This window comes from Pongo pygmaeus, chromosome X (assembly GCF_028885625.2).
Source record: "Pongo pygmaeus isolate AG05252 chromosome X, NHGRI_mPonPyg2-v2.0_pri, whole genome shotgun sequence".
Classification (NCBI taxonomy): Eukaryota; Metazoa; Chordata; class Mammalia; order Primates; family Hominidae; genus Pongo; species Pongo pygmaeus.
Window position 1 is genome coordinate 139,666,041 of NC_072396.2, and position 72,089 is coordinate 139,738,129.

Here is a 72,089-nt window from a genome sequence, read left to right on the forward strand (position 1 = left end):
ACTGTCTCCCATGAACAAAATGCACACCTTCACAAGTATCCATGCAGCAATCATTCAGTGCCAGATTCCAGCAAAGATATAACCATGTGATTCACCTTCTTGGCTTCTAATGACCTGCATGTTTCACCCTCAAATCAGGGAGACTGACTCCGACTGAAAATATTGAAAACCATCTGTCCGTGGTCACTGCCCTCAAAAACCTCTTATCACAAACACCTGCTTACTTTTCTTCCTGTCACTAACTGCTAGACGGAAATTCTTACTTATTCATGTGCTTATCAGAGTATTTATTGTCTGTCTCTTCCCGCTTGTATGTCAGCTTCATGACTGCAGAGCTTTTGTTCGTGGTTGCTTTTTCCATCTGTTGGGCCTTCAGCATCTAGAACAGTGCTGGGCACATGGTAGGTTCTCAATAAATACCACAGCAATTAATTGAATCAGAAAAGGGTAACATCCTGAACGATTCCAGGCAACCTGAGAAAGGATCTGGTTCTAAGGCAATTCACACCAAATCTGAATACTTTGCTTTCCTTTGTGCATCTATCTAGACAGTATTGGGCCTCATTCAGAATAATGTTACAGCTGGCTGTAAACGTAAGAACTGTGGTTCAGAAGACATTAGATCCCAGCTCAACTCAGCTGTTTCCTGGCTTTGCAACCTGTCCTCAGGGTCTGACCACCACAGCAACTTGTAAGTAAAATCGGCCAATAAATTGAGTTTTCTTGCAGATCAGTGATTCAGCCTCCCTTGTGCACATGAGTTGCACCATGGAGTAAAATGTTACTCCTTTCATTACAAAAGCTACACTGGAAATAAGTATTGGACTAGTGTTTAGGCAAATATTTCTATAAGAATAGAGTGACAACGCTTTAAAAGTATATTATTTATTATGAATTAACGGACGGGGACAATTCTGATCGATGGGAATTTTGGAATCTTCATGTGATGGGAGTTTTTCCAATCCATATCTTTGTTTTTCAAAACACAATAAGTGTTTGAATTGCTTTTATTTGTTACAGAATGTCAACGTCAGCTCTCCATTGTCTTAGCTTTGTCGGCTATAACAATATACCACAGACACTTATATTGCACAGTTCTGGAGGCTGGCAGGTCCAAGAATAAGGTGCTGACTGATTCAGTTTGGGGCAAGGGCCCTCTTTCTGGCTCAAAGATTGTCAAATTCCGGCTGATTCCTCCCATGGAGGAGTGGGAGCAAACACTGGCTTCTCTTCCTCTTCTTCTAAGGATACTAATTCCATTATGGAGCTCTACTCTCATGACCCCATCTAAGCCTAATAGCATCCCAAAGGCCCCATCTCCATATAGATCACATTGCGGATTACAGCTTCAGCAAAGGAATTTTAGGGGAACACAGATGTTCAGTGCCCCTAACCACTGTGAGGTATGTTCTTTATACTATCAAAATAACTTGTACCTTTTGTTTCCTTTCTTTTTCTTTTTCTTTTTTTTCTTTCTTTTTTTTTTTTTTTTTTTGATGGAGTCTCCCTCTGTCGCCCAGGCTTGCCTGCATTGGCGTGATCTTGGCTCGCTGCAACCTCAGCCTCCTGGGTTCAAAGGAATCTCCTGCCTCAGACACCCCGAGTAGCTGTGACTACAGGCACCCGACACCACAACCACCTAAATTTTTTTGCATTTTTAGTAGAGACGAGGTTTCATCATGTTGGCCAGGCTGGTCTCAAACTCCTGATCTCAGGTGATCTGCCTGCCTTGGCATCCCAAAATGCTGAGATAACAGGCGTGAGCCACCGCGCACAACCACCTTTTGTTTCCTTTCAATGGAACTTCAATAATAAGGTTATGCTTTTCACCTTTGGTATATACAATAGGCCTTCAACTATACATAGGATTTGGGGAATGAAGTTTCTAATCCACATCATTTAGGGTCAATTGGGGCAATGCTCTTAGGAAGTGAAACCACTGTAGGATGACATTGCCCCAGTAGGGTGAACTCTTTTCCTCCCCCTTATGAGACCAACAAGAGTGCTAACTAATCTGAGTCCTCAGTTGTGGATGTTTAGACCGACAGCCCTTAACCAACCCCAAGACTTCACTCTTCTGGCCAGGCCAGCAGCTCTGGAAAGAAACTCACGAAGCACTTAACCCAGGCTGTCCTGGGTGACTATTACAATGAAATGGTGACTAAAAGCCAGTCCTGTGAGGAGTTCCAAAGGCAACAGAGAGCCCTTTTCTCTAGCCCTCCCATCCCTGTAGAGCAGGGCACCCAAGTTTAGGAAGGTAGGCATGGAGCCTGCCAAAAAACGGTTCCAAGGAGGCCTCCTGCAAGCCAGGGTCCATGAGAAGAGGGAGTTAGAGAGCAGATGGAAGGCAGTCCACCGTAAGAGAGCATATATGGCAGGATTGTGCAAAGAAGTAAATACACAGAGGATAATGGAAGGTAGGGTTCTCCAAAGCTGAGAAGGAAACAAAACTCGTGGAAAGGTGGAAAGAGAAGAAAACACAGAATAAACTCTGTATTCCTGGGCTGGTAATGGAGGTGTACGTGCAACCTCAAGTTTGCCAATAGATATAAGAACTTCAATTCAAAACACCGTATTCTCCAACACTAAGGGAACAGGGATCCTTGTAAGTAGGGCTGACTAAGTAGAATTTGAAATTTTGGCAAAACAGAGAACTACACACTAAGCATAACAAAGAGGTGTTGTTTACATTCACAGAGCATATCCCTTTGGCAGATGTACAGTTAAAGATTTACGCACCTCACAAGAGGAGTGAAATGATGAACTAGAACCTTTGAACGCTACAAGTGGTTAGAGGGTGAAACCACAATCACGATGAGAGACTTCAAGGTACCCCTTTTATTAACAGTATGTATAATCATGACAGCAAGAACACTAGGTTCAATCTATTGGGCCATGATTAGGCTCCGGGTACCTAAATATAACTTTATGTTTTGAGAACCATTGCAGGCATCAGGCCAGAATTGGCAGAAGGGCCATAGTTTGCCAAACCCGGCTAAAGATCATTACCTTATTTCATTTTCTTCATTGCATGTATCCCTAAATTAGCTGAGAAGCATCTGATATCAGCACATCTGCAGCGCCTTCATGGCGTGCCAGTTGGAAGCTCCATGGCAGAACACTGGAGCCCCAGAAACTCGAGGTGACAGGTCCCTGCATTTTCAAGCCAATTCTTTCCCACGTGGGAAAAGCACATTTCTGACAGAGTCCACTATTTCCTGCTCCCTGGGCCCTTCTGTCCTTGTGCCGTGACGGCGTACATTTAGGGACACAGATGTGATGAGGGTGAGATGATCAAACACAATTCATTCTCAACTGTGGGAAAGAACCTTGGAGTTAACACATCCTTGAGGCAAAATATTCAAAAAATACCGCCACTTGGTCTGCCTTATGAAAGCAAAGGGTTCTGCGCTTTGCTATTTGAAAGAAGATAGAGGAAATGTATCCAATCCCTGCCTCCCTGCCCGGCTGAACTGCTGCCTCCCAGGTGATCTTCAGTCCGGTAAGGAAGTTTGTGAAACAGCGGCTGTGACTGAGTCACCAGCTGACTGGGCTTATCATAATGCATTATAACTCCCAAAGAACATTCTTCTACATCAACCAAACTGGAGAATTAAATGGGGAGGTAGTGAAAGTCATGGCCCTTGCATCTCTCAAGTCCAACATGGACTGCTCTGTAATTCCACAGGGTGTGGGGTTGCTTTTGAATGACGACATTCACAGGGACCTGGTATTGCCACAGCTCCCACTTGCCCCTTTCAATCACAGGAGCTACTGCTGCATGGGTCAGGAAGCCGAGGATGGTTGGGGGGTGGAGACATTGAAAGAACACAAGTTCCATTAGGGCCTGGAATTTTGTCCTTTTGGTTAAGGGTATAATTCTAGAGGCTCAACAGTGCCTGGCACATCAAAGAGAGTCAGTAGGATTTTGTAGGGTGAACCAATGAGTGAAAATGGGAACTCTACAATACCTTCACTGTTTCTATCAAGCGGGAAACAAATCCCTGGATGATTGGGAGGTCTCACTGGATCTGTGGTGGAAAGTCAAAACACAACCCTGTTTATTCAAGGACCGGGGGTAATGGTGGAATTATGAATCAGAGGAGTCAGGGTAAGTTCCCAACCACATTCAAGCTACACCCATAGGTCTGAATACATCCCTTCCCCTAGGTCACAGCTACATGGTTATATGTTCTGTTAGACAAAAGCATGAAATTTCATGGGATGTACTTGTTGGATTTTATTATAACCCTTCCCAGCGGGTAAGCAGCTTGTCCTTCCTTCAAAAGCTCTGTGTTTGTATGTTTCTTCATGACTGCACATGAGCTGCACCCCCACAACAAAGTGGCCATGGAGGCTCATTTACAGCAGAGTCTGCTTTCTATGGTTGTTGGTGTTGTTAAAAAAATCAACAGAGGTCTTAATGCATTGATCAACGATTTTATTCCTAAGGAACCAGTGATGAATGAACCACAGCTAAATATCATTGCTGGCCCAATCATGCAGTCATTGAACTTAATAACATTTTATCTGCTCAGTGAGTCTGTCATGCCTTCCTCTAAGTGCTGGTGATGCTCTAATGAAAGAAAAAAAAAAAGAAAGAAAAACAAAACAGACCAAAAGACATCCTGCCATTGTGGAGTTTACATTTTAGCATGGAGAAGAAGGAACATAAGGAAATAATAAACATTGCAAATTATGTGACTGACAGAAGATGAAAGAGGCTATGGAACAATACAGGTTGTACAGACAGCATAAGGGGGACTCAAAACTGAAGTCAAATTGTAACTTTAAATCATGCCTTTAACATGCTGTCCCTGATGCCTTTTCAGTTAAATGCTTTGGTTCTGATGTTCCCTTTAGGGCCGTCCCAGGCCTCCGTCATCCTGGAATCTGCTGCTGCTAATAGGAAATATGGAATTCAAATTTAATGGCACTGTTCATTTTAATTAAGAACTCCTTTCTTCCAGTGACTAGCAAGCTAATTTAGCATGCTTTTAATTGATAAGGCACTTCCCTAAGCTGGGTTCATGGTCCAATTGAACTAGCCAGTATCTCAATTAGATTTGCCAGAAAATTCATATGTAAAATACTATTTAGGCTTACTAAGCTAAACTTTTCAGTTAAACCAGTCCCTTTACTGCTCTTAAAAGGAAATATAAACAGAATAAAAATGTTTTGTCATTATGATTTTTGTACTGGGGTGATAGAAACCGCTCTCCACTTAAAGCAGAACTGAGTGCTCTCCACCATGACCACATTGACGATATCATCTACTTGAGGTACGTATCCATCAGGAAGTTTCACAGAATCCAAGGTGAAAAAGATAGTATTCTTTATCACCCCACTTCTTCCACGTATGTGAGTAATGCGGACCTGTGAGTATAAATAATGGAAATGATTATAAGAAAGCCCAATAATCACTGTAACCAGCTGTGCACCTCCTCACTCTGGGTCCTGCATGACTGCAGGTCACTTCAATGGAAATCAATAATTCCCAACCTGGTTGACCGGTTGCTAACACCAGGGGTGCTTTGTAAGAATACCCATGTCCATGCTCCACCACAGACCAATTAAAACAGGCTCTCCAGGGATGAGGCCTGGGTCTTTGATGAGAAATCTAGCTCTAAATATTACCAAAATATGTCCATTACCCTCTATTGCCCTGAATTTGCTGGTCATATTCAGGCTCCAATACCCAAATCATTCTCAACATTTACTGTTAAGCTCAAGTCCCACAACACACTCCGTTCATTCTTTCCCTACAATTTTCTGACACAAACATTGTTTTTCTTCCTCCTGTTGTTGGAAGATTCTAATAACATTTGAGTATTGAGTAAAATGCACAATTTAGAACTTAATTGATTAATATGCTTGTTCTACATAATTTTCTAATTAATTCCTTTGGGAAGTCCTGCCTTTTCAATAAAAAAGTGGCTCCTTTGTTGGCAAAGAATGTATTTCTTCATATTTTCTGGAATTCCCATTACACCCAACAGAATCCTGGGCACGAAAATTATCACAAAAGGAAGGGTTCACAGAAACCGATTATGGGAGCAACAGGAAAGAAATTACCTCTTCCTCATGAATACAACGGGTGGGCTTCACAGAGCTTGCCTTGAAGTTTGAGAAGCCTGGTTCAGTGGAATATTCAACTTTTAACCAGTCACCCTTATAAGGCACAAAATCTAAAACAGCCATGGAAAAATGTGAGTGTCATGATCTCTTAACTAGGTCATCTTGAATTTCACACGTTATTTGATAGTGTACTACTTTAAAGTCAGTTCTGAGAATGATGATTTCCAATTTCATCCATGTCCCTACAAAGGACAGGAACTCATCATTTTTTATGGCTGCATAGTATTCCATGGTGTATATGTGCCACATTTTCTTAATCCAGTCTACCATTGTTGGACATTTGTGTTGGTTCCAAGTCTTTGCTATTGTGAATAATGCTGCAATAAACATACATGTGCATGTGTCTTTATAGCAGCATGATTTATAGCCCTTTGGGTATATACCAGGAAATCATCATTCTCAGTAAACTATCGCAAGAACAAAAAACCAAACACCGCATATTCTCACTCATAGGTGGGAATTGAATAATGAGAACACATGGACACAGGAAGGGGAACATCACACTCTGGGGACTGTTGTGGGGTGGGGGGAGGGGGGAGGGATAGCATTGGGAGATATACCTAATGCTAGATGACGAGTTAGTGGATGCAGCACACCAGCATGGCACATGTATACATATGTAACTAACCTGCACATTGCACACATGTACCCTAAAACCTAAAGTATAATAATGATAAATAAATTAATTAATTAATTAAAGAAAAATAAAGTCAGTTCTGCAACACCTAAAGTCATTTTGCACATATTTAAACAGACACACTGTAAATCGCTAAGTTCAAAAAGAAGTTTATAATCCTTAGGCATTGACTCTCCTTTACTGATTTAACAAAGTCAAATGGAGCAAAGTGTGAACTGTGCATCACAGCCAATCTGAGGGAGCAGCACAGGATTTACTAAACAACTGTTCGTATTCACAACTCCTTAGTGAGAGGCAGTAAAACATGTAGATAAGAGCACAAGTTTGAACCTGGCCATGTGCGTTTGAATCTTGACACTGCCACTTACTCAGTTTGCAACCTTAGCCAAGATGTTTAATCTCTCTGTGCCTCATTTTCTTCATTTATAAAATGAGAAGCACGATAAGTAGCCTTCAAGATACTGAGCTGCTGTGACACTTAATAGATATCGTTGATACACACAGAATCATCGTTGGTGCATAGTAACCACCAAATAACTGTTGATTGGTAGCAGTGGTAGCAGTACCACTAGGAAATGTTGTTACTTTCAGAATGAATCAATTTCCCCTAGTGTTGTGTTCCACTGATGAACTCTTTTTATTGTTATTATTATTATTATACTTTAAGTTCTAGGGTACATGTGCACAACGTGCAGGTTTGTTACATATGTGTACATGTGCCATGTTGGTGTGCTGCACCCATTAACTCGTCATTTACATTGGGTATATCTCATAACACTTTCCCTCCCCACTCCCCCCACCCCACAACAGGCCCCGGTGTGTGATGTTCCCCTTCCTGTGTCCAAGTGTTCTCGTTGTTCAATTCCCACCTATGAGTGAGAACATGCAGTGTCTTAAGTCTGTGCCTTAAGGGTTACGGTTAAGACCACTGAGTTTCAAACAGAAGTTTACAATAAGTTAAAAGTGACTCACAGGATAACAAAGGTACATGAAAGAATCTGGAGCAAACGGAAATCCCAGCTGCAACTGAGACAGTAAATTGCCACAATGACTCCAGAAAACTAGCAATATCAACAAAGTGAAACATTTCTTCACCTTAGGACCCAGCATTGTAGAATGATACAAGACACAGTGTTAGACTTCTGTCTCTCTGTCTGTCTCTGTTAATTTGCATACATTTCTTTTGTGTGGGTGTATTGTATATCTATGGGCCAATAACTCCAAAATGTATATGCCTCCAGCTCTAACCAACCTCAGAGTCAATTATCCATATGCTTACACCAATCTAACGTGTGTAAAGCTGAGTAGTTTGTATTCTTCATATTCACCAACTTTTGTTTGCCTCAGTCGTCTACATCACAAACTGGCCACTCCACCCTCACCACTGCTCAAACCAAAAACTTTGGAGGTACCTTGGACTCATCTTTCCTCCACATCAAAGATCTAATCCATTACCTCCTAGGTTCTTCTCTAACTTCAAAATGAATCTAGAGTCAACTCAATCCTCAGTTCCTCCACTTCTCCACTTTCATTCACATCTCCATCATCTGTCACCAGGAATATTACAATGGTTTCCTGACCGATTTCCTGACTCCACCCTTCCCTCATAGTCTCCTCTCAACAAAGCAGACAGAGTCAACATCTCAAAACAAAATTCAGGTCAGAGTCCTGTTTTTGCATCCAAGGAAACAAAGTAGCAAGCTGCCTGGGGAAGCGGAGCTAATCTCCCCTTTTATACCCAAGGTATATGACTGTTGCAATGGACAAAAATAGCAAAAAAAAAAAAAAGTGTATCTTTGGTTATAAGCGAAATATTAGAACATATCGGCTGATTACAAACAGAATTCCACAACACACACACACACACACACACACACACACACACACAGCCACAAAGCACTATCTCCAATCCTAACTTTGAAGCATTTGAAGTGTATTCTTTTAAAATTTGGTACTCTGCCCTGTCACAGAAAGTTCTCTAATAACCAACTACAGAAATGATCCCTGCAAGTATAGTCTTTGAAGGGTATTAAAAATAGTGTCTCTGTGTACTTGTAGGATTGTTTCCATGATTAGAAATTAAATTTTTACGTGAATGAAAAATATATCCAGGCATTACTGAGGGCATTGAACAAACGAACACACAATAGACGACAGCAGACATTTTAAAATACTGCCTATTTGCCCCTATATTGTACATAATTTCAATTGGAAAGGTCTACCTCTAATATTGAAGAGCCATTGACTGAAGCCAAGTACACAGTAAAATTTGTTCTAGGACTAAAATCCACTCAAAAAAATTAAGAATTACATCATATATCACAAAATGTAAATCATACCTTCAGAAACAATGTCCATAGGGAAATAAATGATGTTACTAATATAAATAGTATCTTCACTTATAGAAGTAACACATCCATTTAAAACTCTGATTTTTGAGTCTGAGTCTCCATCACCGTTAAGAGGGTGAGGCACAACATCCACCTGTAAGATTTAGGAAAGAGTTACTTCAAAAATAATACAAATTTAAACACAGGAACTTAAATGGTTAAAACACTGGTATTCCAAAATATTTTCAACAACCATCCTAAACACTGGTGAATATAGTTCACGTGCTAAACGGACCATAGACTTGAGATGATGGTAGAAATCATGTGTGTGCTTCATGAATTGTGAAATGTATCCCAAAACATTAATTGCATACCCAAGTTTAATGCCCTTGTACCATTAGATTCCCAGATTTAAAAAATACCGTCATTCACCTAAAGGAATTCACAGTGAAATGACGGTAAAGTGGAAAGATATGTAGTCATAAGCAGGTTGTGATGAATGACATGAGACTACTTTAAAGATAGTTTCTGTGACTTACCTGAACGGAGAACATTTCAGACAGGGAGAAAATAGCGGCATTGCTTGGGGGAAGTCAGATTTGTGCTGGGTTATGAAAGAAGGCAGAGGTGTAAACTTGTAAACACGAGTAGAGGAGCAGGAAGGCAGAGAGGAAAAACAACACAATTTAGGAGCCTAGGGAGCAAAACCCTAACATTCCAGATCCAGGTCTAGGAGACAGAAGTTCAAGATAAAGTTGGAACAATAACCTCAACTGGGGGAGGTTCAATAAACCAAGTCAAATTAGGGCTTTACTTTATCTACAATAGAAAGGCATACAAACCTTTTTCCTTATTGGAAGTGTAATAGTCCTTATTTTATAATCCTTAAAACTTTCAGAAATAATGCAAGTTCATTGTACTAAAAGTAGGAAAAAAAAAACAGATATGCAGACAGCAAAAGGCAGTTACCCCATAATCCATATTCCATTACCAAGAGACCACCAGGGACTACGTTTTCTCAGTAACACTCATCCTGATGTTTTTGTCTGTGCACAAATATATATACATATGTAAATACTCATTTTAAAAGCAAATTAGCATGGTATTCAGTAGTAAAGTATCACATTAAATGAACACAAAGGTTTTCAAATAACAAGAGAGGACAGAAACAGTCATAGAGAATCCCAGTTAATGGATGTGCCATAATTTACTAACCCAATTCCACGTAATTAGACATTTCACTTGTGTCCTAAAATTTGGACTACTTGCTTGACTTAACTATAGGATAAACTCCTAGGTTTGGAATTTGCAAATCAAAGACTTCTGATGGAAACTTGAGCCACTGAGTTGTAAATAATTTTTCATGGTTTTAAAAATGGCCTAGTTTGCTGCAATTCTCATTTCTTAACTGGTGTCTTTCCGGCTGTCAATACCAATCTGATGTTTATTTTCCCCTCACTTGCTGTCATGAAGGAATGAGGCATTAGCCTCCCATCCATGTATCTACCACCACTTTCAGCAGTATCCCAGTGGATTATCCACAGCACCCTCGGACCTCTCTGTTCCTTGACTCCACACCAACTCACAGACATACTGCAGACTAAAGCTTTGCCCATGTTTCATGGCTCCCAACTCTGTTTCTTATGCCTTGAAAATACCACCAACACAACAGCAGGTACAGACAGATTGAAATGTTTGCAATAATACGTTGTATGACAGAAGTGCACTTCAATATGATAGGGGCAAAGTGGATTATCCAATTAACCTTTAGGGCAACTGAATAGCCAGTAGTGAAACAAGACGTGGATCCTACCCTCAGTCGTATACACGGAAAGCAAACACAGCCTGACTGTACGTTTAGGTACAAATAAATGAAAGACTTTCAGAAGAAAAACTAAGTGAATACTCGTGTAAATTATGTGTTAGAATTAGCCTAAGGAAACTTCCTGAACCCAGAAGTCACATGGACAAGATAGACATATTTATAGCACGTAAAAATTAAACAGATGGAGGAGGAGGGGAGCAAGATGGAGAAATGGGACTCTCCAGTGATTGTCCTCCTGCAGAAACATCAATGTGAAAAACTATCCTTCTATGAAAATACCATCACTTGACAGAAGGAAACCAGGTGAGAGACCACGGTACCCAGTTATAGCATGAAAATAAGAAAAGATGCATTGAAGAGGGTAGTAAAGACAGTTTTACATTACCCACATCACCCCTTCCCCAACCTTCAACAGCACAGCATGGAGAGAGATACCATCCACCCAGAGGAGAGAGAGAGTAGCAAGCATAGGACATTGCCTGGGAGCCCAATATCAGGCCTTCCACACTATATGCCACAACTTGACAAACGTCCATGGCCCATGGCCCCAGACTCTGAGATGGTACTTGTGGACCGAGTCTCTAGACCCACCCTGGCAACAGACAAGAAGCCACAGCCACAGCAAAACAAACTCAATACCTGGCCCACATCTCTGCCGAGTGATTCCAGTGGCCTTATGCTCAGAATATTCTACAGCAACAGGGAGTCCTCTGTGAATGAGTGGAGCCTTGGATTCCAGTCTTGCAAGGCACCAGTCTCAACAGCTAAGGGAATGCATGCCATTGCAGCATCTGTCGCTGTGTCCCTGGGATTAGGAAGCCCCCTAGTGCTTCAATAGCTGTAGTGTTCACAAGCGTAAGTACCAAAAGAGACCTATATAGAGTTTCTGGAGAGGCTTACTGCTAAAGGATGTCCCCTAAAAGCTAGACTGCAAAGACTGAAATGAATACCTACTTCTTCAATATGCAGATATAAACACATGACCACAAAGATCAAGAACAATAAGGAAAACACGACATCACCAAACTGACAAAACAAGATGCCAGTAATTGACCCTAGAGAGATAGGAATGTATGAGTTGTTTAATAAATAATTCAAAATATCTATTTTCCACATGCTTTGTGAACCTTGAAAGCAATTACAGAGAAATGATTCAGGATTTATCAGAGTAATTTGAAAGAAAGATTGAAAGAATTTTAAAAAATCAAACAAATACAAAAGTCAAAAAATACAATGAAGGAAGTATACAATAGAGAACATCCACAGGAAAATTGTGGAGCAAAATGAAGAATCTATAAACTTGGAGACAGCTTCATTAAAAATATACAGTCACAGGAGACAAAATTAAAAGGAAGGACACGGGATGAAAAAAAAACTTACTGAATTTCTGGGACAATTATCAGCAGAGCAATAGTATGAGTCATTCGTATTGAAGAGGGAGGAGTGAAAAGAGGTAGAAAGATTATTTAAAAAATAATAATGGGGAGCCATCCAAACCCAGAGAAAGTTATAAACGTCTAGGTACTGGACGACCAAAGTTCTGCATTCAGATACAATCCAAATAAGATTACCCCATGACATATTAAAATCAAACTGTCAAAGATGAAAAATAAAGAAAAAATCCGGAGAGCAGCAAGAGGAAAGAAGCAAATCACATATAACGCAGTTCCAATATGCCTACCAGAAGACTTCTCAGCAGAAGCATAACAGGCCAGGAGAGAGTGTGATGATATATTCAAGGAGATCAAGGAAGAAATGACTAACCAAGAATAATCTACCAAGAAGTGAAGGGCAGAAAAAGACTTTTACAGAGAAATCACAGCTGAGAAACTTCCTCACCACCACAACCGTCTTACAAGAAATCCTATGGACAGTTCTTCCAACTGACATAAGGGATGCTAATGAGTAATGCAAAAATATCTAAAGGTATAAAACTCACTAGTAAAAGTAACCACACACATTCACAATACTCTATTAAGGTAACAGTGGTGTCCAGATCATGTATATCTTTCATGTAACAGTTAAAAACGGAACTAGTAAAAATAAAATAAGTACAATAATTCATTAACGGATATAAAATATAAAAAGTTGTAAAGTGTAAAATACAGAACTCAAAATCTGGGGGTGGAGTTAAATGGTAGAGTGTTTGTATTTTGTGATCAAAGTTATATTATCAATAAATAAACTGTTGTGATTATGTTTTTGTACGCCTCATGCTAACCACAAAGAAAAAAATCATGTAATAGACACATTTTAAAATATCAAGGAAACAAAACATACTAATAGAGAAAAATCTGTTATTCATCAAGAAAGACAGTAAATGAGAAAGGAAGAAATTATCTACAAAATACATAGAAAAAATTATCTAAATGACAACAGTAAATCCTTGCCTATCAATAATTAACTTGATAGAAATGGATGACATTCTTCAACTAAAATACACAGAGAAGCTGAATGGATTTAAACAACAACAACAACAACAACAACCAAACCTATGAGAGATCCACTTCTCCTTAATGGACATTCGTAAACTGAAAGTGAAGGCATGAAAAAAGATATTCTTCCATGTAAAGGGAAACCAAAAGAGAGGGGGAGCCGCTAAACTAATTTCAAATAAAATAGGCTTTAAATCACAAACGGTAAAAAGAACAAGAAGATCATTATATAACGATGAAGGGGTCAATTAATCAAGAGGATAAAATGATTTCCAAAAATATGCACCCAACATAGCAGCACCTAAATATATGAAGCAAATATTAAGGTCTAAATGGTGAGACAGATTGCAATGCAATAACTGCAGGGGACTTCAACACCCAACTTGCAACAATGAGTAGATTGTCCAGAGAAAACGCTGACCCCACAAAAAGTGAGATTTATCTGCACTCTGGACCAAATGGACCTAACAGTCATTTACAGAACATTCCATCCAAATACTCCAAAATACATATTGTTTCCAACTGCATGTGGAACATTCTCGAGGATAGATTATGGGACAGGCCACAAAACAGTTCTTAGCAAATTAAAGGAGTTTGAAATAATATCAAATCACTTCTCTAACCACAATGATAAATTACTAGAAATGAATAAAAGTTGGAAACTTTAGAAGTGGATGGAAATTAAACAACGTGCTCCTAAATAACGAATGGGTCAATGAAGAAATTAAAAGCAAAGTGTAAATATTTCTTGGGATAAAGCAAAATGAAGGCACAACATATGAAAACCCATGAAATACAGTAAAAGCAATTCTAAAAGTGAAGTTTACATCAGTAAAGCCTACCTCAAAAGAAAAGATACATCTTAAATAAACAACCCCACACTGCACCTTGAGGAACTAGAAAAAAAGAAGAAAAAAAATGCAATCCAAAAGTAGGAGGACAGAAATCATAAAGGGCAGAGCAGAAATATATCAAATAGACATGGGAAGAACAATACAAATATTAATGAAACAATCAGTTGGTTTCTTGAAGAGGTAAGCCAAATCAACAAAACCTTAGCTAGACTAAAGGAAAAAAGGGAGAAGATTCAAATAAATAAAAGCAAAGATGAAAAAGGAGACACCAAAACTGACATCACCAAAATAAAACGCATCATAAGAACTATTATGAACATCATCTGCTTACAACAGGACAAGCTAGAAGAAATGGATACATTCCTGGACACATGCAACCTACCAAGATGTAATGGTGAAGAAATGGAAATTCTGAACAGACCATTAACAAGTAAGGAAAGTGATTCAGTAATAAAAAATCCCCCATCGATGAAGAGTCTAAGACAGAATGGCTTCCCTTCCTAATACTACCAAAATTTATATATAACGAAGAAGAATTAATAGTTACACTTTTAATGCTATTCCAAAAAAACGACAAGAAAGGAACACTTCCAAACGCATTCTGTCACACCCGCATTACCCTGGTAGAAAAGCCAGACAAGGAAACACAAAAAAGAAAAAAGCAAAGAAAACTGCATGCCAAAATTCCTGATGAACACAGTTGCAAGAATCTTTAAGAAGGTGTTAGTAAACCAAATTCCACAGCACATTAAAAACACCATTCATCATGTTCTAGAGGTATTCATTCCTGGGATACAAGAAAGTTTCAACATACACAAATCAATAAATGTGCTACATCACATGAACAGAATGAAGCACAAAAGCCATAGGATCATTCCAATTTAAGCAGGAAAAGCATTTAACCGAATTCCACATCCCTTCGTGATAAAAACTCCACAATTTAGATATAGGAGGAGTGCACCTCAACACAATATAGGTCATATAGGATAAACCCACAGGTAACATCACACTGAATGGGGAAATGTTGCAGGCTTTTCCTCGAAGACCTAAAACAAGACAGAAATGCCCACTTTTGCCCTTTCTATCGCATATAGTTCTGGAAGTACTAGTCAGAGAAACTAGGCAAGAAGAAACAAAAGGCATCTAAATTCAAAAGGAAGAATTTAGATTGGCCCTGTTTGCAGACGGGAAGCTCTTACATATAAATAACCCTGAAGACACCACCAAAAACCTACAAGGTCTAATAAACAAATTCAGGAAAGTGGCACGATACACAACCAACACACAAGAATCAGTAGCATTTCTATACACCAATATGGAATTATCTGAAAAAGATATCAAGAAACAATCCCACTTAAAACACCTTCAAAAAATAAAATAGGAATAAATTTAATGAAGGAGGTGAAGGATTGCAACGCCGAAAACTATAAACCATTAACGAAGCAAATTGAAGGAGGCAGGAACGAATTGAAATATATCATGTGTTCATGGACAGGAAGAATAAATATTGTTAAAATGTCCGTAACCTAAAGCAATCTATAGATTCAATGCAACTGCTATGAAAATACCAATGACATTCTTCTTGGAAATAGAAGAAACACTCCTAAAATTTGTATGGAACCGCAAAAGATTCCAGGTAGTCGAAGCAGTCTGGAATACAAAGAACAAAGCTGGAGGCATCACACTACTTGATGTCAAAGCATATGACAAAGCTACAGTAAGCATAACAGCATAGTACCAGTGGATACATCCATGAATGGAGCAGAATACAGAGCCCGGAATTAAATCCGTGCATTTACAGTCAACTGATATTCAACAAAAGGCCCGAGAACACACAATGTTGAGAAAGTGCACTCTCTTCAATAAATGATGTTGAAAATAACTGGATATTCATCTGAGTAAAATGAATTTCCACCCTTATCTCTCAGCATGTATATAAATCAACTCAAAATGATTTAAAGCTTTAAAATGAAGATCCAAAGCTGTGAAACTACCAGGTAGAGATATAGGGGGAGAGCTCCATGACATTGTTTTCGGCAAAGACATTTTAAAAATAGGACCTCAAAAGCAAAGGCAACAAAAGGAAAAGCAGACAATAGGATTACTTTAAACTAAAAAGCTTCTGTACCGCAAAGGAAATGATCAAAAAGTGGAGAGACAATCTATAGGATAGCAGAAAACACTGACAATCTATATACATCTAGTAAGGGGTCAGTTTCCAAAATGTATGAGTAACTCCAACAACTCATAGCAAGAAAATAAATAATCCTATTAAAGACGAGCAAAAGACCTGAATAGACATATTTCAAAAGGAGACATACAAATGGCCAACAGGCATATTAAAAAAACGCTCACCTTTTCTAATCATCAGGACAATGCAAATCAAAACCACAGAGATACCGCCTGACACATGTTACAATGGCTAACATTAAAAAGAGAAGAGATAACAAGTATTGGCAAGGATGTGGAGAAATTGGAAACTTTATGCACGGTTGGTGGGATGTAAGTTGTTACAGCCATTATGGAAAACAGTATGGAAGTTCTCCAAAATATTAACAATGGAACTATCACATGAATCCATGAATCACATGAATCCATGAACTACTGAGCATGTATCCAAAGAGAGTGTCATCAGTGTGTCAAAGAGATGTTAGCACTTCCATGCTTATTGCAGCCCTATTCACAATAGCCAAGAAATGAAAGCAATTTAAATGTCCATCTATGGATGAGTGGATAAAGGAAACGTGGTATTGAATACACAATGGAATACTATTCCGCCATAAAACAGAACAAAATCTTGCCATTTGGGACAACATGGATGAACCTGAAGAACGATATGTAAGTGAAATAAGCCAGTCACACAAATACAAATAACTGCATGGTCTCATTCACATGCAGAATATAAAAAAATTTACCTCATAACAGTGTAGAGTAGAATGGTGGTTGCTAGATGCTTGGGTTGTTAGGGTGGATGGAGGAATGAGGAGATGTTGGTGAAAGGACATATCATTACAGTTATATAGAAGGAATCTTTAACTGTCCAGAATGGGCAAATATATACAAACAGAAAATGGATAAGTGATTTCCTGGGGCTGGATGTTGTGGGGGGAGGGAACAGTTGGGGGATCAGGGAGAAATGGGAAAAGACTATGAATGGTTATGGAGCTTCTTTTTTGAGTGATGAAAATGTTCTAAAATTGTTTGTGGTGATGGTTGCCTAACCCGGTGAACAAACTAAACACCACTGGATTGTACCCTGTAGATGGGAGAATTGCATGGTGAATCACGTGACCTATATCTCAATAAGGCTGTAAAAGAATGAAAGACATAAAGCAAAGAAAAAAGATGATATCAGAGGAAATACTACAAGGACGTCATATACAAACTTTCCTACTACAAATCTAATGTTCCTACCATAGAGATAGCCGTAAATATCCCTATTGTATAAGTAAATCCAAGAAAGGAAACTTGCTGTAATCTCATTAAGATCCCTAATAATTCCAAATGAACGATGAGACTGCTTTTCCCTTCTCATATTTGCAAAGATTTCAAATTGATAATATTGTTGTCCTTGCCTATATGGGCAGATGGGCAGTCTTACCGCCTATTGCTGAGAGAATCAATTAGTACAGTAGAGCTAAAGAATAATTTCATAGTAGCCACTGAATGGGTAAATATCTGGACTCAGGTGATGTTCTCAGGACTCCATAAATCTGCCAAATGTTATTGAATTGTACCATTAAGAGAGTTCTGTGGTTTGTGAACTATACCTCCATGAAGCTCTTTTTAAAATGTGTACAAGGCACATGGTTTCACATAGCAATTCCACTGCTATGAATGCACACTACAGAAAATGTTTTTTTATCTGATAAGGGAAGTTGAAGGATTGTATAGAGTTCAATAATTATTATTGTTATCCATGTTGTTTAAAGATTAGAAGAATAAATAAGTAATTTTTATGTTTTAAAGCAGAAATCACTACAAATATTAGAACAGAAGAACCTACAGCTTCAGAGGGGTGGGGCTTCAAAGTGCAGTCTACATCCACTCTACGGATCACAGTAGAGGTGTTGGATTAATACAAGAATAGAAAGATGGAGAAAGAAAACCCATTGGGATAAGACACAATTCCCAAACTCATGCACATCTCACCTTGATTGCTCTCAATCCATAAAGTATTTTATCTTCTTCCACAACCACATTAACTTTTTGTCCAACTTTTAGAGGCATGTTGCCAGTCACAACATCACTACTGAAATAGATCGACTCATCAATCACGCCATAATCACCACAGAAACTTGTGACAACTCCCAGCACAGTTGTCAACTGGGTGTCACCTACAAGATAAAGAAACAAAAGTCACATTATTAGCCTCAAATGCAAACATCTACTACAAATATGTCTTACACTCACCATCTGCATAAACTTGGGCAGAGAAGTTTTTTAACGTCTCTGACTTTGTTTTCTTCTGTCAATCCACAACAATCAAATTTTCACCTAATAGGGTTGTTGCAGTTTTCTTTTTTTAATTTTAATTTTTTTTAATTTTTAATTTTTTAATTTTCAAGTAATTTTTAATTTTTTGAGCAGAGTCTGGCTCTGTCGCCCAGGCTGGAGTGCAGTGGCACGATCTCGGCTCTCAGCAACCTCCACCTCCCAGGTTCAAGTGGTTCTCATGTTTCAGCCTCCCGAGTAACTGGGATGATGGGTGCGTGCCACCACACCCGGCTAATTTTTGTGTTTTTAGTAGAGATGGAGTTTTGCTATGTTATCTCAGGCTGATCTCAAACTCCTGGACTCAAGTGATCCACCCGCCTGGAACTCCCAAAGAGCTGGGATTAGAGGTATGAGCCACTGCGCCCGCCTTGTATTAACTGAGGCGCACACATCAACTGTTGAGAGCTGTGGAGTGTCTTGCACAAGAGAGTGTAAATGTTACCTGTTACCACCATCTCTACATATGAGAGTCTTTAAGCTTCTGCTCCTACTATATCCCTCCATCATTATCACCAACATAATGACTAGCACCTTGTATAGATACTTAGCCATCTCAGCAGACAAAGCACTAAAAGATATCTGGAGATTAATGGCCAGCCCAAAACGGCATCCAAAAGGTCTCCTTCTCCTTTTCATTTTCTCTCTCTCTCTCTCTCTCTTTTATTCTACACAAGCCTAGCTGACCAGCAATATTTATGGATCTGACCTCAGCAGTTGGCCCGCACAACGGGTTCTCTGCTCTCCTACGGGACCAGATATGTATGAGGCATCCACTTGGCTTCAAATTAAATTTCTGCTTGGGATACAAGCCTAAATTCACTCGCAATTAGGGAGTTTCTTGCCTACTGGAAATATAAATAGGCATGTGCTGCACATCCATGTTGGGAAAAACCACAGGCGGTACAGCCCCCAAGGTGGTCTCTGTCAACACCGTCTTGCTTTAGACGGACAGGAGAGTTTGGGAGTTGGTTCTCAGGGACTCGTTGGGGACGCAGGACGCCTACCCATGCACGCACAGAAGATGGAGCCGCCGTCACGTGCTGTACCCGCCAGAGCCACCAGATGCTCATACCGAGGGTGAGGAGAGCCCCTATTAGGGAACACACAGAGGAATACCTTCTGGGAGCCCCTGCTGCTGTGGGCCCTGCTCCTGTGGGCCCTGCTCCTGTGGGTCCTGCTGCTGTGGGTCCTGCTGCTGTGGGCCCTGCTCCTGTGGGTCCTGCTCCTGTGGGTCCTGCTGCTGTGGGTCCTGCTGCTGTGGGCCCTGCTGCTGCGGGCTCTGCTCCTGTGGGCCCTGCTGCTGTGGGCGCTGCTGCTCTGTGGGGTCGGCTGTACTATGGAAGAAGGCCAAAGCACGTCTCAGAAGCCTGAGCATTGTCTCTGTTGTCACTACCGGCCTGGGCACCGCTTGTGACAAATGAAGCACGAGGCCTCCTCAGTAAGGGAAGCCCTCAGGTCACGGCGTCTCCTCAGGGACTCGTCTCCTGCTTCTCCTCAGCCTCCGTGGGATGGGACCCAGCCGTTAGTGAGCCCCCCTCAGGAAAGCCAGGGACACGGCAGCCACCCAAGGAGCTGACAGGTGCCTCTCTGGCTCCTCCCTCTGAGCATGCGCTTGTCAAGGCCCGCCTCTACTGCTGTCCAACCAATGGGCGTGCAGTGGGTGGGCGGGCAGGTTCCTGTCGCCACTAAGAGGTGGTGGGCAGGAACATCATGGCTCCTCCCATCAAGGCTGAGGGCGCCATTAGGATGGCATGGGGAGAATAGCTTGGGGGCTTGGGTTCTGCGTACTCAGGTGACACGGGGCACTTCTGTGGGGTTCCCTGGGAGGATGGGTGCCTGAAACACCAGCTGTGCAACCAAAAATCCTGCTCTTGCCCTTGTATTCATGGTGCTTAGCATAAGGACTTACCACTCGGTGGTTAATAGTTACTGCTCAGCAGGGATCAATTTTGTGGAGAGAGGGCATCATGTGGGTATGCAATGTTTTAGTGATGTCAAGTACATGTCTTTTGTACTAGGACTCCCATTTTGAGTCCAGTGATAATTTGTAGTAGAATCCTTTTATAATAATTGCTACCATGTACTTATCACTTACCTAGTTACACCTACATTATTCTGCTATACACATTACCCTTATTCATTCATTCAGCAAAAATTTACAGAGCACTAACTGTGAGCCAGACACTGTCATGTGTTCTTAAAATTTGTTACTGAATGAAAGAGTCAAGAATCTTGGCCCTGTGAGGGTAGTATTTTCACAGGATGACAAAAGGGCGACACCAAACATCACATAATAAAATATATGATACGTTGGAAGGCAACAAATGCTATGGAAAAATATAGCAAGACAAGAGGGATCCACAGTGCTGGGCATGGTGGGTTGGATTGCACTTTACAATAGCATGGTCAGAGTAGCCCTCATTGGAAAGCAATAGTTGGGAAAGATGTTGGAGTTAGCCAGGCAGCTATTTTGGAGAGAGTCATTCAGATGGAGGGCTTAGTTTGTGCAAAGGCCGTACAGCAAGACTGTGCCTGATGTGTTCAAGGAAAACCCAAGTGGTTGGAGCAGAGGCAGTGAGAGTTAGAAGAGTAGGAATTATGGACGGACAGGTAATAGATGTTCAGGCTGCGTGTGGCCTTTTGGGGCACTGGAATATCTCTGGCTTTTATTGTCCATGATGTGTAAAATCCCTGAAAGGTTTGGAGCCTTCCAGGGATCACTCCAGGTGCTTGGCTGTGAACAGGATGGAAGAGGTCAGGGCATGAAACAAGAAGAACAGTTTGGATGATTCTGATGCAATCCATGGGCACTGTGGGTGAAACCCTATCTTTCCTATCCTGCAGTGAGCACAGGCAAAATCTTTGCCAAAGATGATCATCTGGATGAAGGGATCAGTTGAAGGATATCTATGGCTCAAAATATAACACAGCTGTGTTAATTTACTAAGAAGGCCACAACACATTACTACAACTGGGTGGCTTAAAACGACAGAAATTTATTCTCTGGCAGTTCTGCAGGCTACGTGTCTGAAATCCAGGTGTCAGTGAGGCTGGTTCCTTCTGGCAAGCTCTGAGGGAGAGTCTATTTCAAGATTCCGTAGGTTGCCAGTAGTCATTGGTCGGCTTTCCTTGGGTTGTAGATGCATCAGTCGTACCTCTTCCTCCTTCATCCCATGGTGCTCTTCTCCGTGTGTCTATGTGACTAATATCCCTCTTCGTATAAGGACACCACTCACTGGATTAGGGGTGTATGATTAATCCTAATGCTGTAGGACCACATCTTAACTTGATTTTTTTTTTTTCAAAGACTTTATTTCCAAATAAGGTCACATTCACAGATACCGGTACTCAGACCTAGAGCACATCTCTTTCGGGGCAAAATTCAACCCACAACAACTGCTCTTGTACATTTTGGTTACTCCAATATTCTACGATTGTCAATAAAAAATTAGGACACACAGATAGGCAGACATTTCCTCTTATTTCCTGGGAAAACAAAGTCCGTGAGACAGGAGCTCCTCTGTGAACTTCCTGGCTTCCTCTCCCTTCTCTCTTGTAACAATGGAAGGATATCTCAGCCCCTACCCAGGGCTGACCCTTCACTGAGCACATGGAACCATTCTCTTGACACATTTTCTCTGAGGATGTTGCTTCTATTGCTATTGCCTCTCTTCCTCCTGCGTCAACAATAATTTTTTATCTTTGGCTCTAATGGAGTAACATGCAAACATACACAAGAATCACCCATCTTAAAAACTTCACAGACAAATAACTCCCATCTTAAAAATGTACATAAATAAATAAGCTTCCTTGGCCTCATTTCCCCTTCAGTCCCATTCCTCTGTATCCTGTCCCCCACAGCAAATGCTATTTCAAGAATCACCTCTGCTCACTTCCTGAGCTCCCATTCCCTCTTTATTCCTCTGGCAACAGGCTTTAACCCACCTCATGTCCCTAATTTGCTCTTAAGATACAGGAAACTTCCAGGTCACCAAATCCAGTGGTCAATATACTAGGCTCGCATCACTCAACTTCTTAGTGTTTGACCCAGTTGTAGACTCCCCATTTCTTGAAATAAGTTCTTCGGTCTTCTGTGTGACAACCCTCTCCCAGAAAGGCTCCTTCTCAGCCTCTTTTGTGAGCTCTTTCCTCTATCACAATCCCACAAGAGTGCTCCAGGGCCCAGGCCCTGAATGGCTTCTCTATCCACACGTCAGCCCCATGGCATCTAAATGCAGGTAACTCCCAGTCCCATATATATACTGAGTCACACACATATTTGTCCTGTAGACATCTCAAGGGTAAGGTGTCCAAAATTTCACATGTCCGGAACTTCTCCCAACCCCTGAACCTCCCTTAATCTGCTCCATCTCAGACGATGTCAGCTCAGTTCACACAGTGGGTAACATCATATCCCTGCCATAACCCTTAGTTTTCTCCATTTTCTTTACACACTCCATGCCATCCATCAGCAAAAACTATCAATCCCTTGAAAACATACCTGTAGTCTCAGCACCTAAAACAAATGATTAAAAAAAACTTCACTGGGTCAAGTTTTTTAGTTTCCATCATGGCAGAGAAGAAAGCAGAAAGAACAAAAGAGACAGCAGCCACTCAGACACTTAAAAATATGCCCAAAACCCTTCCATGTGTCCCTGCTGGCAGAAACAGAGCTAATAACGGACGCTGCAGTGAGAGAGTGCTGCTAAGGAATAGCCTTAGAAAGAGCTAAGAAATCGCCTTCTCTGCAAACAGAAGCTTCAGGTAGGAATCTATCTTCTCTGGCAGAGAAGCTACAGGTAGATTCCAGCACCAGGAAGACAGGTCCCTGTTGAGAGAATACTGCAGAACAAAGAAGGGGCTCTTCTATACAACCCCCTTGAAACTTCGTGAATGATCTTTTGTGGCAGGAGGTGCCTTCAGAGTCTGGGAACACATCAGATAAGAAATGGCTGCTGGGCCTGAATGTCATGGGATGAATTCCGCTGGGACACAGAGTAGCTGTGTGCCCCCTCTTTCCTGTTTGTGTCCCTGACTTGGCTGTAGAATGGACACGACGCTACGGGACTTCTTTCATAGGATTCTTTGTGAGCATTAAATGACGTGTGTGTCCCAAGGCCCTTTGCCCAGTGCTTGGCATATACAAGTGCTGGACACAAAGTAGATTAACAGTAATTCTGAACAGGGATGCCATGCACCCCATTAAACCTTCTCGTGTTTTAACTGTCTCCCATGAACAAAATGCACACCTTCACAAGTATCCATGCAGCAACCATTCAGTGCCAGATTCCAGCACAGATATAACCATGTGATTCACCTTCTTGGCTTCTAATGACCTGCATGTTTCACCCTCAAATCAGGGAGACTGACTCCGACTGAAAATATTGAAAACCATCTGTCCGTGGTCACTGCCATCAAAAACCTCCTATCACAAACACTTGCTTACTTTTCTTTCTGTCACTAACTGCTATACAGAAATTCTTACTTATCCATATGCTTATCAGAGTATTTATTGTCTGTCTCTTCCCGCTTGTATGTCAGCTTCATGACTGCAGAGCTTTTGTACGTGTTTCCTTTTTCCATCTGCTGGGCCTTCAGCATCTAGAACAGTGCTGGGCATATGGTAGGTTCTCAATAAATACCACAGCAATTAATTGAATCAGAAAAGGGTAACATCCTGAACCATTCCAGGCAACCTGAGAAAGGATCTGGTTTTAAGGCAATTCACACCAAATCTGAATACTTTGCTTTCCTACATGCATCTATCTAAACAGGATTTGGCCTCATTCAGGATAATGTTACAGTTGGCTGTAAACATAAGAGCTGCAGTTCAGAAGACATTAGATCCCAGCTCAACTCAGCTGTTTCCTGGCTTTGCAAACTGTCCCCAGGAGTCTGACCACAGGAGCAACTTATTACAAAAATCGTCTAATAAATTTGGTTCTCTTGCATATCAGTGACTCAGCCTCACTTATGTACATGCATTGCACCATGGAATAAAATGTTACTCCTTCCATTACAAAAGCTACACTGGAAATAAGTGTTGGACTAGTGTTTAGACAAACATTTCTGTAATAATAGAGTGACAAGGCTTTAGATGACATGTACCAATAAGTATGTTATTCATTATGATTTAATAGATGGAGAAAATTTCCATCCATGGGAAGTTTGGGATCCTCATGGGATAGGAGTTTTCCCAATCCATATCTTTGTTTTTCAAAACTCAATGAGTGTATGGATTGCTTCTATTTGTCACAGAATGTCAATGTCAGCTCTGTGTTGTCTTAGCTTGGTCTGCTAAAAGACAATACCACGGACATTTATATCGCACAGTTTTGAAGGCTAGAAGGTCCAAGAATAAGGTGCTGACTGATTCGGTTCCTGGTGAGGGCCCTCCTTCTGGCTTGAAGATGGTCACCTTCTGGCTATTTCCTTCCATGGAGGAGAGGGAGAAAATGCTGTCTTCTCTTCCTCTACTTCTAAGGATACAAATCCCATTATGGGACTCTAGTCTCATGACCCCATCTAAGCCTAATAGCCTCCCAAAGGCCCCACCTCCATATATGATTACATCGGGAATTATGGCTTCAACGAAGAAATTTTAGGGGAACACAGATTTTCAGTCCCCCAGCCACTGTGAGGGATGTTCTTTATGCTGTCAGAATAACCTGTACCTTTTATTTCCTTTTCTTTCTTTCTTTCTTTTTTTTTTTTTTTTTTTTTTTTTTTTTTTTTTGATATGGAGTCTCCTTTTGTTGCCCAGGCTGGAGTGCAGTGGCACGTTCTTGGCTCACTGCGACCTCCGCCTCCTGGGTTCAAGAGATTCTTCTGCCTCAGCCTTCCCGAGTAGCTGGGACTAAGGTGCATGCAACCACGCCAAGCTAATTTTTTTGTGTGTATTTTTTAGACGAAGTTTCACCACTTTGGCCAGGCTGGTCTCAAACACATGACCTCAGGTGATCTGCCTGCCTCAGCCTCCGAAAGTGCTGAGATTACAGGCGTGAGCCAATGTGCTCGGTCATTTTTTGTTTCCTTTCAATGGAACTTCAAAAATAATATGCTTTTCACCCTTTGTATATACAGTAGCCCTTCAACTATACAGAAGATTAGTGAATGAAGTTTCTAATCCACATATTTAGGGTTAACTGGAGCAATGCTCTGAGGAAGTGAAATTGCTGTAGGATGAGGTTGCTCCAGCAAGGTGCACTCCCTTCCCCCTCTTATGAGATGAAAACAAGTGCTAACTCATCTGAGTCCTCACTTGTGGATGTTTAGACTGATAGGCCTTAACCAACCCCAAGACTTCACTCTTCTGGCCAGGCCAGCAGCTCTGGAAAGAATCTCATGAAGCACTTAACCCAGGCTGTTCTGGGTGACTATTACAATGAAGTGGTGACTAAAAGTCAGTTCTGTGAGGAGTTCCACAGGCAACAGAGAGCCTTTTTTCTAGCCCTCCCTTCCCTGTAGAGCAGGGCACCCAAGTTTAGGAAGGTAGGCATGGAGCCTGCCAAAAATGGTTCCAAGGAGGCCTCCTGTAAGCCAGGGTCCATGAGAAGAGGGAATTAGAGAACAGATGGAAGGCTGTCCACAGTAGGAGAGCATATACAGCAGGATTGTGCAAATAAGTAAATACACGAAGGATAATGGAAGGTCAGTTTCTCCAAAGCTGAGAAGGAAACAATACATGTGGAAAGGTGGAAAGAGGAAAATATAGAATAAACTCCATATTCCTGGGCTGGTAATGGAGGCGTACGTGCAACCTCAGGTTTGCCAATAGATATAAGAGCTTCAATTTGAAACATTGTATTCTCCAACACCAAGGGAACAGGGATCCTTGTAAATAGGGCTGATTAAGTAGAATTTGAAATTTTGACAAAACAGACAACTACACACTAAGCATAACAAAGAGGAGTTGTTTACATTCATAGAACATATCCCCTTGGTAGATGTATAATTAAAGTTTTATGCATCTCACAAGAGGAGTGAAATGATGAACCAGAACCTCTAAAAGCTACAGGTGGTTAGAGGATGAAACCAAAATCATGATGAGAGACTTCAAGGTGCCGTTTTGATTAACAGTATGCATAATCATGATGAGAAGAACACTAGGTACAATCTATTGGTCCCTGATTAGGCTCCAGTTACCTAAACAGAACTTTATGTTTTGAGAATCATTGCAGGCATCAGGCCAGAATTGGCAGAAGGGTCATAGTTTGCCAGATCCGGCTAAAGATCATTATCTTATTTCATTTTCTTCATTGCATGTATCCCTAAATGAGCTGAGAAGCATCTGATATCAGCACATCTGCAACACTTTCACGGTGTGCCAGTTGGAAGCTCCATGGCAGAACACTGGAGCCCCAGAAACTCGTGGTGACAGGTCCCTGTATATTCAAGCCAATTCTCTCCCACGTGGGAAAATCACATTTCTGTGGTGATTATGGCATGACTGATGAGTCGATCTACTTCAGTAGTGATGTTGTGACTGCCAAAGTGCCTCTAAAAGTTGGACAAAAATTAATGTGGTTGTGGAAGAAGATAGAATACTTTATGGATTGAGAGCAATCAAGGTGAGATGTGCATGAGTTTGGGAGTTGTGTCTTATCCCAGTGGGCTTTCTTTCTCCATCTTTCTTTTTTTTGTATTAATCCAACACCTCTACTGTGATCCGTAGAGTGGATGTAGACTGCAATTTGAAGCCCCACCCCTCTGGAGCTGTAGGTTCTTCTGTTCTAATATTTGTAGTGATTTCTGCTTTAAAACATAAAAATTACTTATCTATTCTTCTAATCTTTGAACAATATGGGTAACAATATTAATTATTGGACTCTAGATAATCCTGAAACTTCCTTTATCAGGTAAAAAAACGTTTTCTATAGTGTGCATTCATAGCAGTAGAATTGCTATGTGAAACCATGTGCCTTGTAAACATTTTAAAAAGAGCTTCATGGAGGTACAGTTCACAAACCACAGAACTCTCTTAAGGGTACAATTCAATAATATTTGGCAGATTTATAGAGTCCTGAGAACATCACCTGAGTCCAGATGTTTACCCATTCAGTGGCTACTATGAAATTATTCTTTAGCTCTACTGTACTAATTGATTCTCTCAGCAATAGGCGGTGAGACTGCCTCTCTGCCCATATAGGCAAGGACAACAATATTATCAATCTGAAATCTTTGCAAATATGAGAAGGGGAAAGCAGTCTCATCGTTCATTTGGAATTATTAAGGATCTTAATGAGATTACAGCAAGTTTCCTTTCTTAGACCTACTTATATGTTAGGAAAATTTACCGCTATCTCTATGGTAGGAAAATTAGATTTGTAATAGGAAAGTTTGTATATGACGTCCTTGTAGTATTTCCTCTAATACCATCTTTTTTCTTTGCTTTATGTCTTTCATTCTTTTACAGCCTTATTGAGACATAAGTCACGTGATTCACCTTGCGATTCACCCATCTACAGGGTACAAGCCAGTGGTTTTTAGATTGTTCGCAGAGTTAGGCAACCATCACCACAAACAACTTTAGAACATTTTCGTCACTGTAAAAGGAAGCTCCATAACCATTCATAGTCTTCCCCTTTCTCCCCGATCCCCCAACTGTCCCCTCCCCCTACAACATCCAGCCCCTGGAAATCACTTATCCATTTTCTGTTTGTATATATTTGCCCATTCTGGACAGTTAAAAAAGGTTCCTTCTATATAACTGTAATGATATGTCCTTTCACCAACATCTCCTCATTCCTCCATCCACCCTAATAACCCAAGCATCTGGCAACCACCATTCTACTCTACACTTCTATGAGGTCAAATTTTTATATTCTGCACGTGAATGAGACCATGCAGTTATTTGTATTTGTGTGACTGGCTTATTTCACTTACATATCGTTCTTCAGGTTCATCCATGTTATCCCAAATGGCAAGATTTTGTTCTGTTTTATGGCTGAATAGTATTCCATTGTGTATTTATACCACATTTCCTTTATCCACTCATCCATAGATGGACACTTAGATTGCTTTTGTTTCTTGGCTATTGTGAATAGGGCTACAATAAACATGGAAGTGCTGACATCTCTTTGACACACTGATGACACTCTCTTTGGATACATGCTCAGTAGAGGGATTCATGGATTCATGTGACAGTTCCATTGTTAAAATTTTGGCGACCCTCCATACTGTGTTCCATAATGGCTGTAACAATTTACATCCCACCAACCGTGCATAAAGGTTCCAATTTCTCCACATCCTTGCCAACACTTGTTATCTCTTGTCTTTTTAATGTTAGCCACTCTTACATGTGTTAGGCAGTATCTCTGTGGTTTTGATTTGCATTGCCCTGATGATTAGAGAAGGTGAGGATTTTTTTATGTTCATTGTCCGTTTGTATGTCTCATTTTGAGAAATGTCTATTCAGGTCTTTTGCTCATTTTTAATAGGATTTTTTTTCTTGCTATTGAGTTGGAGTTACTCATACATTTTGGAAACTGACCCCTTACTAGATGTATAGATTGTCAATGTTTTTCCTATCCTATAGATTGTCTCTCCACTCTTTGATCATTTCTTTTGTGGTGCAGAACCTTTTTAGTTCAATGTAATCCCATTTGTGTGTTTTTCCTTTTGTTGTCTTTACTTTGGAGGTCCTATTTTTAAAAATTGTTGCCCAGAACAATGTCATGGAGCTTTTCTCCCTATGTCTCCTTCTAGTAGTTTCATAGCTTTGGGTCTTCATTTTAAAGCTTTAAATCATTTTGAGTTGATTTACATATGTGCTGAGAGATAAGGGTGGAAATTCATTTTTCTCAGGTGAGTATCCAGTTATTTTCAACATCATTTATTGAAGAGACCGTACTTTCTCAACATTGTGTGTTCTTGGGCCTTTTGTCGAAAATCAGTTGACTGTAAAAGCACGGATTTCTTTCTGGTCTGTGTATTCTGCTCCATTGGTTGAAGTATCTGCTTTTATACTGGTACCAAGCTGTTATGCTTACTGTAGCTTTGTCATATGTTTTGACATCAAGTAGTGTGATGCCTCCAGCTTTGTTCTTTGTATTCCAGACTGCTTCAGCTATCTGGAATCTTTCATGGTTCCATACAGATTTTAGTAGTGTTTCATCTATTTCCAAGAAGAATGTCATTGGTATTTTTATAGCAGTTGTATTGGATCTGTAGATTGCTTTAGGTTATGGACACTTTAACAATATTTATTCTTCCTGTCCATGAACACATGATATATTTCCATTCATTCCTGCCTCATTCAATTTCCTTTGTCAATGGTTTACTGTTTTCAGTGTTGCAATCCTTCACCTTCTTGGTTAAATTTATTCCTATTCTATTTTTTGAATTTTTTGTAAATGGGATTGTTTCTTGATATCTTTCTCAGATAGTTCATTATTGGTGTATAGAAACGCTACTGATTCTTGTATGTTGGTTGTGTATCATGCCACTTTCCTGAATTTGTTTATTAGACCTAGTAGCTTTTTGGTGGTGTCTTCAGGGTTATTTATATGTAAGAACTTCCAGTCTGCAAAAAGGGCCAATCTAAATTCTTCCTTTTGAATTTAGATGCCTTTTGTTTCTTCTTGTCTAATTTCTCTGGCTAGTACTTCCAGGACTATGTGCGATAGAATGGGCAAAAGTGGGCTTTCTGTCTTGTTCTAGGTCTACAGGAAAAGCCTGCAACATTTCCCCATTCAGTATGATGTTACCTGTGGGTTTATCATATACGACCTTTATTGTGTTGAGGTGCACTCCTCCTATACCTAATTTGTGGAGCTTTTATCACGTAGGGATGTGGAATTTGGTTAAATGCTTTTCCTGCTTAAATTGGAATGATCCTATGGCTTTTGTGCTTTATTCTGTTCATGCGATATGTCACATTTATTTATTTGTGTATGTTGAAACTTCCTCACATCCCACGGATGGATCCCTCTAGATCATGGTGAATGATGTTTTTAATGTGCTGTTGAATTTGGTTTACTAATACTTTCTTAAAGATTTTTGCAACTGTGTTCATCAGGAATTTTGGCACGTTGTTTTTTCAGTTTTCTCTTCTTTGTGTTTCTTTGTCTGGGTTTTCTAGCAGGGTAATATTATGTGATAGAATGCATTTGGATGTGTTCCTTTCTTGTCGGTTTTTTTGAAATAGTTTTAAAAGTATAGCTATTAATTCTTCTTCTTTATACAGAAATTTTGGTAGTATTAGGAAGGGAAGCCATTCTGTCTTAGACTTTTCATTGATGGGGGATTTTTTTATTACTGAATCACTTTCCTTACTCGTTAATTGTCTGAACAGATTTTCCATTTCTTCACTATTACATCTCGGTAGGCTGTATGTGTACAGGAATGTATCCATTTCTTCTAGCTTGTCCTATTTGTAGGCAGATGATTGTTACAATAGTCCTTATGATCCGTTTTATTTTGGTGATGTCAGTTGTACTATCCCCTTTTTCATCTTTGATTTTATTTATTTGAATATTCTCCCTTTTTTCCTTTAGTCTAGCTAAAATTTTGTTGATTTGGTTTACCTCTTCGAGAAAACAACTGATTGTTTCATTGATATTTGTATTGTTCTCCTCATGTCTATTTGATTTATTTCTGCTCTTACCTTTATGATTTCTGTCCTCCTACTTTGGATTGCATTTTTTTTCTTTTTTTTTCTAGTTATTCAAGGTGGAGTGTGAGGTTGTTTATTTAAGATGTATCTTTTCTTTTGAGGTAGGCTTTATTGATGTAAACTTCACTTTTAGAATTGCTTTTGCTGTATTTCATGGGTTTTTTTTATGTTGTGCCTTCAGTTTCCTTTATCTCAAGAAATGTTAACCCTTCACTTTTAATTTCCTCATTGACCCATTAGTTATTTAGGAGCATGTTGTTTAATTTCCATCCACTTCTAAAGTTTCCAAAGTTCCTAATTTTATTCACTTCTAGTATTTTACCATTGTGGTTAGAGAAGTGATTTGATATTGTTTCAAACTCCTTTAATTTCCTAAGACCTTTTTTATGACCTGTGGGCAGCAAGCCACCCAGGTGCTGAGGCAAGAGACTGAGGACACGAGCTGTTCCAGTATAATAAAATATAAAACAAGAATAGTTATGCAAGATATAGATCTTAGATATGATTATATATGAATATCATTAATCATTAGTTTGTAGCAATTACTCTTTATTCCAATATTATAATAATCCTCGCTCTATAACCATAACCTAGGAAAAACCAGGCCATCCAGAGATAGGAGCTGAGGGGACATAGTGAGGAGTGACCAGAAGACAAGAGTGCGAGCCTTCTGTTATGCCCAGACAGGGCCACCAGAGGGCTCCTTGGTCTAGCGGTGACGCCAGCCTCTGGGAAGACGCCCGTTGCCAGGCAGACCGTGGTCTAGCGGTAGCCTCAGTGTCAAGAAAAAACACCGGCTACTTAGCGGACCAGGAAAGGGAGTCTCCCATTCCCCCGGGGAGTTTAGAGAAGACTCTACTCCTCCACCTCTTGTGGAGGGCCTGACATTAGTCGGGCTCACCTGCAGTTATCCGGAGGCCTAACCGTCTCCCCGTGATGCTGTGCTTCAGTGGTCATGCTCCTAGTCTGCCTTCATGTTCCATCCTGTACACCTGGCTCTGCCTTCTAGATAGCAGTAGCAAAATTAGTGAAAGTACTAAAAGTCTCTAATAAGCAGAAATAATGGTGTAAGTTGTTTCTCTCTTTGTCTCCTCTCTCTCTCTCTGCCTTGGCTGCCAGGCAGGGAAGGGCCCCCTGTCCAGTGGACATGTGACCCACGTGGCCATACCTATGATTGGAGATGACTCATTCTCCTTATCCTGCCCCTTTGTCTTGTATCCAAGAAATATCAGTGCAGCCTGGCATTTGGGGCCACTACTGGTTTCCGTGACTTGGTGGTAGAGGTCCCCTGGGCCCAGCTGCCTTTTCTTTTATCTTTGTCTTGTGTCTTTATTTCTACATTCTCTCTTCTCCACACACGGGGAGAGACTCACCGACCCTGTGGAGCTGGACCCTACAATGACCTTCCCCATAATCTATGCTCCAGTATGTTCCACATGCAGTTGGAAAGAATACATGTTTTGCAGAATTTGGACGGAATATACTGTAATGACTATTAGGTCCATTTGGTCTGGAGTGCAGATAAATCCGACTTTTTTGGGGGTCAGTGTTCTGTCAGGACAATCTGTTCATTGCTGCAAGTTGGGTGTTGAAGTCCCCTAATATTATTGCATTGCACTCTATCTCACCATTTAGACCTTGATATTGGCTTCATATATTTAGGTGCTGCTATGTTGGGTGCATATTTTTGGAAATCATTATAGCCTCTTCATGAATTGACCCCTTCACCATTATATAATGACCTTCTTGGTCTCTTTTTACAGTTTGTGATTTAAACCCTATTTTATTTGAAATCAGTTTAGCTGCTCCTGTTCTCTTTTGGTTTCCCTTTACATGGAAGAATATCTTTTTTCATGTCTTCACTTTCAGTTTACGAATGTCCTTAAAGGAGAAGTGGGTCTCTCATAGGTTTGGTTGTTGTTGTTGTTTAAATCCATTCAGCTACTCTGTGTATTTTAGTTGAAGAATGTCATCCATTTCTATCAAGTTAATTATTGATAGGTAAGGATTTACTGTTGTCATTTAGATAACATTTTTCTATCTATTTTGTAGGTAATTTCTTCCTTTCCTCCTCTTTTACTGTTTTCCTTGATGGATAAGAGATTTTTCTCTATTAGTATGTTTTGTTTTCTTTATTTGTTTTAATGTGTCTATTACAGGATTTTTTCTTTGTGGATAGCGTGAGGCTTACAAAAACATAATCACGGCAGTTTATTTTACTGATAACATAATTTTGATCACAAAATACAAACACTGTACCATTTAACTCCACCCCCGGATTTTGAGTTCTCTATTTTACACTTTACAACTTTTTACATTTTATATCCTTTAACAAATTATTGCAATTATTTTATTTTTACTAGTTCAGGTCTCTATCCATTACATGAAAGATATAAGTGATCTGGAAACCACCATTACCTTATTAGAGTATTCTGAATTTGTGTAGTTACGTTTACTGGTGAGTTTTGTACCTTCAGATGTTTTTGCGTTACTCATTAGCGTTCCTTATGTCAGTTGGAAGAACTCTCCTTAGCATTTCTTGTAAGACAGTTGTGGTGGTGAGGAAGTTTCTCAGCTGTGATTTCTCTGTAAAAGTCTTTATCTCCCCTTCACTGCTGGGTACATTATTCTTGGTTAGAGATTTTTTTCCTTGTGTTCCTAAAGTATACTATACTACTCTCTGCTGGCCTATTATGCTTCTGCTGAGAAGTCTTGTGGTAGGCATATTGGAAGTGCCTTGTATACGATTCGCTTCTTTCCTCTTGCTGCTTTCCGGATCCTCTCATTATCTTTCAACTTTGACAGTTTGATTTTAATATGTCGTGGGGTAATCTTATTTGGATTGTATCTGAATGCAGAACTTTGGTCGTCCAGTACCTAGATGTTTGTAACTTTCTGTGGGTTTAGTTGGCTCTCCATTATTATTTTTTAAATAATCTTTCTACCACTGTTTCAATCTCTCCTCCCTCTTGAATGTGAGAGATTCATACTATTGCTCTGCTGATAATTGTCCCAGAAATTCAGTAAGTTTTTATATTCATTTCGTATCCTTCCTTTTTCTTTTGTCTCCTCTGACTGTATATTTTCAATGAAGCTGTCTCCAAGTTTACAGATTCTTTCTTTTGCTCGATCAATTGTCCTCTGGATGTTCTCTATTGTGTACTTCCTTCATTGTGTTTTTTGATTTCAGGATTTGTTTGGGTTTTTAAATTCCTTCAATCTTTCTCTCAAATTACTCTGTTAAATTCTGAATCATTTCTCTGTAATTGTTTTCAAGGTTCACAGAGCATGCTGAAAATAGATATTTTGAATTATTTATTAAACAACTCATACATTCCTATCTCTCTAGGGTCAATTACTGGCATCTTGTTTTGTCAGTTTGGTGATGTCATGTTTTCCTTATTGTTCTTGATCTTTGTGATCATGTGTTTATATCTGGGTATTGATGAAGTAGGTATTCATTTTAGTCTTTACAGTCTAGCTTTTGGGGGACATCCTTTGGCACTAAGCCTGTCCAGAAACTCTATATAGGTCTCTTTTGGTCCTTATGCTTGTGAACACTACAGCTATTGAAGCACTAGGGAGCTTCCTAATCACAGGGACACAGCAACAGATGGCGCAATGGCATGCATTCCCTTAGCTATTGAGGCTAGTGGCTTGCGAGACTGGAATCCAAGGCTCCACTCATTCACTGAGGACTCGCTGTTGCTGTAGATTATTCTGAGCATAAGGTCACTGGAATAACTCAGCAGAGATTTGGGCCAGATATTGAGTTTGTTTTGCTATGGCTGTGGCTTCCTGTCAGGTGCCAGGATGAGACTAGAGACTCTGTCCACAAGTACCACTTTGGAGTCAGTGGCCATGGGCGTCTGTCAAGTGATGGCGTATATGTGTGACAGGCCTGATATTAGGTTCCCAGGCAATGTCCTATGCTTGCTACTCTCTCTCTCCTCTGGGTGGATGGTATCTCTCTCTATGCTGTGCTGTTGAAGGTTGGGGAAGGGGTGATGTGGGTAATGTGAAACTGTCTTTACTACCCTCTTCAATGCATCTTTTCTTTTTCATGCTATAACTGGGTACCGTGGTCTCTCACCTGGTTTCCTTCTGTCAAGTGATGGTATTTTCATAGAAGGATAGTTTTTCACATTGATGTTTCTGCAGGAGGACAATCACTGGAGAGTCCCATTTCTCCATCTTGCTCCCCTCCTCCTCCATCTGTTTAATTTTTACGTGCTATAAATATGTCCATCTTGTCCATGTGACTTCTGGGTTCAGGAAGTTTCCTTAGGCTAATTCTAACACACAATTTACACTAGTATTCACTTAGCTTTTCTTCTGAAAGTCTTTCATTTATTTACATCTAAAGATACAGTCAGCCTGGGTTTGCTTTCCGTGTGTACGACTGAGAGAAGGATGGGTGTCTTGTTTCACTACTGGCTATTTAGTTGCCCTGAACATTAACTGGATAATCCACTTTGCCCCCATTTTGTTGAAATGTCACTTCTGTCATACAACACATTATTGCAAACATTTCAATCTGTCTGTACCTGCTATTGTGTTGGTGGTATTTTCAAGGCATAAGAAACAGAGTTGGGAGCCATGAAACATGGGCAAGGTTTTAGTCTGCAGTATGTCTGTGAGTTGGTGTGGAGTCAAGGATCAGAGAGGTCCAAGGGTGCTGTGGATCATCCACTGGGATACTGACGGAAGTGGTGATAGATACGTGGATGGGAGGCTGGTGCCTCATTCCTTTATGACAGTGAGGGGAAAATAAACATCAGATTGGTATTGACAGTTGGAAAGACACCAGTTGAGAAATGGGAATAGCAGCAAACTAGGCTATTTTTAAAACCATGAAAAATTATTTACAACTCAGTGGCTCAACTCTCCATCAGAAGTCTCTGATCAGCAAATTCCAACCCTAGGAGTTTATCCTATAGTTAAGTCAGGCAAGTAGTCCAAATGCTATGACACAGGTGAAATGTCTAATTATGTGAAATTGGGTTAGTAAATTACAGCACATCCATTAATTGGGATTCCCTATGACTCTTTCCATCCTCTCTTGTTGTTTAAAAACTTTTGAGTTCATTTAATGTGATATTTTAATACTAATACAATGCTAATTTACTCTTAGAACAGGCATATATATACATACATATATATATATATATATGGCACAGACAAAAACATAGGAATCAACGTTACTGCCAAAATGTAGTCCCCGGTGATCTCTTAGTAATGGAATATGGATTATGGGGTAATTGCCTTTTGCTGTCTGCTTATCTGTTTTTTCCTTACTTTTAATACAATGAACTTGCATTATTATTGTAAGTTTTAAGGATTATAAAAGAAGGACTATTACACTTCCAATAAGGAAAAAGGTTTGTATGCCTCTCTATTGTAGATAAAGTAAAGCCCTAATTTGACTTGGTTATTGAAACTCCCCCGGTTGAAGTTATTGTTCCAACTTTATCTCGTGCTCCTCTCTCCTAGGCCTGGATCTCGGATGTTAGGATTTTGCTCCCTAGGCTCCTAAATTCTGTTGTATTTCCTGTCTTTCTCCCTGCTCCTCTACCCCTGTTTACAAGGTTACACCTCTATCTTCTTTCACAACCCAGCACTAGTCTGACTTCCCCCAAGCAATGCTCCTATTTTCTCCCTGTCTGAAATGTTCTCCATTTAGATGATTCATAGAAACCATCTTTGAACTAGTTTTATATCTTTCATCACAATCTGCTTATGACTACATATCTTTCCACCTTACTGTCATTTCACTGTGAATTTCTGCAGGCGAAGGAAGGATTTTTTTAATCTTGGAATCTAATGGTATGAGGACATTAAACTTGGGTATGCAATTAATGTTTTGGGATACATTTCACAATTCTTGAAGCACGCACATGACTTTTACTGTCATCTCAAGTCAATGGTCCATTTACCAAGTGAACTACATTCTCCAGTGTTTAGGATGGCTGTTGAAAATATTTTCGAATACAAGTGTTTTCATCATGTAAGTTCTCGTGTTTAAATTTGTATTGTTTTTGAAGTAACTCTTTCCTAAATCTTACAGGTGGATGTTGTGCCTCGCCATCTTTATGGTGCTGGACCCTCAGACTCAGGAACCAGAGTTTTAATTGGATGTGTTACTTCTGTATGTGCAGACATTATTTATATTAGTAACAGCATTTATTTCTCCATAGACATTGTTTCTGAAGGTAGGATTTACATTTTGAGATATATGATGTAGTTCTTAATTTTTTGAGAGGAGTTTAATCCTAGAACAACTCTTACAGTGTATGTGGCTTCAGTCAATGGCTCTTCAATGTTAGAGGCAGACCTTTCCAGTTGAAAATATGTACAATATAGGGGCAAATAGGCAGTATTATAAAATGTCTGCTGTCGTCTATTGTGTGTTCATTTGTTCAACGCCCTCAGTAATGCCTGGATATATTTTTCATTCACATAATAAATTAATTTCTAATCAAGAAAACAATCCTACAAGTACATAGAGACACTATTTTTAATACCCTTCAAAGACTATACTTGCAGGGATCATTTCTGTAGTTGGTTACTAGAGAAGTTTCTTGTCTGTAGTCGGTTATTAGAGATCTGTACCTAATTTTAAAAGAACACACTTCAAATGCTTCACATGTAGGATTGGAGATAGCGCCTTTTGGCTCTGTGTGTGTGTGTGTGTGTGTTGTTGAATTCTCTTTGTAATCAGCAGATGTGATCTAATATTTAGCTTATACCCAAAGATACACTTTTTTGTGTTATTTTTGTCTATTGCAGCAGCCATATAGCTTGGGTAAAAAAGGGGAGATTAGCTCCGCTTCCCCAGGCAGCTTGCTAGTTTGTTTTCTTGGGTGCAAAAGCAGGACTCTGACCTGAATTTTGTTTTAAGATGTTGACTCTGTCTGCTTTGTCGAGAAGAGACTATGAGAGGAAGGGTGGAGTCAGGAAATCAGTCAGGAAAACATTGTAATATTCCTGGTGAGAGATAATGGAGATGTGAATTAAAATGGAGAAGTGGAGAACCTGAGGATTGAATTGACTCCGGATATATTTTGAAGTTAGAGAAGAACCCAGGAGGTAATGGATTAGATCTTTGTTGTGGAGGAAAGATGAGTACAAGGTACCTCCAAAGTTTTTGGTTTGAGCAGTGGTGAGGGTGGAGTTGCCAGTTTGTGATATAGACGACTGAGGCAAACAAAAGTTGGTGAATATGGAGAATACCAACAACTCAGCTTTACACAGGTTAGATTGGTGTAAGCATATGGATAATTGACCCTGAGGTTGGTTAGAGCTGGAGGTATATACATTTTGGAGTTATTGGCCCATAGATGTACAGTAAACCCACACAAAAGAAATGTATGTAAATTAACAGAGACAGAGACAGAGACAGAGAGAGAGAGAAAGAGAGAAGAGGTCTAACACTGTGTCTTGTATCATTCTACAATGCTGGGTCCTAAGGTGAAGAAATGTTTCACTTTGTTGATATTGCTAGTTTTCTGGAGTCACTGTGGCAATGTACTGTCTCAGTTGCAGTTGGGATTTCCATTTGCTCTACATTCTTTCATGTACCTTTGTTATCCTGTGACTCACTTTTAACTTACTGTAAACTTCTGTTTGAAACTCAGTGGTCTTAACTGTAACCTGTAAGGCACATACTTAAGAGTTCATCAGCAGAACACAACACCAGGGGAAATTGATTCATTCTGAAAGTAACAACATTTCCTAGTGGTACTGCTACCACTACTACCAATCAACAGTTATTTGGTGGTTACTATGCACCAGCGATGATTCTGTGTGTATCGCACATATCAATTAATTCTCACAGCAGCTGTGTATCATGAAGGCTACTTATCGTGCTTCTCATTTTATAGATGAAGAAAACGAGGCACAGAGAAGTTAAGCACCTTGGCTAAGGTTGCCCACTGAGTGAGTGGCGGTGTCAAGATTCGAACGCGCGTGGCCAGGTTCAAACTTGTGCTCTTACCTACACGTTTGACTGCGTCTCACTAAGGAGTTGTGAACACAAACAGTTGTTTAGTAAATCCTGTGCTGCTCCCTCAGATTGGCTGTGATGCACGGTTCACACTTTGCTCCATTTAAATTTGTTAAATCAGTAGAGGAGAATCAATGCCTGAGGATTATAAACTTCTTTTTGAACTTAGAGATTTACAGTGTGTTTGTTTAAATATGCACAAAATGGACTTTAGATTTAGCAGAACTGACTTTAAAGTAGTACACTATCAAATAACATGTGAAATTAAACCTGACCTAGTTAAGAGATCATGACACTCACATTTCTCCATGGCTGTTTTAGATTTTGTGCCTTATAAAGGTGACTGGTTAAAAATTGAATATTCCACTGAACAAGGCTTCTCAAACTTCAAGGCAAGCTCTGTGAAGCCCACCCATTGCATTCATGTGCAAGTGGTAATTTCTTTCCTGTTGCTCCCATCATAAGTTTCTGCGAACCCTTCCTTTCATGGTAATTTTCATGCCCAGGATTGTGTTGGGTGTAATGGGAATTCCAGAAAATATGAAGACATACATTCTTTGCCAACAAGGCAGGATTTCCCAAAGGAAATAATTAGAAAATTATGAGGAACAACCACATGATTAGTTCTAAATTGTGCATTTTACTCGATACTCAAATGTTATTAGAATCTTCCAACAACAGGAAGAAGAAAAACAATCTTTGTGCCAGAAAACTGTAGGGAAAGAATGAACGGACTGTGTTGTGGGACTTGAGCTTACCAGTAAATGCTGAGAATGATTTGGTTATTAAAGCCTGGATATGCGCAGGCAATTCAAGGCAACAGAGGGTAATGGACATATTTTGGTAAATTTAGAGCAGGATTTCTCATCAGAGACCCAGGCCTCATTCCCAGAGAGTCTGATTTAATTGGTCTGAGGTGGAGCGTGGACATGGGTATTCTTACAAAGCACCCCTGGTGTTAGCAACGGGCCAACCAGCTTGGAAATCAATGATTTGCATCGAAGTGACCTGCACTCATGCAGGACCCAGGGTGAGGAGGTGCACAGCCGGTTACAGTGATTATTGGGCTTTTTCATAAGCACTTCCATTATTTATACTCACAGGTCTGCATTACTAGCGTACGTGGAAGAAATGGGGTGATAGATTATACTATCTTTTTCACCTTGGATTCTGTGAAACTTCCTGATGGATACGTACCTCAAGTAGATGATATCGTCAATGTGGTCATGGTGGAGAGCATTCAGTTCTGCTGTATTTGGAGAGCGGTTTCTATCACCCCAGCGCAAGAATCGTAATGACAAAGCATTTTCATTCTGTTTATCTTTCCTTTTATGAGCAGTAAAGGGGCTGGTTTAACTTAAAAGGTTAGCTTAGTAAGCCTAAATAGTATTCTACATATGACTTTTCTGGCAAATCTAATTGAGATACTGGCTAGTTCAATTGGACCATGAACCCAGCTTAGGGAAGTGCCTTATCAATTAAAAACCACGCTAAAATGACTCGCTAGTCACTGGAGGAAAGGAGTTCTTAATTAAAATGAACACTGCCATTAAATTTGAATTCCATATTTCCCATTAGCAGCAGCAGATTCCAGGATGACGGAGGCCTGGGACGGCCCAAAAGGGAACGTCGGAGCCAAAGCATTTAACTGAAAAGGCATCAGGGACAGCACGTTAAAGGGATGATTTAAAGTTACAATTTGACTTCAGTTTTGAGCCCCCTTTATGATGTCTGTACAATCTGTATTGTTCCATAGCCTCTTTCATCTTCTGTCACCCACATAACTTGCGATGTTTATTGTTTCAATATGTTCCTTCTTCCCCATGCTAGAATGTAAACTCCACAATGGCAGGATGTCTTCTGACCTGTTTTTTTTTTTTCTTTTTTCTTTTTTCTTTTTTTTTCTGTTGTCATTAAAGCATCTCCAAGCACTTAGAAGAGTGCCTGGCAGACTCAATGAGCAGTGAGCAGATAAAATGTTATTAAGTTCAATGACTGAATGACTGGGCCAGCAATGATATTTACCTGTGGTTCATTCATCACTGGTTCCTTAAGAATAAAATTGTTGAGCAATGCACTAAGACCTCTCTGTTGATTTTTAAACAACACCAACAACCATAGAAAGCCGACCCTGCTGTACACGAGCCTCTGTGAGCCACTTTGTTGCAGGGGTGCAGCTCATGTGAAGTCACGAAGAAACGTACAAACACAGAGCCCCTTGAGGGAAGGACAAGCTGCTTACCCACTGGGAAAGGTTATACTAAAATCCCACAAGTAAACTCCAGGAAACTTCATGCTTCCTTCTAATAGAATATTTAACCAGGTAGGTGTGACCAAGGGGAAGGGATATATTCAGACCTTTGGGCGTAGCTTGAGTGTCGTTGTGAACTTACCCTGAGTCCTGTGATTCATAATTCCACCATTACCACCGGTCCTTGAATAAACAGAGTTGTGTTTTGACTTTCCACTACAGATCCAGTGAGACCTCCCAGTCATCCAGGGATTTGTCTCCCGCTTGATAGAAACAGTGAAGGTCTTGTAAAGTTCCCATTTTCACTCATTGGTTCACTCCACAAAATCCTACTGATTCTCTTTGATGTGCCAGGCACTGTTGAGGCTCTAGAGTTATACCCTTAACCAAAAGGACAAAATTCCAGGCCCTAATGGAATTGTGTTCTTTCAATGCCCCAACCCCACCCCCCGGCGCCCCCACCGTCCTCGGCTTCCTGACCCATGCAGCAGTAGCTCCTGTGATTGAAAGGGGCAAGTGGGAGCTGTGGCAACACCAGGTCCCTGTGAATGTTGTCATTCAAAAGCAGCCCCACACCCTGTGGAATTACAGAGCAGTCCACGCTGGACTTGAGAGATGCAAGGGCCATGACTTTCACTACCTCCCCATTTAATTCTGCAGTTTGTTTGATGTGGAAGAATGTTCTTTGGGAGTTATAATGCATTATGATAAGCCCAATCAGCTGATGATTCAGTCACAGCCGCTGTTTCACAAACTTCCTCAACGGACTGAGGATCACCTGGGAGGCAGCAGTTCGGCTGGGCAGGGGGGCAGGAATTGGATACACTTCCTCTATCTTCTTTCAAATGGCAAAGCCCAGAACCACTTTGCTTTCATAAGGCAGACCAAGCTGCGGTTCATTTTGAGTATTTTGCCTCAGGGATGTGTTAGCGCCAAGGCTCTTTCCCACAATTGAGAATGAATGGTCCTTGATCATCTCACCTTCATCACACCTGTGTCCCTAAATGGATAACCTCACGGCACAAGGACAGAAGGACTCAGGGACTAGGAAATAGTAGACTGTCAGAAACGTGCTTTCCCCACGTACAAAAGAATTGGATTGAAAATACAGGGACCTGTCACCTCGAGTTTCTGGGGCTCCAGTGTTCTGCCACGGAGCTTCCAGCTGGCACGCCGTGAAGACGTTGCAGATGTGCTGATATCAGATGCCTCTCAGCTCATTTAGCGATACATGCAATGAAGAAAATGAAACAAGATAATGATCTTTAGCCGGGTTTGGCAAACTATGGCCCTTCTTCCAATTCTGGCCTGATGCCTGCAATGATTCTAAAACATAAAGTTCTATTTAGGCACCCGGAGCCTAATCATGGCCCAATAGATTGAACCTAGTGTTCTCGCTGTCATGATAATGCATACTGTTAATCAGAGGGGTACCTTGAAGTCTCTCATCGTGATCACGGTTTCATCCTCTAACCATTGTAGCTTTCAGAGGTTCTGGTTTGTCATTTCACTCCTCTTGTGAGATGCATAAATCTCTAACTGTACATCTGCCAAAGGGATATCCTCTGTGAATATAAACAACTCCTCTTTGTTATGCTTAGTGTGTAGTTCTCTGTTTTGTCAAAATTTCAAATTCTACTTAATCAGCCCTACTTACAAGGATCCCTGTTCCCTTGGTGTTCGAGAATACGGTGTTTTGAATTGAAGCTCTTATTTCTATTGGCAAACTTGAGGTTGCACGTACACCTCCAGTACTAGCCCAGGAATACAGAGTTTATTCCATGTTTTCCTCTCTTTCCACCTTTCCATGTGTATTGTTTCCTTCTCAGCTTTGGAGAACCCTACCTTCCATTATCCTCTGTGTATTTACTTCTTTGCACAATCCTGCCGTATATGCCCTCCTACTGTGGACAGCCTTCCATCTGTTCTCTAACTCCCTCTTCTCGTGGACCCTGGCTTGCAGGAGGCCTCCTTGGAACCATTTTTTGGCAGGCTCCATGCCTGCCTGCCTAAACTTGGGTGCCCTGCTCTGCAGGGATGGGAGGGCTAGAGAAAAGGGCTCTCTGTTGCCTTTGGAACTCCTCACAGATCTGGTTTTTAGTCACCATTTCATTGTAATAGTCACCTAGGACAGCCTGGGTTAAGTGCTTCATGAGTTTCTTTCCAGAGCTGCTGGCCTGGCCAGAAGAGTGAAGTCTTGGGGTTGGTTAAGGCCTCTCGGTCTAAACATCCGCAACTGAGGACTCAGATTAGTTAGCACTCTTGTTGGTCTCATAAGGGGGAGGAAGAGAGTTCACCCTGCTGGGGCAACGTCATCCTACAGTGGTTTCACTTCCTAAGAGCATTGCCCCAGTTAACCCTAAATGAGGTGAATTAGAAACTTCATTCCCCAAATCGTCTGCATAGTTAAAGGCCTACTGTATATACAAAGGGTGAAAAGCATAACCTTCTTGTTGAAGTTCCATTGAAAGAAAACAGAAGGTGGCCAGGTGCATGGCTCACACCTGTAATCCCAGCATTTTGGGAGACCGAGTTGGGTGGATCAACTGAGGTCAAGAGTTTGAGACCAGCCTGGCCAACATGGTGAAACCTCATCTCCACTAAAAATGCCAAAAAATTTAGGGGGTCATGGTGGTGCACGCCTGTAGTCCCACCTACTTGGGGTGGCTGAGGCAGGAGAATCCTTTGAACCCAGGAGCCCGAGGTTGCAGTGAGCCAAGATCGTGCCACTGCACTGCAGCTTGGGCGACATAGGGAGACTCCATCTTGAAAAAAAAAAAAGATAAAAAAGAAAAGGAAAGGAAACAAAAGGAAAGGTACAAGCTATTTTGACAGCATAAAGAACATACTTCACAGTGGTTAGGGGGACTGAACGTCTGTGTTCCCCAAAAATTCCTTTGTTGAAGTCGTAATCCCCAATGTGATCGTATATGGAGGTGGGGCATTTGGGAGGATATTAGGCTTAGATGGGGTGATGAGACTAGAGCCCCATAATGGGATTTGTATCCTTAGAAGAAGAGGAAAAGAAGCCAGCATCTGCTCCCACTCCTCCATAGGAGGAAACAGCCAGAAGTTGACAATCTTCGATCCAGAAAGAGGGCCCTTGCCCCGAACCGAATCAGTCAGCACCTTATTCTTGGACCTGCCAGCCTCCAGAACTGTGCAATATAAATTTCCGTGGTATCGTGTTATAGCAGACCAAGCTAAGACAACAGAGAGCTAACATTGACATTCTGTAACAAATAAAAGCAATCCATACACCCACTGTGGTTTCAAAAACAAAGATATGGATCGGGACAACTCCCATCACATGAGGATCCCAAAATTCCCATGGATGGGAATTGTCCCCATCCATTAAATCATAGTGAATAATACATGTATTGATACATGTCATCTAAACCTTGTCACTCTATTCTTATAGAAATGTTTGTCTAAACACTAGTCCAGTGTTTATTTACACTTATTTCCAGTGTAGCTTTTGTAATGGAAGGAGTAACATTTTACTCCATGGTGCAACTCATGTACACAAGGGAGGCTGAGTCACTGACATGCAAGAGAACCCAACTTATTGGCCTATAATCGTTATAAGTTCCTGCTGTGGTCACACTCCTGGGGACAGGTTGCAAAGCCAGGAAAAAGTTGAGTTGAGCCGGGATCTAGTGTTTTCAAAACTACGGCTCTTACATTTACAGTCAGCTGCAACATTATTCTGAATGACGCCCAATACCATTTAGGTAGATGCACAAAGCAAAGCAAAGTAGTCAGGTTTGGTGTGAATTGCCTTAAAACCAGATCCTTTCTCAGGTTGCCTGGAATGCTTCAGGATGTTACCCTTTTCTGATTCAACTAATTGCTGTGGTATTTATTGAGAACCTACCATGTGCCCAGCACTGTTCTAGATGCTGAAGGCCCAGCAGATGGAAAAAGCAACCACGAACAAAAGCTCTGCAGTCATGAAGCTGACATACAAGTGGGAAGAGACAGACAATAAATACTCTGATAAGCATATGGATAAGTAAGAATTTCCGTCTAGCAGTTAGTGATAGAAAGAAAAGTAAGCAGGTGTTTGTGATAAGAGGTTTTTGAGGGCAGTGACCACGGACAGATGGTTTTCAATATTTTCAGTCGGAGTCAGTCTCCCTGATTTGAGAGTGAAACGTGCAGGTCATTAGAAGCCAAGAAGGCGAATCACATGGTTATATCTTTGCTGGAATCTGGCACTGAATGAACTGCTGCATGGATACTTGTGAAGGTGTGCATTTTGTTCATGGGAGACAGTTAAAACGTGAGAAGGTTTAATGGGGCGCATGCCATCCCTGTTCAGAATTGCTGTTAATCTACTTTGTGTCCAGCCCTTGTATATGCCAAGCACTGGGCTAAGGGCCTTGGGGCACACACATCATTTAATGCTCGCAAAGAATCCTATGAAAGAAGTCCCAGTAGCGTCGTGTCCATTCTACAGCCAAGTCAGGGACACAAACAGAAAAGAGAGGGTGCACAGCTGCTCTGTGGCCCAGTGGAATTCATTCCCTGGCATTCAGGTCCAGCAGCCATTTCTTATCTGATGTGTTCCGGGCCTCTGGAGGCACCTCCCACCACAAAGATCATTCACAGTGTTTTCAGCAGGTAGGTATAGAAGAGCCCCTTCTTTGTTCTGCAGTATTCTTTCAGCAGGGACCTGTCTTCCTGGTGCTGGAATCTACCTGTAGCTTCTCTGCCAACAGAGTTTGACCCCTGCAGAGGAGGCTGAGTCTGACTTAGTGAAGTTTGCCAGAGAAGGCTATTTATTTCTTACCTCTTTCTAAGGCTATTTCTTAGCACCAATCTCTTGCTGCAGCATCCGTTATTAGCTCTATTTGTGCCAGCAGGGACACATGGAAGGGTTTTGGGCATGTTTTCATATGTCTGAGTGGCTGCTGTCTCTTTGGTTCTTTCTGCTTTCTTCTGTGCCATGATGGAAACTAAAAAATTTGACCCAGTGATGTTTTTTTTCAATCATTCTTTAGAGTTGGTGAGACTACAGGTATGTTTTCAAAGGATTGATAGTTTTTGCTGATGGATGGCATGGAGTGTGCAAAGAAAATGGAGAAAACTAAGGGTTATGGCAGGGATACGATGTTAACCCACTGTGTGAACTGAGCTGACATCGTCTGAGACGGAGAAGATTTAAGGAGGTGCAGGGGTTGAAGGAAGCTCAGGACACGTGAAATTTTGGACACCTTACCCTTGAGATGTCTATGGGACAACCATGTGTGTGACTCAGTATATATATGGGATTGGGAGTTACCTGCATTTAGATGCCATGGGGCTGGCGTGTGGATAGAGAAGCCATTCAGGGCCTGGGCCCTGGAGCACTCTCATGGGATCCTGATAGGAGGAAGATCTCGCAAAAGAAGCCGAGAAGGAGCCTTTCTAGGAGAGGGTGGTCACACAGAAGACCGAAGAACTTATTTCAAGAAATGGGGAGTCCTCAACTGCGTCAAACACTAAGAGGTTGAGTGATGAGAGCTTACCATTTTGACCACTGGATTTGGAGACCTGGAGGTTTCCTGCCATCTTAAGAGCAAATTAGGGGCATGATGTGGGTAAAAGCCTAATGCCAGAGGAATAAGGAGGGAATGGGAGCTCAGGAAGTGAGCAGAGGTGATTCTTGAAATAGCATTTGCTGTGGGGGACAGGATGCAGAGGAATGGGACTGAAGGGGAAATGAGGCCAAGGAAGCTTATTTATCTATGTACATTTTTAAAGATGGGAGTTACTTGTCTGTGACACTTTTAAGATGGGTGATTCTTGTGTATGTTTGTATGTTATTCCATTAGAAGCAAAGATTTAAAAAGAATGATTGTTGACGCAGGACGTAGAGAGACAATTGCAATAGAAGCAACATCCTCAGAGAAAATGTGTCAAGAGAATGGTTCCATGTGCTCAGTGGAGGGTCAGCCCTGGGAAGGGGCTGATATGTCCTTTCACTGTTACAAGAGAGAAGGAAGAGAAAGCCAGGATGGGTGTCAGGAGGTTCCCAGAGGAGCTCCTGTCTCACGGCCTTTGTTTTCTTTAAAAAAAAAATTATTATTATTTTTTGAATTGGAGTCTCGCTCTGTTCCCCAGGCTGGAGTGCAATGGCGTGATCTCGGCTCACTGCAACCTCTGCCTCCTGGGTTCTAGCGATTCTCCTGTCTCAGCCTCCTGAGTAGCTGGAATTATAGGCACACACGGTGCCCAGCTAAATTTTTGTATTTTTAGTAGGGACGGGGTTTCACCATGTTGGTCAGACTGGTCTCCAACTCCTGACCTCAGGTGATCCACCTGTCTCAGCCACCCAAAGTGCTGGGATTACAGGCGTGAGCCACGGCGCCCGGCTATGGCCTTCGTTTTCTCAGAGAAATAAGAGGAAATGTCTGCTTATCTGTGTGTCCTAATTTTTCATTGACAATCATAGAATATTGGCGTAATCAAAATGTACAAGAACAGTTGTTGTGGGATCAGTTTCGCCCCTAAGGAGATATGCTCAAGTTCTGAGTCCCAATACCTGTGAATGTGACTTTATTTGGAAATAGGGTCTTTGCAAAAAAAAATAAAATAAAAAACAAAAAATCAAATTAAGATGAGGTCCCACAGCATTAGGATTAGTCATACACCACTAATCTAGTGAGTGGTGGCATTATAAGAAGAGGGATATTGGACACACAGACACACAGATAAGAGCACCATCAGATGAAGGAGGAAGTGATTGGAGTGATGCATCTACAACCCAAGAAAAGCCACCAATGACTACTGGCAACCTCCAGAAACTTGTAATACACTCTCCATCAGAGCTCGCCAGAAGGAACCAACCTCACTGACACCTTGATTTCAGACTGGTAGCCTGCAGAACTGCCAGAGAATAAATTTCTGGTGTCTTAAGCCACCCAGTTGTGGTAACGTGTTTTGGCCTCCCTAGGAAATTAACACAGCTGTGTTACATTTAGAAGCATAGATAACCTCAGATTGTGGAAAATCATACTTACTGGGGGTAATAGAGTAGGATTATTGGGTAGTGTTGAGTGGCCCCTGTGAAATGTGTGTCCCTATTTTGGTATGGGTCTATATAGCTACATTTGGTGTTACAATTTATGCAGCAGAGTTCTGTTACTTGGGTGCAGGTGGAGAATAGTTGGATAGCTGGGCCTTACTAGACTCTAGTTTTGCCAGCGGAGAATGACAAAGTGAATGAAGTTTGACAGCTGATGGTGTTCGCAAAGGAGATAAAGCAGAGAAGGGAGGGTTGGGGATGAGAAATGAAACTTGAGGGGAAGCCTGAGGTTTGACTGTGAGGACGAGTGGAGTCGGGGAGCAGAGAGGCCGGGGTGTCTTATGGGTCATCCACTAGGAGAGTGACACAAGTAGCGGTATAGAGAGACACAAGACCTTGGTGCACAAGACCTCAGTGAAAGCAAATACAGGGGAAATACCATGACATTGGTATGGACGGTTGTAAAGACACTAATTGTGAAGTGGTATGGGCTATGAACTAGGCTATTCAAATGAGAAACATGAAAAGTGATTTAAAACTCAATAGATTGAATCTTCATCAGAAACCTTTGAACAGGAAATTCCACTCCTAAGAGTTTATGCTGGAAACATAAATGAAGCAGGAGAATTTATTTCTCTGTGTGTGTGTGTAAGATAATATATATGTTAATATGTACATATATGCATATATACACACACACACATACATGCGTATTATGTGTCTTCATTATCAACCTATAATCAGTTGTATTCCATGTAAGTCACCTCCTCTTTTTAAGAAACATCATGAGATGTTTCAGGTCTGTAGATATGAAGATGTACATACAGCCTACTTGGCCAGCCCCACTGACCCTGATACCCTGCACAGTCTGCACAGATAGGCCACAATGACCACTGCTCAGTCATAGTGTGACCTCCTGAAACATGTGTCTGCCTGCTTTAAGCCCACCAATTAAAACTCCCCACGGGGAAACCCGTTTGGATAACCCCTGGGACAGGCATAAGGTTGTTGGCCCACGGGTCCCTTTCTCTCTCCCTGCCTGGGCTCCCTGCCACACATGTGTGCCCTCCAGGTGTGCCATGTACCCTCCAGGATCGGCAAGTGATAAAACGCCTATTTCCATCTGTGTCTCTTCTAATCATTGGAGGGGTGCTCTTTACCTTAAATATCCTATATTAAAACAGGTATTCGGTCCCACAGGGGAAGAAATCTCTCCAGGGGATTCAGGCTGGGATGCAAGCAACCATAGCAGGCAGTAAGGGGCAGTGCACGAGGGTGTTTGTGCAGCATATCAAGACATGTTATGTAGATCACGACAAGCCACAAGAGGAGGTTCTTGCCAATGCACAGTGGTGTTCTAGAGAGAGACCATGCTCCCTTCTCCTTTTCATTAACTCCACTTAGATTGACGCCAGAAAGTAAACATCTGTACTTCTGCGTAGTCCAGAAAACTTGGAACTGGTCTTGGAACTTGAGTTTGGAGGTGAGCACAGAATCGTTGGGAACATCTCACCACGATGTCATGTCACCAATTGCCACCCACAACTGTATACTCCCGAATCTGGGCAAAGCGACACATTTTCAGACAACTCCATCAGGTGGATCTTGTGCAAATGGGACCTGAAGGCACAAGCAGGAATGACGAGTAATTTGCTCACACCTCTCCCCTTCTTATGCTTTATTCAAAACTGTGTCTTCACAGGGAGTTATGCCTGATCTTTAGTACTTTTGATACACAGAAGCTGAAAGAATAGTTGGCGCCAGGTAAGGACCAGATTCTGTGTTGGAGTTATTTGAATAGGCAAGACTCTCAAAATGTGTCCAGAGAATAAACACACACACACACACACATACACATGTGCAATTCTGGTAATCTCGCCTATGTTCCTATGCGTTGGCATTTGCCCTCTCAGCCCATTGTGCTTACTATGATATCCCAAAATAAGGAAGACTGACTGCCATCCTAGCTGGCCTCCTAATGTTGTGGATTTGGGTTGGTGTTCTGAGCTCCCCTCACCTCTTCTTATTTGTATGCAGACCTGCTGTACTGCTTCTGATCCACTTGGCCAAGAACAGCAGTGGGCTGTGTCTACTGAATTGCTACGACTTTCTCAGTCTCCGCATCAGTCAGACACAGCCTGTCCTACAGAATTCTGGAAAGGTCTGTTGTAGACTCCATTCTAGTATCAACTTGGTGACTACAAGTTTTTCTGTTAGAGTGCTGAGCCAACACACATGGAATGCACTTTATGCCAGAAGTGAGACATCTTGACCTCTCCTCCACAGCCCAGAAAACGCTGCTCTGGGAACTTGTACTTAGACATGAGCGTGGAATCTGTCATGATTACAGATGTGTGCCCCTTCCCTCAACGTTTTCAGATTTTAGACCCAATGGGGAGAATTCTCCTAACAGGGAAAATTAACAAAGGTGCCATTTATGGCTTCTACATTCTGGCATACCTCATCTTACTGCACTTCTCTTCATTGCACTTTGCGGCGATTGTGTTTCTTCGAAACTGAAGGTTTGTGGAAACCCTATGTCGAGCAAGTCTATCGCTGCCATTTATCCAACAGCATGTGCTCACTTTGTGTTCCTGTGTCACATTTCGGTAACTCTTATTTCCAACTTTTTCATTCCTGTGATATCTGTTATGGTAATCCGTGATCAGTGATCTTTGATGTTACTATTGTCATTCTGTTGGGGCACCACGAACCACACCCATATCAGACAGCAGCGAACTAAACGAATGTTGTGTGTGTTCTGATGACTCCACCGACAAGCTGTTCCCCATCTCTCTCCTTCTCCTCAGGATATCTTATTCCCTGAGGCACAACAATATGGAAATTAGGCCAAGCAATAACCCCAAAATAGCCTCTAAGTGTTCAAGTGACAGGAAGACTCACAAGTCTCTCACTTTAAATCAAAAACTAGAAATGATTAAGCTTTGTGAAGAAGGCATGTCAAAAGCCAAGACAGGCTGAAAGCTAGGTCTCTTGCACCAGTCACCCAAGTTGTGAATGCAAAGGGGAAAAGTTCTTGAGGGAAATCAAAAGTGCTACTGCAGTGAGCACACCAATGATAAGAAAGCGAGAAACAGTCTGATAGCGGTGTGAAGAGTTTTAGTGGTCCGGATAGAAGGTCAATCCAGCCGCAACATTCCCTTGAGCCAAAGCCTAATCCAGAACAAGGCCTAACTCTCTTCAGTTCTATGAAGGCTGCAAGAGGTAATGAAACTGCAGAAGTAAGCTAGCAGATTAAACCGATTCCATAACATAAAAGTGCAATATGCACCCAGGCAGGGTGGCTCATGCCTGTAATCCCAACAGTTTGGGAGGCTGAGTTGGGAAGATTGCATGAGGCCGGGAGTTTGAGACCAGCCTGGGCAACTTAGTGAGACCCTGCCTCTACAAAAAAAAAAAATTAAAATGAGCCAAGGGTGGTGGCACACACCTGTAGTCTCAGCTACTCAGGAGGCTATGGTGGGTGGGGGATCACTTGAGCCCAGGAGTTCCTTGAACTGCAGTGAGCTGTGATCATGCCACTTTACTCTGGCCTGGGTAAAAGAGCAAGATGCTGCCTCTAAAAACTTGAAAAGAAAATATTTTCAAAGTGCAAGATGAAGCATTAAATGCAGAAGTTGAGGCTGCAGCAAGTTATCCAGAATCTCTGTTTTGGTACCAGAACCATGCTGTTTTGGTTACTGTAGCCTTGTAGTACAGTTTGAAGTCAGGTAGCATGATGCCTCCAGCTTTGTTCTTTTGGCTTAGGATTGACTTGGCAATGCGGGCTCTTTTTTGGTTCCATATGAACTTTAAAGTAGTTTTTTCCAATTCTGTGAAGAAAGTCATTGGTAGCTTGATGGGGATGGCATTGAATCTATAAATTACCTTGGGCAGTATGGCCATTTTCACGATATTGATTCTCCCTACCCATGAGCATGGAATGTTCTTCCATTTGTTTGTATCCTCTTTTATTTCATTGAGCAGTGGTTTGTAGTTCTCCTTGAAAAGGTCCTTCACACCTCTTGTAAGTTGGATTCCCAGGTATTTTATTCTCTTTGAAGCAATTGTGAATGGGAGTTCACTCATGTACAACTATCTGATCTTTGACAAACCTGACAAGGAGAAGAAATGGGGAAAGGATTCCCTATTTAATAAATGGTGCTGGGAAAACTGGCTAGCCAAATGGAGAAAGCTGAAACTGGATCCCTTCCTTACACCTTATACAAAAATTAATTCAAGATGGATTAAAGACTTACATGTTAGACCTAAAACCATAAAAACCCTAGAAGAAAACCTAGACGATACCATTCAGGACATAGGCATGGGCAAGGACTTCATGTCTAAAACACCAAAAGCAATGGCAACAAAAGCCAAAATTGACAAATGGGATCTAATTAAACTAAAGAGCTTCTGCACAGCAAAAGAAACTACCATCAGAGTGAACAGGCAACCTACAGAATGGGAGAAAATTTTTGCAACCTACTCATCTGACAAAGGACTAATATCCAGAATCTACAATGAACTCAAACAAATTTACAAGAAAAAAACAAACAACCCCATCAAAAAGTGGGCGAAGGACATGAACAGATGCTTCTCAAAAGAAGACATTTATGCAGCCAACAGACACATGAAAAAATGCTCATCATCACTGGCCATCAGAGAAATGCAAATCAAAACCACAATGAGATACCATCTCACACCAGTTAGAATGGCGATCATTAAAAAGTCAGGAAACAACAGGTGCTGGAGAGGATGTGGAGAAATAGGAACACTTTTACACTGTTGGTGGGACTGTAAACTACTTCAACCACTGTGGAGGTCAGTGTGGCGATTCCTCAAGGATCTAGAACTAGAAATACCATTTGACCCAGCCATCCCATTACTGGGTATATACCCAAAGAATTACAAATCATGCTGCTATAAAGACACACGCACACGTATGTTTATTGCGGCACTATTCACAATAGCAAAGACTTGGAACCAACACAAATGTCCAACAATGGTAGACTGGATTAAGAAAATGTGGCACACATACACCATGGAATACTATGCAGCCATAAAAAATGATGAGTTCATGTCCTTTGTAGGGACATGGATGAAGCTGGAAACCATCATTCTCAGCAAACTATCGCAAGGACAAAAAAACCAAACACCGCATGTTCTCACTCACAGGTGGGAATTGAACAATGAGAACACATGGACACAGGAAGGGGAACATCACACACTGGGGACTGTTGTGGGGTGGGGGGAGTGGGGAGGGACAGCATTAGGAGATATACCTAATGCTAAACGACGAGTTAATGGGTGCAGCACACCAACATCGCACATGTATACATATGTCACAAACCTGCACGTTGTGCACATGTACCCTGAAACTTAAAGTATAATAATAATAAAATAATAAATAATTAAATAAATGAAAAGAAATTTCTTCCCCCAAGATATCTAAAAACATGACATGGGAAATCTTTGTATTTGTAAAAATAAACAATTAAACAGATGGTACAATAAAAAAAAAAAAAAAGATGATGAGGGTGGCTACACTGAACAACAGATTTTCAGTCTGAATTAGACTGTCTTCTATTGGAAGATGTTATGTAGGATTTTCATAGCTAGGAAGGGGAAGTCAATCCCTGCCTTCAAACCTTCAAAGGACAGGCTGACTCTCATGTTAAGGGCTAATTCACCTAAAGATTTTCAGTTGAAGCCAATGCTCGTTTATCATTCCAAATATGCTAGGGCCCTGAAGCACTATGCTAAATCAGCTCTACCCATGCTCCATAAATGGAACAACAAAGCCTGGATGACAGCACACCTGCTTACAACATGGTTTGCTGAGTATTTTAAGCCCACTGTTGAGACCTACTGCTCAGGAAGAAAAAAAAAAGAAAGATTCCTCTCAAAATATTATTGCTCATTGACAATGCAATGGTCACCCAGGAGCCCTGATGGAAATGTACAAGAAGATGAATGTCGTTTCCATGCCTGCTAACACAACATCCATTCTGCAGCCCATAGATCAGGCAGTAATTTTGACTGACTGCCAAGTCTATTTAAGAAATACATTTGATAAGGCTACAGCTGCCATAGGGAGCTGGACAAAGTAAATGGAAAACCTCCTCTGATGGAGCTGGACAAAGTAAATGGAAAGCCTTCTGGAAATGATTCACCATTCTAGATTCCATTAGAAACATTCATGATTCGCGGGAGGAGGTCAAAATATGAATGTCAACCAGAGTGTGGAAGATGTTGATTACAAACCTCTGGCTGACACTGATGGTTAAAGACTTGATTGGAAGAAGTTACTGCAGATGTATTGGAAATAAAAAGAGAATTGGAATTGGAAGGGGAGCCTGAAGATTTGAGTGAATTGATAAAACTCAGATGGATGAGTTGCTTCTTATGGATGAGTAAAGAAAGTGTTCTCTTCAGATGGAATCGACTCCCAGTGCAGAAGATGTGAACGTTGTTAAAATGACAACATAGGATTTAAAATATTACATTAATGCAGTTGACAAAGCAGGGGTGTGTGTGTGGGGGGGGAGATTGTTGAGCGGATTGGGTGCAATATTAAAGCAAGTTTTACTCTGGGTAAAATGCTATCAAACAGCATTGCATGCCACAGAGAAATCTTTCATGAAAGGAAGAGTCAATGAATGTGACCGACTTCATCGTTGTCTTCTCTTAAGGAATTTCCAAAGCCACTCCACCCTCCGGCAACCACCACGCTGGTCAGCCAGCAGCTATCAACATCAAAACCAGACCCTCCACCAGCAAGAAGATGATGACTTGCTGGGGGCTGTGACCATCGTTAGTCTTTTTTAGCAATCAAGTATTTCTTAATTAAAGTATGTATATTGTTCTGTAGACATAATGCTATCGCTCACTAAATATATTTCTTTATACGGTACATGAAACTTTTATATGCACTGGTAAATCAAAATATTAGTGTGGCTCACTTTATTGCAGTGATGAAGACCCAAAAGTGCAATAGGTCAGAGGTATGCCTGTAATTGCTTTTCCTTGATTCTTAAAATCGCATGTAATATTTTGCAATGGCAGTGTAACATGGAAACATTAGCCCATAGTTTTCTGAGTCTCAACACATTATAGCAGTCCTACAGCAGTGGGGAAATTCACCTGAAGGACTCTGAGTCAAAGCATGGTCCCATGACATTAGCTCTTCATGGTTTTGACAGGGTTTACCTGAAGGGATGCTGTGAGTTTGGGTGTGTCTTTGTCTTTCGGTTGTCTCCATTGTGTGTTATATGTGCATTTTTACTTAAAGAACTAATTTTTGAGTTTTACTTACTGGACATGTCAAAATGTCCATGTATTGTATTTGTATCCTTCAGGGTAAAAGCAGGGGTCTCACGCTGATTGGTCCATCCAGCTGGTGTCATTTCTCTGAGAATTGCCCACTGCATACACACCCTTGTGTTTGCTATTGACTGAGTCCCCTGACTGTAGTTACTTGGTTTCATACTTTTCACCTCATCCTGGTGGAGTCGATCATGGTTTTGTCCTGCCAGTTTTGGAGCTCTGGACTAGACTATATGACTGAGTATTTTCCTGCTCAGTCTGATGATACCATTTCTTTACAGAAAATGTGATTTAGAAGATCCACTGTTGAGTTCTCCTGAGCTACCTGCATTCTTGTTTTTATCAAGCTTATTAGTTGCTTCTGTTTCTCAGATTTTGTAGAATGGTTATAGTCTTCTGATAAAAATTTGTTGTAGAGTTCCCACTCATGGATTGCTGTTAGTAGCCAACAGCACAAGTGTGATCGAGGAAACTTGTGGAGCTGCCACATGCATCCTCACATGTACCAGCACGGAGCTCTGACCTTTATAATCTTGTGCACGGAGGTGAGGAGATTGGTGGCAGTGGTGTAGAGGTTTCCAGATCAGGAGGGATGATCTCCCGGTTCTTGAGGTAAGAAATGTAGCAGTTAATTGATACCTCCCTATGCTGGCTACCCATATGCTGAAGAGTGAAACTGGACCACTCCCTTTCACCATTACAAAAACCAACTCAAGATGGATTAAAGATTTACTTGTAAACAGATAACTATTAAAAAAAACAAACACACAACAACAAAAAAAAAAACCTAGAAGATAACCTAAGAAATGCCATTCTAGACATAGGCCCTGGCAAAGATTTAATGATGAAAACACCAAAGACAATTATGACAAAAACAAAAATTGAGAAATGGGACCTAATTGAACCAAAGAGCTTCTGCACAGCAAAAGAAGCTATCAACAAAGTAAACTGACAACCTCTATAATGGGAGTAAAATTTGCAAATTCTGCATCTGAAAAAGGTCTAATATCCAAATTCCATAAGCAGCTTAAAGAAATTAACAAGCATGAAACAAACAGCCCCGTTAAAAATGAGCAAAGGACACGAACAGACACTTCTCAAAAGAAGATATACGTGTGCCCCAAGAAGCATATGAAAAAATGCTCAACATCACTAATCATCAGATAAATGCAAATTAAAACCTCAGTGTGAGACCACGTCACACCAGTCAGTCAGAATGGCTATCATTAAAAAGTCAGAAAATAACAGAAGCTGGCATGACTGTGGAGAAGAGGGAATGCTCATACACTGCTGGTGGGAATGTAAATTAGTTCAGCCACTGTGGAAAGCAGTTTGGAGATTTCTCAAAGAACTTACACAGAACTACCATTCGACCCACCAATCCCATTACTGGGTATATACCTAACTAATTATATAAATCATTGTACCATACAGACAGATGCACACATATGTTCACTGCAGCACTATTCGCAATAGCAAATACATGGAATCGACGTAAGTGGCTGTCAATGGTAGACTGAATAAAGAATATCTGGTGTATCTATACCATGGAGTACTATACAGTCATCAAAAAGAATGAGATTGTGTCCTTTGCAGCAAAGGGTGGGGCTGGAGGCCATTATCCTAAATGAATAAATGCAGGAACAGGAAACCTAGTACTACGTGTTCTCGCTTACAAGTGTGAGCCAAACCTTGAGTATACGTGGAAACAAACAATAGACAAATAGACACCTGGGCCTATGTGACGGTGGGGGGTGAGAGGAGGACGAGGATAGAAAAACTACCTGATGCGTACTATGTTTATTTTCTGTGCGATGAACTAATTTGTATACGAAGCCCCCATGACATGCAATTTTCCATATAACAAACTTGTACATGTACCCCTTGAACCTAAAATAAAAGTTGGAAAGAATTTTTAAAAGGTGGTTCTTTGACAAGATCAAAACAATTTTGAACCTCTAGCTAGGCTAAGTAAAGAAAAAAGAGAGAGAGAGAGAGAACACAAATACTGATATCAGAAGTGAAACAGGGGCCACCACCAATGATCCCATGTACATTAAATGAATAATAAACAACTTAACGCCCACAGATTCCATAACCTAGAGGTAATAAAACAATTCTGAAAAGGCACAATCTATCAAAACACACAGAAGAAGAAGCAGATACTTGGAATAGGCCTATGTCTATTAAGGAAATTGAATCAATAATTAATACCTTCTAAAACGGAAATCAGGAAACCCGGCTGTGTTTACTGGGAAATTCTACCAAACATTTAAGTTTTAAACTACACGAATTGTCTACAATCTCTTCAAACGTTTGAATCAAAGAGAATTCTTCCTAACTCATTCCTTGAGGCTGGTATTACCTTAATACCAAAATCAGACAAAGATGTTATAAGGAAGGAAAACTATAGGCTAATATCTCTCATGAACACCAGTGTAAATATTCCCAATAATACATTATCAAATTGAATCCAATAATGTATACAAAGAAATATACGCCATGACCAAGTGTGACTGATTACATTTCTCAAAGCCCATAGACTATGCAACACAATGAGTGAGCCCCATATAAATTACCAGCTTTAGTTAATAATAATGTATCAATACTGGCTCTTCGGTGGTAACAAACGTCCCATACTAGTGCAAGATGTGAATCATAGAGGAGACGGTGGTGGTGGGCATATGTGAACTGTCAGTACTTTCCACTCAATTTTTCTTTAAAACAAAAATAGTCTATTAGCCTAAAAATCTTGAGTATGTAGATTAAGTGAACAATTGAGAAATAATCTAGCACTGCTATTACAATCTAACAAGTCTATGTGTGTCAGGTGATGTACGGATTTATCTAACAATGTATCCATAATGTCCTGGGTCCCATCACGCTCTTACTCGGTGGATGCTGTGGGGTCCCTGCTGCTTCCCACACGCTTGTCTAACTGCATTCTTTAACTCAGAGCAGTAGAGCCTCACATTTTTATTTTGGGGACATGGGATACAGGTGGGCTTTCTATGCCTTGGAAAACCTGAGGCTAAAGTGGACCTGTTCCTTCCTAAAACCTCCTGAACCACAACCTGTCTGGTACAATTCAGAGACCCCCAGAAGTGCAGTCATGGAGCTCCCGTGATGGATCCCTATCACCTCCTTCTGTGTGAATCCAATCCCTCCACCATGACTCTAAATGGCCACAGATACATGTCAAGCCTTGTCCTGATCTGTCAACCACTCCCTCTCTCTAGGGTCTTTACCTCTCCCTGGGGAGTATTTCTTGAATGAAGGGAGGAAGAAGGAAGCAGAAGGATGGGTGTCTGCACTCAGCAGGTAACTGGCCTCAGGCTGCTGAGTCAAACACTGTGCTTATGGGCACCGATGACAGAGCCAGGCTGCTTGGACCCAAATCCCAATTCTCCCAGGCTTGGGGCCTTTAGGCAAGTTGTTCAACTTCCTTAGGCATTCGGTTCCTCATCTACAAAAAAAAGCTATGATAATAATCCCTGCCTTGCAGAGCTTTGAGGATTAAGTTAGTTGTCACACACAATGGGCACAAGACTGTGTCCAGCATAGATTACATACTCTATAAGTCTCTGCAATTACAAGTCCCATAGAGAAGGAGCCCGCATTCATCTTCCTTCCCCTCTCTTATGTTTTTCATGCTGAGACTTGATGAAAAGAGAGGCCACGCACACTATGCTCCTTTCATGACCTATTACCACCCCAATTCATTCCCATGACTCTCAGCATTCCTCCACGTTCAGTGAACCCTTCCAGCCCGCTGCACTGGGGACTCCTGTCCTCCACCCTGTAGACCTCTCTTGATGCCCCAGCACTGCTTCCACCTGGTTCTTAAGACCCTCACTTTCCCCCTCCCTCAGTGTGATCATCTTTTGCAGTGATCATGCCTGTTTTCTCTACAGGAGAGGAAAGACAAACAGATTACAGTCACAGTGCCAAGGAATTACAGAAGACCCATCCTAACTGGTCACCCTACTTCATGTTTTGGCTCCTTCCAGCCTGTTCATAACCACACAGCCCGAGGGATCACTAGAAAGCTCCAAACCTTTCAGGGATTTCAAATATCATGTACACTAATGTCCAAAACACTTTCAGGGCCCTACAAGGCCCCACAGAGACCAAAACTTTATTACCTCTCATGACATTCTCTCTATATTTTGCATATTTAATATCATGTCATTTTTTAATAGAGATGGCTTTTAACCTTCCACTTCAAAAACTCCTTCTTTCTTTTCTTTTTTTCTGTATTGATTTGGCTCGAACGTCCAGTGCAATACTGAATAGACGTGGTAAAGCTGGCATCCTTATCTTGTTCCTGATCTCAGGGGAAAAGCTTTCAGTCTTACCAAACTCTATGCTCCTACAAGAGACTCACGTCACATTAAAGAAGCACATAGACTGAAAGTGAAGGGATTGAAAAATATATTCTATGAAAACAGAAACCAAAAAGAGAGCAAGGGTATCTTTACCCATATCAGATGAAATAACTGTAAGTCAAAAGAGAGCAAAGGAGACAAAGAAAGTCATTCTATAATAATAAAGACATCCATTACTCAAGATAATTTAACAATTGTAAGTATAAGTACACCCAATATGAGACCACCAACATGCATAAAGGAAATATTAGTAGATCTGAAGGGAAAGATGAACCACAATACAATAATAGTAGGGGAGTTTAATACCCACTTTCAATGATGGAAAGATCATCCAGACAAAAGGAACATTGAACTTAAACTACACTTTAGACCAAATGGACCTAACAGACTTCTACAGAACATTCCATCAGAGAGTAACAGAAATACGCGTTTTTCTCCAGTGCACACAGAACGTTCTCCAGGATAGGTTGGTCCTATGTTTGGCCACAAGACACGTCAAAACAATTGATTGTGAGGACTGAAATCATATCAAGTATCTTTTCTGATCACAATGACATGAATCTAGAAACCAATAATTGGGGCAATCAGGAAATTCATAAATATGTGGAAATTGACGCACGAGTCACCGAACAACAAATGGGCCAAAGAGGAACTCAAAAGTGAGATAAAAAATACCTTGACACAAACAAAAATGGTAATACAACATACCAAAACGTATGGGATGAAGTAAAAGCCTTTCCAAGTGAGAAATTCATAGCAGCAAATGCCTGTATCAAGAGAGCAAAAATATCTTAAATAAAAAAGCTAACATTACACCTCAAGGAACTAGAGAAAGACAAACACACTAAGAACAAATTAGCACAAGGGAGAACATGACAAAAATCAGAGCAAAAATAAATGAAAAAGAGACTATAAAAGCAGTAGAAAAAATGCAGTGAAATCAAGAGTTGGATTTTTTAAAAGATAAACAAATTCGTCTTTGTTAGCTAGACTAAGAAAAACAGAAAGAAGGCAACATAAAGAAAACCAGAAATAAAAGAGGAGACATTACAATTGGTACCACAGAAATACAAAGGATCATAAAAGATTACTATCAAAAATTATATGCCAACGAATTGGAAGACCTAGAAATAATGGGAAAATTCCTAGATACGTATAAGCTACCAACAGAGAATCAGGAATAAATAGAAACTGGAGGACATTATGTTAAGGGAAATAAGCTTGGCACAGGAAGACACATTTTGACACATTTTGCATCTCCTCACTCATTTGTGGGGGCTAAAAATTAAAACAATTGAACTCTGAGAACAACGAGGAGGTTTCTCTGCGGGACTCTTGCTTGTGGGTTCTGGGCTTGGGAGGCACCTCTGGGTTTGAGCTGTCCGCTGTCTCTGCTAGACAGGGACTCTGACAGTCCACAGACGTCGCGTCACCCAGTAGCTGCTGTTTGGGGCTTGGGGGGCGCGGGGTGATGCCCGGGCCATTCACAGTCTTTTTGTAAATTGCGACCATGAAGTGCATTCCTGTCTAAAGAAACAAAAAATGAATACACGCTCTCCGGTTTTTTTTTTTTCTGCTCTGACATTTTTTCTTCATTTTCTTTGCCAATATCAAACCCGAGAGAAGAGGTAGGAATTGCAGATGTCACCCTGCTCCAAGGAGAACAGACAGATGGGGAAGAAGAAGAGCCATCCTCGATGCCTAGTGGAAAGGTAGAAGCTCCCAAGTGACATCCTAAACCTCTTTACCGTGATTAAGGCTGCATTTTTCTTTTTTTTTCTACCCGGGCGTTCAGTGAACACTTGCCCACCTCTCTTGGGGTCAGGTAACTGAATCACGCCCTTTGAATCCTGCAGTTCTCAGTGCAGACAATGTTTTGCTTGAGAGAAGCTACTTTCTAGGCACCTCAACATTCATTCACGAGAGCTGCCTCACAAGTGCCCTGAATGCGGGAAAGGATTCCCTCATAGGTCCAACCGTTATCGGCACCAGCCAGTTCATGTGTGGGAGACCCCTGTGAATGCACAGTGCATAACAAGGGAATAATAAGTCGCACCTCACAGCACCTGTGAAGACGTTGTGATAAGGAAACGTATGAGTGCCTTGAGTGCAGGAAAAGTGTTTCTCCTAGATCAAGTCTGACAGGACACCCGAATGCTTTCACAGGTGAAAAACCTCAAGGTTGTCACAGTTGCGGGGAAAGCTTTAGTCAGTCGACAGCTCTTTTTTGCACCCGAGAACACATGCTGAGGGGATACCATTTGTATGTGATACTTGCGGGACAAGCTACAGACGGAGATCAAGTCTTGTTATTCGCTTAAGAATCTATACATGGGAGAAACCATACAAATGTAGGCGTTGCTCTAAAAGCTTCATAAAGAGAGCAGACCGTATGACGCACCAAGCTGCACACTTTTGAGAGTTCTCTAAGAATATCTTGAGGGAAACAGGTCCTACAGAAATGAACAGTTACTCATAAAGGCCTTTGCTTGCAGTAGGCTGTCTTGGAAGTAGAGCTTTCGTCGACCTCATTTAAGAGAATAGCTTTGCATTTTGCTATTAAATGTTCACCTACCCTTGCCACTGCCCTACATTGCATATTTTGCTGCCTAGGCAGATCTTGCTTCATCATTTCGATAAAAATGTCTTTGTCCCAAGCCAACCACATCATAGGGGTAAGGAGTATGTAAGCAGTGGCATTCCTTTCTGAACTCAGGACCATACAGCAGGAAGCATGAGGTGCCCGATTGATCTTTATCTATGCAATATTTTAATCAAGTGGGCAGGCATATGCTCTTCCTATTTCAGTCTCATTACCACATTGTCTGAGCAATTGAGGTTGGAGATGCTTCTTGGAGATGCTTCCCTGAACGGTGGCGAAAAGTATCTCTCTTGACCCCTGCCCCCAGCACGTGCCAGGATCACTTTCTTCGGTACAACCACAGTGTTCTGTTTGTGCATCCTTTGAGCCTTCAACACAGTCCACCTTTGAAGTACAGACTATTTCGAAGAAATAATGGCAACTCATAAGCACTACGAGGGACAGTAAACACTGGCCAACACATACATACCAGGAAGATGAAATATTGGTGTGCAGGCACTATTCACAGTGAGCTTTCCAAAAATATCAGCCTATTGTACTTTCCTTCTATGTTGTTTGAAATGATAAATGCATTTAAGGCTGTGACTTGTACTTTAAGTCTAGCTTTGGTCACATTCCATAAGTTATAGACAATGTTCTTACTTCTGATTTTGCACGTTTCTTTTTTCAGTTTCTATTTCATTTCCTCCTTGCCTCAAGAACTGGACAATGTGGACATGTACCAGTCAATTTTTTGTTATATTGCACTTTGATTAATAATTGGGGTTCTGGTGGGGGGAGGGGGAGGGATAGCTTTAGGAGATACACCTAATGCTAAATGATGAGTTAATGGGTGCAGCACACCAGCATGGCACATGTATACATATGTAACTAACCTGCACATTGTGCACATGTACCCTAAAACTTAAAGCATAATAATAATAAAATTAAAAAAAATAATAATAATAATAATATTTGGGATTATTTCCATTTCTCCTTTGAAGTTTATTTAGATGTTCTTGAAGGCTTATATCCTAAAGACCATAAGAAAATAAGGATTTGATTTTTAGAGTGCACTTGTAGCATGCAGTCTAGGGACTCACAGTTGCTTTTATTTCATCAGGACACAGAGTAGATGGCCTTGCTCCCCATTCTGAATGCCTGCATTTTTGTACTCTCCATTCCTTCTTAAGAATTTGCTGTTATAGAGCAATTTGTAAACTTTTGTCATAGAGCCATTTTGCTATAGAGAAGTTCTCTGTTACGGAGTAATGCTTAACAGTTGCCTAGGTATGAAGGTAGCAATAGAAAAGGGAGGTTAAATTGAAAACCTAGGAAAGACCAAGCCTCTCTAAATCAGGCTGACAACAGTCTCCTCCAGAATCCCTTACTTGTCTTCCCTCCTGAACATAGAGAGAACCTGTAGGGGTCCCTCTAAAGTTTTTGCAACCTTGACCTCCCCCCTTCCCCCCACCCCCCGCCCCGGAGTCAGCAGGGATGGTTTCATAGTATGCCAAGTATGTTGTCTAGGCTAAAATCCAGGAAAGTAAGGAATACACAGGAGAATCAGCCCCCAGGTGGCTCAGCATCAGGTAAGGGAGGAGAGACATTACACTTTGTCCACTTGCCCCTGCAGCACACAGGCCGTCCCGAGCAGAAACAGTCATGGGCACCTCCAGGAAACTGCACGGGCTTTCTTCTTGCAACACTTTCTCATTTCTAGCCCGGTGATATGGGCTGAATACTGCCATATATAAACAAAGCTCACCCTTAAACCCGGGCCAGCCCTCTACTTCTTGTCCTCCAGTCCTCTGTAACAGATGTGAAGTAGAATGCATCCAGAGCTCATCCCTCTGGCTCTCTTTTGCATTTATATTAAGCTCACTCAGCCCCCACTTCTTGGTTGTTAACAGTTGGGTTTGGGGATGTTGGTGGGTTCCTTTCTCCCATCCAGTTGTTTACAGTTTGCATGTTCAGACAGGACTTCTTGGAGGTCTAGCAAGGGTTGGTTTCACATTGTTAAGGATCTTGAGTATTAAAATGTTACAAACATATCGATATATTTTAGACAATTATTTTCAATTGGCATCTCTAATACTGAACACAAGAATAGGAATGTATAAATTATTGAAGATGACTTCAAGAACTAAAATGTGAGGCCTTTTAAAAAGAGTCAGACGGTATCATCAGGTCTGAGAGTGGTCTCTTGAGTCTTATCAGCATTACATTTTACAAAAATTCTTCTTCAGACATCTCTTCCCAACTAGATTCCCTCACTAAGAAGGAGAGAGTATGAAAGGCAGGCAGTGAAAGACAGGAGGCCTCTCATCCTAGTCTGCAGTATGAGAGGCAAGACCTCCACTGCTCCACCTGCTGACCCTCTTCGGTCTATCCTGGGCAGGGTGAAGTTCCTCCTCCTAAGATGTTACTCTCAGGGCAATTTCCCGCATGCTAAAGAGCCCTCCAACGCACCAAGGCAGGAAAGAAGGGTGAAGGACATCTGTGGTTCTTGCTACAATTCTTCCCCTTCATTATGAGAGATGACATAATTAGCAATGAGAAATCTCCCAAATGTTTACCAACTGAAGCGCCTTGACAAGTCTCCAGGTCTTTGTTACTTTCTTTGTTGTGGTTGTGCTAAAGATGGCTGTAAATGATGTCCTAACAATCTATGGCAGGCAGAAAAAATGCCCTTCAAGATGTCCAAGACCTGTTCCCCAGAACAGATTAATATGGTACCTTCCATCACAAAAGGAAGTGTGCATATGTGATCATGTCAAGGGGCTTCAGTTAGGGACATTATGCAGTATTATCCAGGTCAATCCAATGTAATTACAAGAGACCTTGAAAGAGGGAGGCAGGAGGGTCAGAGTGAGTACTAGGACATATGAGGACAGGAGCTAAAGTTTGGAGTGATGCCGGGAGGGGACCCTGAGCCAAGCAACGCAGGTGTCCTCTGGAAGCTGAAAAAGGCGAGGAAATAGTTTGTCCAGAAAAGCCTCCAGAAGGAACTCGGCTTAGCTGGCACCTTGATTTTAGACTTCTGTCTTCCAGGACTGTACTAAAACAAACTTGTGCTGTTTTAAGCCACTAAATTTGTGGTCATTTGTTACACAGCAGTAGGAAGCTCCTATACCTATCATCAAGACGGGGGTCTATGCCCCCTGTCCTTGAATCTTGACAGGTTGAGCCAGCTTTAACAGAGTACAGCACAAGTGAAGCTGTGTGGATTCTGAGGCGAGGTCCTAGAAGACAGCTCTGCTTCCATTTTGTTCTCTAGGGATAAAGGGGACAGACGTTGAGCACCAGTTAAAGGTCTGTGTCTGTGTTAGTTTGATGCTTGCCCTGTGTATGCATGTGTGTGTTTATGCTTCCTTTGAAGAGAGTTCTGTGCTGTGTTTACTTCCATATTGGCTAAAGATTCCTCATTTGCCTTGTGTCATTAACACGTCCCAGTTGGAAAACCTCACAGATTTGTTTCTCTATGATCACAATCTGCTTTTAAAAATCACTTTCTGAATCCTCTGTACTTGAGTGAAACAAACACCTCACAGCGTGAGATTTTAACACTTTCTAGCTGTACATGTTATGGAGGAACATAAAAGGCCCCCTTTCACATTAAATTTGCTACATTTTCTGTTTTACCATATTGCTTCATGCTGAAAATATACATTTACAGAATATATTTGTGGGGACAAAACATGTTTAAATGCTCACTGAAAAATATCAAAATACAGGACACCGAGTGAAAAGCACAACTTCTCTCTTGTCCAGTTCTAAAGTCTAGAGGCAGTCACGATATTTCCGTGATTCCTTTCAGATATTTTGCTATAGAAGTTTTCTCTGGCATTTCCAAAATAATTTCATATTACATACATTGTCCTGTAAACTTGCTTTTTTCGTTTTAGAATGTACATGGGCTTCATTGCACATTAGCACACAAAAATCCATCACATTGCTTTCAATGAATGTTGTGTCATCCACAGAACGGATTCACCAGAGTTCATTCAGACAGGCCCCTGATGATAGACATGTGAGTTGATCTCAACTGATAACCTCCTGGCAAGGGGGACAGGCGGGTGAATGTGGCAAGGCAATGACAAGGATCCGAGTACAAAATTGCTACCTCACACGGCCATGGATCCATTGTCGAACACAGTCTGGATATATGTTTACTTGGGGAAAGCAAACAGGGCAAGCATCTTGATGGATAACCCCCTTACAAATGGAAAGTTCAAAGTGGGAATACAGATAGATCTCTCACTTGGTGGGTGGGATTTTAACAATTTTTGTTTATACCAGTTATGAGGAAAAAGATCAAAGGCCCCCTCTAACACTTAGCTGGTCATATTTTCTGTTGTTCCATATAATTTTACCCTGGATTCTATGCATCGATTATATGTAATGTGACAGGAAGCATTTCAGTGCTCACAGAAAACCAATCAAATGTACAGCCCCCAGAGGAAAAATCACATTGTCTCTCTCTCCAGTTACACTCCATTGTGGCCGCATGTTATTTATTATGTATCCATCCAAATATTTAAACACTAAAAAAGCTTACCATTGTTTGTAGAACTGGGGTCACAGGGTGTGCAGTGTATGCACTTCCAACTTGCTTGCTTTCTTCTTGTAATGATGTGTTTGGCCATCTTTACGCATTACCATACAGAAATCCACCACATGTTTTTTAATGGCTACAAGGTAATCCACTGAATGGATTCACCAAAATCTATTCAGACAGGCACCTCCTGATAGACATTTAAGGTGTTCATATTTTATAAGTAATTGCCCAGTGTGGCCTGAAGGTAAATGATCCAGGAAGATGGCAGGCAGGTGGAAATACAGCCATGTAATTACATGCCCACAGTGGTGAGTCAACACCGCTATGCCTTCTCCAACCACTGGCTTGGTCAACTGTTTTCCCAGTGGAGACTGCCCATGCATAGGAAATCCTCCTAGGTTCCTGTGAGCATGTACAGCCAAGGACAGCAGAGAGCCATTTAGTGGAGCAGAACATGTGTGGTTGGATCAGATGCTGGACAATTTTTGAAGAGAGTTTTTCAAAAACGCAAAGTTAAAGATGAGAGCAAGGTTGATGCCAAAGGAATAAAGGCAGCCGGGGGAAAGGTCCAAAACCAGGGTTGAACAGGCCACATGAAGATGGGGAAACTTTGAAAGGTAAAGATGTCTCCAGGGAGGTAAAATGGTTTTTCAAGAAGCTAGAGGCACTTTCTTAACCTTGTCACCACTCTGCAGTCAAAGACCACCAGGAATACACCTGTAGTTAAACAAGCTCAACTTTCTGAGTACAGTTTATTGCTTGATGAACAAGTTGAGTTCATTACTCAAAGAACAAAAGGAGACTGCAAGGCATGAGGGAACCGTGGAGACTCTCAGGAAGAGAGTGTTAGAAAGAAATAAGATCTGGGCTTCAGCTAGGTGATTTAGAGGAGGGTTTCCTGAAGCAGGGTTTGGCTCTGGATTGGATGCTGTCAGGAAGTGGGGGGTAATTTTGTGACTGGGTATATTTGTAAAGCTTATCCTAGAGGAATGAAGATTTGAAAAAAGCTATTGTTGGCACAGAAGGAGTAGTCACTCGCATCAGCCAGGATGGCAGGTGTTTGGCGCCTTTTGTGACTTGGGCAATGTTCTTGTTTTGTTGTCTTCAGACTAGATTTGGCAGTGGCCTTCTTGTTGTTGCTTGTTTTATCTAGACATTTTACCTTAAAAGAGATTTATATTTATGTAAAAGTTGTGAAGATAGTACAGAGAGGTCCCTCATATCCCTCACCCAGTTTCCCCTATGCATCTTGCACTAAAGTGTCATTAGCATTTCTTACGGTTAGTGAACCGATCCTAATACATTATTATGACCCAAAGCCCTCACTTTATTCAGATTTCCTCCATTTTAATCAAATGTCCTTTTTCTGTTTCAGCCTCACATACAGGATGCTACATTATATTTCATAATCATGCCGTCTTAGGGTGCTCTTGGTTGTGATAGTTTCTCAGACTTCCCTTGTTTCTGATGACTCTTGACAGCTTTGATGACTACTGGCCAGGTATTTTGTAGAATGTCTTTCAACCGGGATTTGCCAGGTGATTTTCTCATGATGACACTGGGGTTACAGGTTTTCGAGAGGAAGACCAAGAAAGTAAGTGTCATTCTCATCACCCCCTGTCAAGAGAGCATACAATCCACACGACACGACAGTTAAGTTCAACCTTGGTCACCTGGCTGAGGTCGTGTGTCTCAGGTTTCTCAGCAGTAAAGGTATGTTTTTCTGCCTTTCCATATTCTACTCTTTGGAAGGAGGTTACTATGCACGGCATATGCTGAAGGAGGGGAGAGTTCTTTTCTACCTCATCTCGGGTAAAATATCTGCAAAAAATTGGAATTATTCTGCAAAGGAGATTTGTCTCTTCACCCTATTTATTTATATCAGTATGGACCCAAGAATATTTATTTTGTATTTTAAGTTATAATCCAAAAGCACTGTATCTGTTCTGTTGCTCAGCTTGCTCCAGCTTTAGCCATTGGGAGCACTTTCAGCAGGCTCCTGTGTCTCTTTGCCATACTCCCATCATTGTGTGTGTGTTTGTGTGTATGCTTACTGGTATTACAAGATTCTCCAGGCTCATATTGTACAATCCCAGGCTCAGCCTTGGAATCAGTCATTTAGCCAAAGAGCCCTGGTTCCTTTTATTGTTGGATGACATTAGAAACCAAGGTTTGGGCTCTAGGTGTGCTCATTACTACTTGGGTGTCATTGCTTCTTGGCTCTCTCAGCTGACAGAGCAAGAAATCATGTGTGTGCCAGCTGACTCATGTGTGGTAGGTAAGTAGTGATCCCCCAGTGATGTCTACTTCACAATCCCCATAACCTGTGAATATGTTACCTTACACGAAAAAAGAACGTTTCAAATATGATTAAGTTAAAGATCGTGACACGAGGAGATTATCCCAGATTATGGGAGTGGGCCTCATATAATCACAAGCGTCATGTTCTATAAATGAGCCAGAAACGCACCCTGTCTATCGGCCTAAAATGATCCCCATGTAGTTTACTTCTTCACAGCAGGCTAGGACTATTGCCTCAAAGCCCACTGGTGCCAAACTCACATTCTCATATATTCAGTCTCTTTAAATATAATCTGAAAACGTATTTTTAAGTCCTTTAGAATGTACCTATTTTCCATCTCTCACAAAACTCCTCCCAATATCCGCTAACCATAGAAAAGACAAACACAATAGCTATAAAAGACCCCCCAACCACTGCTGCCCTTCAAAGCTCTGTGACCCAGAGAACTCCCCACCTTGCTGCTGATGACATCACCTACTCATGTAAGCCCCCTCTCTGGTTTCCTCCTCTTTCTCAGAAATCCCCTTACCCTCATCCCCTTCTGGGTGGTGGCCCCACGCTGCTGTCTCTGGAAGGTGTCTTGCAGAGACTTTGCCTCTCATACAACCCTGTCCAAGCACGGTCCCAGTATAGCTTCTGTGTGACTGTCTTTCACAGTCCCTTCTCTTCCTTCTTTAATCCCCAAATACATGAACCACAGAGACTTTTAAGAGGGAGGCAGAGGGATCAGAGTGCATAGTAGGAGATACTACTATGGAAAGAAGTTGGAGTGATGCCAGCAAGGAATAATGAAACAAGGAAGCCAGGCCGATCCTAGAAGCTGAAAAAAGCAAGGAATTGAACTCTGCCCTAAAGTCTCCAGAAAGAGCATAGCCCTAACCAGCAACCTGATGTTAGACCTCTGAACTCCAGACTCTAAGGTAAATTTTTGTTTGTTTAAAGCCGCTACACTTGTGGAAATTTGTTACAGCAGCAATAGGACACTAATACATCTTGTGTACACACATACCTATAAATGTTTCTACAGCTACCCTTCTTTATCTATATTAACATAAGCATGAATTCATACCAATCTCTCCAACTCTAATCCCTTATCACATGAGTCATTGTAGCTGTCCCATTTGCTTCACTAACTTTCCTCACCAAGAGTGAGAAATCTGGCTTCTACCATCACACGTCCATTAACTTATTTGTCTAACCCAGTACCCATTCAAGCAATCTTAGAAATGTTCTTCTATACACCCCCCGGAGAACTTACGAACCTCAGTGCAATGTTTTGACGTTGGCCTAATCCCTGACTTTTATTTTTATTTTTAACTTACCCTTCAACTTTTAAATTTTGAAATATTTTGCATGCTTAGAGAATTTGCTTCTTTCTTCCTGGAAAGCTCAGCACTGTAGATGCTGCCCTTACTCCCGTCCCACTCCTTCCCACTGGATGCCTGTCCCCTTCCCCTGACAGACTCACCAAGAGGGGCTTCGCAGGGTTTTACACCTGCTTGACCCCAGCCCAACTCCCATCACTGCACTTCCCCACCCAAGCCCCTGGCCAGCCCCAGAGCACCTGGTGTCTGTAGCTCCCATAACCGTCTCAACTCAACCACTGGGCTCTTACAGAAGTTTCTACCCAGACACACACACACACACACACACACACACACACACACACCTGTATGCAACACACACACACATCTGTATGCATAACTGTACGCAGTGACACTGGAAGGAAATGGTGAAGTATTGAGAGGCTTGCAAAGAAAGGGAAGCATATTGGAACAGGAAACATGAACTGAGATTCAAGACAGGGGAAACCCAGAGCAGAAAAGCACCTGGCCCCACATCCTGGGAAGGAGACCTGCTCTCAGCACTCCACTCCAACAGGAGGAGGCAACAGGAGCTCAGAAATGACATCCTGGCACTTAGGAAAGCAAGGTTCTGACATGGTGCCCTGGGGTCCCCCATGAGTCGTTTGTAGCATAGATGAGTTATAGCTGCAGGTCCAGAAAGAGACTCCACAGAAGAGTTGAGAGAACAGATCAACAAGATGAGGCCAGGGACAGAAAAGAGGAAGACCCAAAGCGTGCAACTCTCCTAACTGCAAGCCACAACAGCAACGGCAGACACCAGCCTCAGACGCCAGTGTATGCCTAGGGCCAGGCAGAATCAATTATATCCACCACAGGTGTAGGGCAGACAATGGCCAACATCCAAAGGTCAAGGGAAATGAGAGAGTCAAGAGGCAGGTCCATCCTTCTTGTGCAGTCATCTTATTTAAGCTCTCTCTGTATCCAGATAACCTCCTGAGGAAGAAGAAGAGACAAAAGAGGAGGG

At 41.3% G+C, this 72,089-nt stretch overlaps 1 protein-coding gene and 3 pseudogenes across 1 annotated transcript; 2 read left to right on the forward strand and 2 right to left on the reverse strand.

The window, feature by feature from the left end:
* Nucleotides 1-4,426: 4,426 nt before the first annotated feature.
* On the reverse strand, nt 4,427-20,305 carry LOC129024883 (cancer/testis antigen 55-like). Its single transcript, XM_054472157.2, has 5 exons — nt 19,833-20,305; nt 18,372-18,556; nt 9,115-9,259; nt 6,076-6,188; nt 4,427-5,376 (listed from the first exon to the last, which is right to left on the reverse strand). The coding sequence occupies exons 1-5, from the start codon at nt 20,089-20,091 to the stop codon at nt 5,185-5,187; spliced, it is 894 nt and encodes a 297-aa protein (XP_054328132.1). The 5' UTR covers nt 20,092-20,305; the 3' UTR covers nt 4,427-5,184.
* LOC129025624 (small nucleolar RNA U3) lies at nt 8,715-8,795 on the reverse strand (annotated as a pseudogene).
* Nucleotides 20,306-21,394: 1,089 nt separating the features above from the next.
* Nucleotides 21,395-40,985, forward strand: LOC129024208 (cancer/testis antigen 55-like; annotated as a pseudogene).
* On the forward strand, nt 37,863-37,958 carry LOC129025626 (small nucleolar RNA U3; annotated as a pseudogene).
* Nucleotides 40,986-72,089: the final 31,104 nt, after the last annotated feature.

Bases quoted from the DNA above. Each gene is read 5' to 3' on its own strand.
- LOC129024883 (XM_054472157.2), bottom strand. From the start codon at position 20,091: ATGCTCAGGCTTCTGAGACGTGCTTTGGCCTTCTTCCATAGTACAGCC. The intron at 18,557-19,832 runs GTATTCCTCTGT...TTTATCTTGTAG, and splicing joins GCAGCAGGGGCTCCCAGAAG to GTGACACCCAGTTGACAACT. The intron at 6,189-9,114 runs GTATGATTTACA...TGGCTGTTTTAG, and splicing joins TATGGACATTGTTTCTGAAG to ATTTTGTGCCTTATAAGGGT.